This window comes from Rhineura floridana, chromosome 2, assembly GCF_030035675.1.
Source record: "Rhineura floridana isolate rRhiFlo1 chromosome 2, rRhiFlo1.hap2, whole genome shotgun sequence".
NCBI classification, from domain to species: Eukaryota; Metazoa; Chordata; class Lepidosauria; order Squamata; family Rhineuridae; genus Rhineura; species Rhineura floridana.
The window spans coordinates 129,673,914-129,746,002 of NC_084481.1; the positions used below are offsets into that span (position 1 = coordinate 129,673,914).

Sequence of the window (72,089 nt, forward strand, 5' to 3'; positions counted from 1 at the left end):
CAACCTCAAAATTGATTATTGAGAAAGCCCCTGGCTGTAAAGATTCTCACTAAATTGTGGTAAGGAGGTTTAAGGAAGAGAATTACCTGTAGTGAGAAGGAAAAGAACCAGAGATCATTATTTCCTGTTGATGTTTTTGCATGTGGAAAACATGGATGCCCACATTTATTTGAAACTGTTCATGAATGGCAACTCAGTGTCTAATTTGAATTTCGATTAAGGAAATTAAGCCTAATTGATGAATTGTTGCTTATATAGGGCTAATTATGCAGAGAATGGAAGAGATAATGTACAGTTTAATATCATCTTCAGTTTACTATTTATTTCTATGAGGAACTTCTTTTTATACACACAGACAAATGTTTGCAATTATTTCATGCTCAAGGGCAACATTGAAAGTGACCTGGAACAGGCAGCAACAGACTTTTTTGTTCTAATATGATATGAAAGTTTGAACGTATTAGGAACTCTCTGTTATGGAAGATTAGTATCAGGCCATATTAACTTTCATATTAACTTACAATGAAATGTGCTAATGTGACTACACTTGAGTATTTTATATGAGAAACCAAAGACTGATATCCTATACATATGCTACAATAGAACATTTCTATAATTTTATTTTTCAGCCATGTTTTTAATTGACTAGAGCAAGGTAGAGCTTGCTCATCTGAGCACCCAAGTGGCAATTAAAACCTCCAGATACTACTTTGGGGTATTTCTGTGTGAGGAATTTTAACATTATGATGTCTCTTATTTTTTAACCCTTCATGAAAACTGGTTAGTTATTGATCAATACGAGGATAAGATTCACATAACCATGTAGGTATGCCAAGAGGTGGGTGGAACATAGGGTTGCCAGGTTCAATCCCTGAGACTGATCCTGTATCTTTCGGAGAAGAGAAAGTCACCCAAGTGCAGATGTTCTTGCAACCCTGTCAAGGAAAAAACCACAAGGTGGAATTCGCTCTTCCCCCTGCACAACTCTTAAAGATACAAAATACCTCTTGGTTGCCAGGCCCAGCCTCCACGAGGTCTTCTGTATCTTTAAAAGTTGTGCAGGGGGGGAGGGAGAACTCCACCTTGTGGTTTTTCCCATTACAGTGTTGCAGGAACACCTGCACTTGGCTGACTTTCTTTTCTCCTAAAGATACAGGATCAGTCTCAGGGATTGAACCTGGCAACCCTAGTTGAACACATCTTCACAAAAATTGGCAAATTATAGAGTTATAATTGTTCTAGCTTGCATTACAACCCAGGCCAACTAATCAGCCTGTTGACAGCAACTCTACAATGGCATATGTTAGTTAAGCTGCAAGTTAGCGGCCGCCTGTAGGAAAAAACAACTGCTGTTATAGGCATTTGGAGGCTTCTGTATGTGTGAAAATACTGTTGTGCATCCAACTTGTCTACTGTAAAGATAAAATATCTTGCTTTTTGTCAAGTTCAGAATCAACTTTATAATGTTGAGAGTCCACTTTGTTTCATACTGCCTTTTTCAGTAGTACTGCTTTATGGCAGGATGACTCAATACAGTAGAATATCACTACTCAGTTATTGCAGTTTTGGTACAGTATTGTAGCACTTAATTTTTCTCTTTCCTCTGCATTCAAGAAGGAGATGACTTGGTCAGGTGGTGCATCTTTACCTCAAGGACACAGAATTTGTGATGTAGATTTCTGGACAAAGCTTGCCATCAGCCAGGCAGACTAATAGAAGGGCTCATCAGCTGAATGCACAAGTTAAGAAATTTTACCGTGGTTTAATGTTACCCTAGATCCTCTTATAGGGTTTATTGCAACTCTCAACTCAATAATCCCAGTTTGCAAGTAGAACAGAAATAACACTAAATTATTAATCAGAATAGATTAACTCATCTTGACAGTAGGAAAAGCCTACTTATTTGTGGAGAAAATATGGAATCTACCTTCGGTTAATGACTTAATTTGATTAAATCATATAGTTCTGAATTTCCAGTACAATCCTATGAGGTTTACAGGTCTGCCATCAATGTGTCCTCGATTAAAAGGCCAAGGCGTCCATTTCTAGCTTATTGCCCCCCATCATTAATATTATGTTATCTTTCCCTTCAGACTGATTTTTAATTTTTATGTTTGTAATTATAAATGATTTACAGGGACATTCATTGCATGAACCATCCAGAATCATTAAATTCTCCTAGGTTGAATAACCCGATAGTCACCTGGAATTAACCAAATCAGATACATTATCTAACTGAATTTTCTTCTGCCTTATGAGTCTGGACCTCTCGTTTCTCTCTCATGACTACATGAGGAAAAAATTAATTGATAAGAGGTAATTAGCCACATCTAAAGGGTGCACACTAATTACAGAAAGCTATATGTCTTCTATAGTTAGTGTCAGTAAATGTATCTTGAATAATAGCTACAATTTTTCCAGAGGTATTCATTGATTTTAAATGCCAGCACTTAGAGCATGATCCTTCCCTGCACAGCTATGTGAATGTATATGAATCAAAGAAGCATAGAGTTGGAAGGGTTTTCAAAGATCATTTAGTCCTAATCCCTGCCAACGAAGGAAATCCACTGCTGCACGATCTTTGATATGGAGGAATTCCAATAGGATTTCCTTTTGCACCCTCTTCCTCATGTTCAGAGGAAAAGTGATGTGTCATTACAGAAAATGGAAAGTCTATGCACACTATCCATATCTGCAACCAGCCATCCTCATTTAGTCGAGTTATATGGGCTTCAGCGGGGAGGGCTGGACAAGGGGGTTGAAGATATCCACAGCCTATTATTACCCTGACCACTCTAGCATGCAGTTTTTCCTGAACCCATGCACAGACCACCGTTTTTGGGAAATGGAGCTCCCTTATGTAGATTCCTATGTTCATGGGCACTGTGCCTGCACTGAGATGGATCACAAGTTAAGAACACTGTTGAACCAGTAAGTGAACCACTGGCAAATGTTTAAGCAGCCACCATTCCTACAATAGAAATGAGATTAGTTACTTGTTGAAGAGATTTGATTCCTGATGATGCTTTATATTGTTATGAGCATGGAGGTTGGGATGGATGATTCCTGTGGGTCCCCTTTCCAGCCTCTGATTTAGAATCCTGTGCCTTGGAATGAAGAACTCTCTGCTGGTCAAATGAGTCTTTTGTTAACCAAATAGATTGGCCAGGTGAGATAATGGGCTGATCAGTTGCCTAGCAACGGTGAATGGGCCAGAGAGACCCTTTTGTCATTGAAACTCTGCAGGAGAGCCTCTCCCCCACTCCTGGCAGCTAGTGGAAGTTGTGCTTGTAGTTTTAGTGTGACTAGAAAATTACTGGGGACTGGAAGGCAGGCAGAGAGACTGGCTCTCTGCACCATGGCCTTTGGGGTGCCTCCTGCAACCCAGATGGAAAAGCTGGGTATTGGACTGCTGATGCATTGAACCCCTCCATCCTTGAGCTCAGGTTGGAAAGTGTGTAAATAAACAAACCATATTTCATAAAGACACCGCAGTCTCCGCTGACCTTCTTCCAAAGGAAGCCAAACCCTGGAGGAGCACAGGGACCCCTGAAATCTCACCGCTCAGAGATTGGGGGAGGTGCGCAACAATATACTAGCCTTGATTCTTGTAACATAATCAGCAGCTTTGAAAAATCCATCAGATTCCAATTCAATTAAGCCAGTTAAGAATTGAAACTAATGGAGGCATGTCCGTTTCCATCAGCCTATGACCTAGTCTCCTGAGTTGTGTTAAGAGACCTCATCACAGGCAACAAAGTAATGCATATTTTGTTAACTTGATACAGAATTTTCTACATTAACTTCAGTCCCTCCCCAAGGAGATTTCACTATTAAGAAACCTTTTCTGCGTGGCACATCTCAGAGGCGCTTACTTTACGCTAAGTCATAGTGGTGGGAATAACCAGCAACTAAAGTTATCCTAAAAAGTTGTCCTAAATGACTGATTGTACAACTGGGATCTTAAACAGGGGTAAAATAAATTGCACTGCATTGGTTTTATTCAATTCCCGTTGGGATCTGTGGGACCATTTTGGTAATATCTTGGAGTGACAGTTCAGTCCTCTGGGCCAACAACGAGAGTTAGCATAAAGTATTAAGGGGAGGCTGACACTGAATTCTCCACAGCGTGGGTGCATCTTTTTGTTTGTTTGAAAGCCATGCAAGGGGCCTGCAGACACAAGAACAGCCCATTGCAGTACCTGGATTTACCCACATGCTTTCATGGTCAATGGCTAGGATGGTCCTCTTTTTCTCCATCAGTTCCATTTTGCACTTGATCCTAAAAAGTCTTGATCCAAGAAAGGATAAGAGGCATAGGTTGGCATGGCATAGGCAAACTTTGCAATACTCATGCAGCCAATCAGAGTTTTCCTCCCAAGACAACTAACAACTGGGGGGGGGAAGCTGATATTCATTGGGATGGTAGCAAGGTGGAAATATTAGATTTTTCTCATGGTGCACAACAGTCCCAATTCTGTGGTAACATTAGTGGTAACATGACTTCAGCTTTCACAAAGTACGTACACAAAATAAACTTGCCAGCTCAGTAATCTTCAGTCTCTCTGTACTTCAGCCTCTTTGACCCACCTTTCACCTCTGTGTGATGGGCGCATCAGTCTATTTCCAGTCTGTGTCACTTTCACATATGTTCACTTGTAAATTCATTCTATGCCATTTCCTGTTTAATCTGCGATTTAAAAAACTCTATACAAAAATTTACATGTTTATTTAAATATGCCTTTCTAAATGTATTTTCTACAAAAATAATATTTTTTAAATTTCTTTTTATTTTTTAAAAAACTGAGAAGAGTGTCAAAACAGTCAAGAATTGTCAAAGCTGGTGGATAACTGAGTTCTGATTTATACATTAGTCTGGGAGATGCAGTTGTATTAGAATTCACAAAGTTCAAATTCCTCAGGTGTCGCTATGCAGCACAGGATACAGATGGATGGATGGATGGATGGATGGATGGATGGATGGATGGATGGATGGATGGATGGATGGATGGATGGATATGTTTATTGGGCTACTAGCTGGATTCCCTCACTGGACAGGATAGACCTTTCCATATTAAGTATCACTTTGTAAACAAGATTTTCGTAGACTGAAGCGGGCTGCGGCAGTCTATGCTACTGTGTGGGCTGCATCCAGAGCTAAGCAGGGCTGCATTACTTGGAGTAAACCCATTAAAAGAAATGGACTTGTCAGTCATGTTATAGAACAATCCAAATGTCCTGCTGCCCCCACTGAGGCTCTGATGAGTGACAGAGCAACCGCCACATTTGCAGCCCTGTCACTCATCCCAGTAGTGGCGGAAGGGGGAGGTGGCTGGTAGATCAGGACCGATGCTGGTCAATGCCAGCTGTGAGAGCAGCTCATGATCCATCAGATCCCAGACTAGCTGAGCCCTGCCCCTGCTTGCCCTCAGAACGACCATTTCAGAGTTCCTCACCTCTATGCTGGAGGGGATACCACCTACAGACCTTCTGCCTACACTTTTGGCAGGCAGAAGTGGGAGGTCTGCACCTACAGAGTGACACTTGCATCCCGCTGTTGGCAGCGGCCAACAGAAGGCCTGATGAGCCAGCAGAAGTGAATAAAATAATGCTTCTGCTCAATCCAAACCCTCCACAGCCTGGCATAAGGGACGGATTGGACTGAAGCTGTAATCATAGAATAGAACGAATCATAGAATAATAGAATTGTAGTGCTGGAAGGGGCCTATAAGGCCATTGAGTCCAACCCCCTCCTCAATGCAGGAATCCAAATGAAAGCATACCTGACAGATGGTTGTCCAGCTGCCTCTTGAAGGCCTCCAGTGTTGGACAGCCCACCACTTCCCTAGGTAGTTGGTTCCGCTGTTGTACCACTCTAACAATTAGGGAAATTTTCCCTGATGTTTAGTTGAAATCTGGCTTCCTGTGACTTGAGCCCATTATTCCATGTCCTGCTCTCTGGAATGATCAAGAAGAGATCCTGGACCTCCTCAATGTGACAACCTTTCAAGTACCTGAACAGTGCTATCATATTTCTCCTCAGTCATTTCTTCTGAAGGCTAAACATGCCCATTTCTTTCAGTCTATCCTCATAGGGCTTTGTTTCCAGTCCCTTGATCATCCTCATTGCCCTCCTCTGAATGCGTTCTAGTTTGTCTGCCTCCTTCTTAAAGTGTGGTGTCCAGAACAGGACACAGTACTCAAGATGAGGCCTAACCAGTGCCAAATAGAGAACCATTATTTCACACGATTTGGAAACTATACTTCTGTTAATGCAGCCTAAAATAGCATTTGCCTATTTCGCAGCCACATCACACTGTTTGCTCATATTCAGCTTGTGATCAACAACAATCCAAAGATCATTCTCACATGTAGTATTGCTGAGCCAAGTATTCCCCATCTTATAACTGTGCCTTTGGTTCTTTTTCCTAAATGTAGAACTTTGCACTTACTCCTGTTATATTTCATTCTGTTGTTTTCAGCCCAATGCTCCAGCCTATCAAGAGCTCTTTGAATTTTATTTCTGTCTTCCGAGGTATTAGCTATCCCTCCCAATTTTGTATCATCTGCAAATTTGATAAGCATTTCCTGCACCCCTTCATCCAAGTCGTTAATAAAAATGTTGAAGAGCATTGAGCCCAGGACCAAGCCCTGTGGTATCCCTCATGTTACCTCCCCCCAGTTTGAGAATGAATCCTTTTTGAAAATTGGGACAACATTAGCCCTCCTCCAGTCGTCCATGAGCAGCTATCAGAGACTGCTTCACAGAATTGTAAATTTTAGAGGCTCTTTCCCTAATATTGAATAGAATTATTGAAAGGGCAACGAGGATGATCAGGGGACTGGAAGCCTTATGAGGAGAGACTGAAAGAACTGGGCATGTTTAGCCTTGAGAAGAGAAGACTGAGAGGAGATATGATAACACTCTTCAAGTTCTTGAAAGGTAGTCACACAGATGAGGACCAGGGTCTCTTCTTGATCATCTTAGAGTGTAGGACATGGAATAATGGGGTCAAGTTACAAGAAGCTACATTTCAACTGAACATTAGCTGTGCATGACTGAGACCTAGTCTGCAAAATGAGCCCAGAGAGAGAGAAAAGGGCAGGTTGGTGTGCCTTCCTTGGTTGTGCTGAACGCAACCCCCCCATCTTCTCTTATGCCTTCTTGCTCCTCCGTGTGTGTGTGTGCGTGTCTTAATTTGGTTATGATTAGATTTATTTAGCTAATTCCCTCATGTATATTGTTACTGAGCTATTCCCACTGATGTCAATAAGTATTACTGTTACTGAGCTATTCCCCATTGAAGTGTTAAATGTGTATATTTTGATTCTGTGTGTCTATGCGTGTGGTGTAGTGGTTAAGGCGGTGGACTATGACCTGGGAGACCAGGGTTTGATTGCCCACACAGCCATGAAGCTCATTGGGTGACCTTGGGCCAGTCACTGCCTCTCAGACTCAGGGGGAGGCAATGGTAAACCCCCTCTGAATACCACTTACCATGAAAACCTATTCATAGGGTCGCCATAAGTCAGGATCGACTTGAAGGAAGTCCATTTCCATTTCAAGTGTAAGTTACTGGGTAAATCTGCCAAGACTCACTATTGCCAATGCCTAAAGATCCTAATTCACAAGACCCTTAGAATGTGTGAATGTGAAACACATGTCTATAGAGGAGAACTGGGCATGTTTGGCCTTGAGAAGAGAAGACAGAGATATGATAGCACTGATCAAGTACTTGAAAGGTTGTCACACAGATGAGAGCCACGATCTCTTCTCGATTGTCCCAGAGTGCAGGACACGGAATAATGGGCTGAAGTTGCAGAAAGCCAGATTTTGGCTGAACATCAGGAAAAACCTCCTAACTGTTGAGCGGTACAACAATGGAACCAATTACCTATGAAGGTGGTGGGCTCTCCAACACTGGAAGCATTCAAGAGGCAGCTGGACAGCCATCTGTTGGGTACATTTCAACTTGGATTACTGCATTGAGGAGGAGGTTCATAGAATCATAGACTAGTAGAGTTGGAAGGGGCCTACAAGGCCATCGAGTCCAACCCCCTGCTCAATGCAGGAATCCAAATCAAAGCATTCCTGACAGATGGTGATAATTTAGTCACTGTGACACATGCATTAGTAATCCTACATTAGGACTATTGTAATGTGCCCTGCATGAGGTTTCCCTTGCAGATGGTCTGGAGGCTGCAGCTGGAGCAGAATGCCACAGCCTGAGTGGTGAGTGGTGCTATTATCCGGCACATATCATGCCAGTGCTAAGGGATCTGCACCGGCTGCTTGTTAGGCACTGTACCAGTTTTAAGATCCTGGTACTTACATACAAAGCCCTAAATAACTCTGAACCAGGTTACTTGCAAAACTGTATTTTTCTTCACAGCCCTGCAAGGGCATTAAGACCAGCAAATGAAACTTGGTTAGTTTTGCCACAGCCTGTTGATCATCAGCTTGTGGTAACAGGAGGTGGGCTTTTTCCTGATGGCAGTACTGTTATGGAATGCTCTTCCTGCTGAAATATGAGAGGCTCATCAGTACTGGCATTATGATAGCTCTTGAAAACACAACTATTTATGCAACTGTTCCCCTTGTATACATTTGCAGGAATTTGAACTTCCTAATCTAATTGTTTTAATTTTAAAAAACTATTTTAATTATTATGCTTTTTAACTGGCTTGTTTTATTGTATATTATAATTATGGGCGTTTTCACTAGTTTTTTATAGTATATTTTAATTATGGATGTTTTAATGTTTTGATATAATTGTTTTAGTGTGTATTTTAATTATGTATGATTTTATTGATTTTATACTTGTAAACTGCTTTGAAGTCATTTTGGCCTATAAGTGGTTGTTGTTATTAATTATTATTATTATTATTACTACTACTACTACTACTATTACTATTAACAACAACAACAACAACAATAACAATAACAGCAATAATAACAATAATAATAAAACTAGTTCATAAAGATGTGCAGAAAAGTAGCAGGTCAAAGAATAGGCTACCTGTAGCAAGGCAAACTTTGTCCCATCCTGCAAAGCCTGTTAATGACTCAGCAAGGGAGTGAGATCACAAATGCTCATCTCATCTGTCAAGGTCAAGGTCAAGGTCAGCGGCATCACTAGCTGGGTGCAGGGAGTGCGGACCGTACCAGGGTGACACCATGAGAAGGGGGTGTCAACCAGAGTAGGGTTGCCATATTGCCCGGTTAGCCGGGTTTTACCAGGATTCTTTGCATGCCACCCGGTGCCCGTTTAGCCCCTTAGCTGGCCTGGATTCTCAGCTTTAATTTTTTAAAATAATTAAGTTTCTAGGTGGTCTGGTTCTCGAGATATACATAAAAACGTCAGGCACCCCGTTAAATCTTTTTTTAAACTACTGTATAGCACTTCGTAGCTTTAACCCCGCCCATTCAGGATTGCAGCCAATCAGTGAAGTGTTTGGTTGACCTGTGGCAGTGTCTAGTAAACCTCATTGCAAGGCCAGAAAATGGTGGTTTCCCCCCGTTTATCTGAAAATCTCATGAATTGGGAAAGTATACACATTTCAGTTTTTTCCCCTCTTGTGTGCAGGAGTCAGATCCTGGGCAGTGTTTTGAAAACCTTCCCAATACTTGCTTTCATGGGAGTAAAAGCATTGCTAATCCCATATGTCCAGAGTAAATCCCATTGAATTCAATAGGATTTACTTTTGAGTAGACATGGTTATGTATGTGCTGAAAATCAATGGGACTTTGGAGTAAATGTAAAAAAGAATTGTGTTTGTGTTCTCTTTGTGCCCCCCCCTCCAGTCCTATTTTAAAGCAAGTAGGCAAGGCTTACTTAGGTATCACAGTTCTTATTCTGTAGGAAACTAATACTGAATTTTTTAAAACTAATACTGATTTTTCTGCAATGACCAACTGGTTTGACAATAAACTATTATATGGGCTGTATGTATTTATATATCTGCAGTGTGTGTGTGTGTGTGTAGTCTTTCCAACAACCCTGTGAGTTAGGGTTGGAAACCAAGGCAGCTCACAACAAGAAATAAAGCCATTTAAAATCCAATAACCATAAAAACAAGTATAAACAGTTGCAGAACAGCATAAAGTGGCATGATTCAGAATTTTGGGTTGTGTGAATGAAGTTGCTTATCACTTGAGGTTGCAGTTCTGTCCCTGTTTGAGTAAGTTCCACTTAATACACTGGGACTTATTTATTTATTTATTTAATTTAATTTATATACCACCCTAAGCCTGGGCAGTGTACATAGAGGATAAAACAAGAAAAATATATGAATAGAACAAATATAAGAAAATCAAAAAGCAAAACAAACAAAGAACAAAAACCAAACAACATCAGAATATACCAGTAATGAAATACTGTTTTAAAATACACTATAAAACATTTTTTTTAAAAATAGAATATTTAAAATTTTAAATGCCTGGGAGTATAAAAAGGTTTTCACCTGGCGCCAAAAAGATAGCAGCGTCGGCGCCAGGCGTACCTCATTGGGGAGACTATTCCACAATTCGGGGGCCACCACCGAAAAGGCCCTGGTTCTAGTCACCGCCCTCCGAGCTTCTCGATGTGATGGCACTCGGAGGAGGGCCTTAGATGTCGAGTGCAGTGTACGGGTAGTTTCGTATTGGGAGAGGCGTTCCACCAGGTATTGCGGTCCCATGCCGTGTAGGGCTTTATAGGTCAAAACCAGCACTTTGAATTTAGCCCGGAAACAAATAGGAAGCCAGTGCAGACGGGCCAGAACAGGTGTTATATGAGCGGACCGTCTGGTCCGCGTCAATAGTCTGGCCGCTGCATTCTGGACTAACTGTAGTTTCCGAACTATCTTCAAGGGCAGCCCAACGTAGAGCACATTGCAGTAGTCCAACCTAGAAGTTACCAGAGCGTGAACAACTGAGGCGAGGTCATCACTGTCCAGATAGGGACGTAGCTGGGCTACCAATCGAAGATGGTAGAAAGCGTTCCGTGCCACCGAGGCCACCTGGGCCTTGAGAGACAAGGAAGAATCGAAAAGAACTCCCAAGCTACGAACCTGTTCCTTCAAGGGGAGTGTAACCCCATCAAGAACAGGATGAACATCCTCCATCTGGGCAGTGAAGGCACTCACCAGCAGCGTCTCGGTCTTGTCTGGATTGAGCTTCAGTTTATTAGCCCCCATCCAGTCCATTATCGTGGTCAGGCAACGGTTTAGCACGTTAACAGCCTCACCTGAAGAGGATGAAAAGGAGAAATAGAGCTGCGTGTCATCAGCATACTGATGACAACACACCCCAAAACTCCTGATGGCCGTACCCAGCGGCTGCATGTAGATGTTGAAAAGCATGGGGGACAGTACCGATCCCTGCGGGACTCCACAACGGAGAGTCCAGGGTGTCGAGCAGTGTTCCCCAAGCACTACCTTCTGGTGACAACCCATCAAGTAGGAGCGGAGCCACTGCCAAGCAGTACCCCCGACTCCCAACTCCGTGAGTCTCCCCAGAAGGATACCATGGTCGATGGTATCAAAAGCAGCTGAGAGATCAAGGAGAATCAACAGAGTCACACTCCCCCTGTCCCTCTCCCGACAAAGGTCATCATACAGGGCGACCAAGGCTGTTTCGGTGCCAAAGCCGGGCCTAAAACCGGATTGAAATGGATCAAGATAATCAGTGTCATCCAGGAGCCCCTGGAGATGGCCAGCAACCACCCGTTCCAGGACCTTGCCCAGGAACGGAACATTCGCCACAGGTCTATAGTTGTTCAGGTTATCTGGGTCCAAGGAGGGTTTCTTCAGGAGTGGTCTCACCACCACCTCTTTTAGGCAGTCAGGGACCACTCCCTCTCTTAAAGAGGCATTTATTACCTCCTTGGCCCAGTCGGCGGTTCCAGACCTGCTAGCTTTCACCAGCCAAGAGGGGCAAGGATCCAGAACAGACGTGGTCGCCCGCACCAGTCCAAGGATCTTGTCAACATCCTCGAGCTGCACCGACTGGAACTCATCCAATAAATGGGGACAAGACCGTGCTCTGGATGCTTCATTAGGACCAACTGCTATAATATTGGAGTCTAAGTCCCGACGAATGCAAGCGATCTTATCTTGAAAATGCCTGGCAAATTCATCACAGCGGGCTACAGATGAATCTATAATGTCCTGAGGACCAGAATGTAAAAGCCCTCGTACAATTTTAAAAAGCTCCGCTGGGCGGGAGAGTGATGACTTAATAATATCAGCAAAATATCTCTTTTTTGCTACCCTCACCGCTACTATATACTGTTTTGAACAGGCACTTACCAAGGCATAATTACATTCATCGGGAGTCCGCCTCCATCTGCACTCAAGCCTTCTCCGCTCTTGCTTCATCGCTCTCAGCTCCAAGGTATACCATGGAGCTGTATGAGCTCTGCAAGGGAGAGGGCGCATGGGAGCGATCGTGTCAACCGCCCGGGTCATTTCCATATTCCACAAATCAACCAGGGCTTCAACAGGAGCGCCAGTCTTCTCAGTTGGAAAACCCCCCAGAGCCCTTTGGAAACCCTCAGGATCCATTAGTCTCCGGGGGCGGACCATTTTAACAGGTCCCCCGCCCTTGCGGAGGGAAAGGGTCGCTGTGAGCCTAAACCTCAGCAAGCGGTGATCTGTCCATGACAATGGTATAGATGATAACTCCCCAACCTCCAGATCACCATCTCTGTGTCCAGTGGCGAAGATCAAATCAAGGGTATGTCCCGACACATGTGTCGGGCCAGTAACAAATTGAGACAGCCCCATGGTCGTCATGGAAACCATGAAGTCCTGAGCCGCCCCAGATAAAGCAGTCCCGGCATGGATGTTGAAGTCCCCCAGTACCAGTAGTCTAGGGGACCGCAACAGTACCTCCGAGACTACCTCTGTCAGCTCAGTTAGGGAATTTGTTGAGCAGCAAGGCGGGCGGTACACCAACAAAATTCCCAGTCTGTGTCTCTGGCCCAACACAAGGTGGAGACATTCCAAGCCAGTCGTCACTTGGACAGGGTGCTTGGTGAGTGAGCAAGAACTCCTATAGACCACAGCAACCCCGCCTCCCCGACCTTCGGTTCTACCACAATGCTGAACCATATACCCAGGTGGGCAAATCTGGGAAAGAGCAACTCCTCCCTGGTCACCCACCCAGGTCTCAGTTATGCAGGCCAGGTCGGCAGCTTCTTCCACAGTCAAATCATGAACAAGAGAGATGACATACCGACCTGGCATTTAATAACAGCATGTGGAGATCCGAAGGCTGACTGACAAAACAACCAGCAGTCCTGGGGATGTGAGGAGAACCGGAACAAGTCACAGGCACTATTTGTCTGGGACGAGTTCCCCTTACCTGGCACGTTCTCCTCACTTGCTTCTGAATAAATAAACCTAGGATTACACTATAAATATCTTTACAGTTTGTGTAAATAATAAATATATTTGATAGTCATGCTTATATACATATTTCTTCATTTATCATATTTTTGGTTTTTGGTTAGGAATCCTGACTGGTTGTGAGATGCTTAGTTTTCTGCCTTACTCATAGGAATCTTGTTGTGGTTGGTATGGTATTACATTTAGGAAAGTGTTACTGCCTTTTGTGTTGTTTTTTTCCTATTTGCATTTCACTTATCTTTAACCTCACTCCATTACAGCCATAGAAGCAACAGCAGCATATGCAAGATAATTAACTCCCATTAGTGATAAGAGCAAGAACTTATAATTATTATTTTAATTAAAACAAGAGGCTTATCAGTACTTTGAAGAGGACCAGATATTTATTTTCTTTCTGAGCCCAGGACTGGGTCTTTCATGATGCCCGGTGGGGGGGGGAGCAGGAGAGTAGTAGAGACATCCTGGCATTGGTAATCTAATTAGCAAGGTAAGTGTGGGGTTGTTGCACGCTTCCAGGCCCAGTTTCATTTTGAGTATGGAGGTGGAACCTGTGTAGATGTGGTTGATCAAAGGGAGAAGAAATTTTGAGTTAAGCAAAGCTCTGCTTTTATAAAACCTAAGAAACATACAGATACTTTAAATGTCTGAGTGCCTGCACCAGTGGAATACTGGAGGAACATGTAAAACTTGCTGCAACAGTATTCAGAACTGAGCATGTGGTGTGAAAGACTCGTTTTCCTAACATTTTGGCTTGTTTTTCTCCACCCACCACATCTCTGAAATATATCGTGTATGTAATGGTTAACCGTGCTGCTGCCCTGACTTACTTTATGTTTGTTGCTATTTTGTGTTTTTATTATGTTTTTATATTGATTGTGCATTTTTATTGTTTTTATTATATTTGTAAGCTGTCCTGAGCTCTGTTTTTAACAGCAGAAGGGCAGGATATAAATCCTCTTAATCAATCAATAAATATTCCATAGTGTTGGAAACGAGAGTCTAGGCATCTAAGGCTGAAAATGTTAAGTTTTTTTTTAAAAAAAGATTTCTCACATCTTTCCCCAGTTTTTGGTGGTAATTCCTAGGCACAAAAACAAAACAACTGGACAATCCAAATATTAATATGCAAATAATTTGCATAATGTGCAAATTAGCCTGCCCGGATTTGTGGAACTGGAATATGGCAACCCTAACCCAGAGCCGCCCCGCCCCTAGGCACCCTAGGTCTGGTATGGGAGGAGGTCCATGGGGGGTGACACCATGAGTTACCGCACCGGGTGACACCAACCCTAGTGACGCCACTGGTCAAGGTAAACTGCTTTCAAAAAAATAAAGCCCTGCTAGTGACTGATGTCCTCTGTTGATCAAAAGGAAAGAATGGACAGGCCCACTAAAAGCAGATTTCCTTATCCATGGCAAGCACACTTACAGGTGACGTCCTGCTGTATTTTAGTTTGTTGATATGAATATTTTGTAGCATTCTCATTTGAGCAGCAATATATCTTGCAAAAAGAGCATGTAAAATACAATGAAACCAAGTATATTGCCATTTTTTTTCCTGAGAAACCAACACCCAGAATAGTACGATGTCAAATACTGTTTGCATATGCTTGCCTAACATGTCTGATGCATTTGTGTTTATTTGGCCACATTGATATGTGACTTATTTTGCAAATTGTAAAAATACTACTTTTTAAAATATCTGTTTAATCTGTATGCAGCCATTCAGAATTAGTGTCTGAGGTTCATCCTGGGCTGTCAAACCAGATTCTGTCTTCACTTGACTCCTGTAGCCAGAGAGAATCTGGTAATTCCAATTTACTTAAATTTACCTCTCCCAAATTTGAATGGTGTGCTAAGTTCCTCCCCTTTCCAGTTCCATTTCAGTATGTAAAACCCAGCAGATGTTGCTTGTCTGCAAGGAAAAGCAATACAAGATACTTTTCTTAATCTTATTGCTTGGAGGAAGCTAGCAGTTTCAGGAATGATTTGCAGAAGGAAAATGGCATGGAAAGGAACCCCACTTCCCACATTGCATTCCTAATCCAGATTGGAGGCCCACATAGTGTTTTTTTCCTTATTTATTTATTGTTTGATTTATATCATGCCCTTCCTCCCATTAGAAGTCCAGGGCAGCAAACAAAAGCACTAAAAACACTTTAAAACATCATAAAAACAGACTTTAAAATATATTAAAACAAAACATGTTTAAAAACATTTTTAAAAGCTTTAAAACATATTTTTAAAAGGTTTAAAAACATATTTGTTTAAAAAAAAAAGGTTTAAAAAATATTAAAAAGCAGTTTCAGCACAGATGTAGCCTGGGATAAGGTCTCAACTTGAAAGGCTTGTTGAAAGAGGAAAGTCTTCAGTAGGTGCTGAAAAGATAACAGAGATGGTGCCTGTCTAATATTAAAGGGGAGGGAATTGCAAAGTGTCAGTGCCACAAAACTAAAGGTTTGTTTCCTATGTTGTGCAGACTGGACCTCCAGATAAGATGGCATCTACAGGAGGCCCTCACTCTGCAGACCGCAGTGATCAACTAGGTATATAAGGGATAAGATGGTCTTTCAGGTATCCTGGTCCCATGCTGTATAGGGCTTTGTACACCAAAACTAGAACCTTGAACTTCGCCCGGTAGCTAAAGGACAGCCAGTGCAATTCTTTCAGCAGCAGGGTGACATGTTGACGATACCCTGCCCCAGTGAGCAGTCTTGCCGTCCCATTTTGAACCACTTGCTGCTTCCGGGGCAGCCCCACATAGAGCGCATTACAGTAATACAGCCTGGAGATTTCCAGTGCGTGGACAACAGTGATCCGGCTATCCTGGTCCAGAAATGGCTGCAGCTGTCTTACCTGCCGAAGCTGGTAAAAGGCACTCTTTGCCACTGAGGTCACCTGGGCCTCTAGTGACAAAGATGGATCCAGGAGCACCCCCAGACTATGGACCTGCTCTTTCAGAGGGAGTATGACTCCATCCAAAGCAGGCAACTGACTAATTATCTGAACTCGGGAACCACCAACCCACAGAGCCTCTGTCTTACTAGGATTCAGAGTCAGTTTATTGGCCCCCATCCAGACCACCACCGAGTCCAGGCAGCAGTCCAGGGCTTACATGTCCTCCCAGTTCAGATGTTCAAGAGAAATAGAGCTGGGTATCGTCAGTGTACTGCTGACACCTTTCCCCAATCTCCTGATGACCGCTCCCAAGTGCTTCATATAGATGTTAAACAGCACGGGGGACAAGACGGCACCCTGTGGCACCCTACAGCACAATTGCCGAGGGGCCAAAAGACAATCACCCAATACTATTCTCTGAAAATGACCTTGGAGATAATACCCATCTCACCAAGTCAGCCCAGAAGGATACCATGGTTAATGGCAGAGCTTGGAAGTAACTAGTTGCAAGTAACGAATTACTTGTAATTTATTACTTTTTTGAGTAACGAGTGGGTAACTTCATTACATTTTGCTGGTAATAGAACGAGTAGTAACTTCATTACTTTTGAGGAGTAATTGTAATGTTTCCAGCATTACTTTTGTGCATTACTTGGGGGGGAGCAGGGGAAGTCTTCTGCTCCTCTGATTTGTGAATTAAGATCATGTGCTTCAAATTGGACTTTTGTGCAGCGTTATTCTTCCTTCATGCTCTATGGGTGCTTAGGAGGCAACGAGGGAGGAGGTGGAGAGCAGATGGGGTGGAGAAAACAATTGTTTAAAAATTGACAGGAGTGAAAGGAGAAAAGAGCTGGAGGCAATATATATATACAAAAAATATGTGTGTTCGGGTATCATCATTGCTGGGGGTGGGGTGAGGGGATGTGAGATTCTGTTATGCCATTCTGTTAATCTTATGGATAAAAAAATTATTCTACTGCCCTCTGTGTGCACGTGCTTATTTTTAATGTTGTTTTAGGCTACTTAGATGTGCAGCAGCCAAGGCCAGCACCTTGTAGGCAATTTCTTTTTTAAAAAGTAACTAAAATGTAATTGTAGCAATTACTTCTGAGTAAAAGTAAAGTAATTAGTTACTTTCAGAGCAATTGCAATTGCAACAGTAATTACTACTTTTTGGGGGCCATGCAACTGTAACTGTAATTTATTACTTTTTAAACGTAATCTTCCAAGCTCTGGTTAATGGTATCAAAAGCCACCGAGAGATCAAGTAAGAATAATAGGGTCGCACTCCTCCTGTCCTTCTTCCAATAAAGGTCATCCATCAGGGCAACCAAGGCCAATTCAGTCCCATAATCAGAACCCAGACTGGAATGGGTCAAGATAATTTGTTTCATCCAAGAATACATGCAATTACTGTGCCACAACCCTCTCAATCATCTTCCCTAAAAAGAGGGTATTTGCAACTGGTCAGTAATTATCGTAAACCAGTGGGTCTAGGGTGGGCTTTTTCAGGAGTGGTCAGATCACTGCCTCTTTCAGGGTGGCTGGAACAACTCCCTCCTGCAACGATGCATTGACCACACCCTAGATCCACTCAGTCAAACCCCCTCGGCAAGCTTTAATAAACCAAGAAGTGTAAGGGTTGAGAGGACACGTTGCTGGCCGAATCATTGCAAGCACCTTGTCTACCTCATCAGGCAGCATCAACTGAAACCGTTCCCAAGAAGTTGCAGCAAACGTTGCACTGGACACCTCACTGGGGACTACAGTAAATGTGGATGGGGCATCATTACCCTCAACTTTACCCTCAACTTTACCCTCAAAGTTCCTTGCAAACAATTCACAGCAGGCCTCTGAAGGGTGTAAAATTCCATTTCCTGGAGTTGATGTCAACAGACCCCTCACAATATGGAAAAGCTCCACTGGATGGCTACTTGAGGATGTGATGGTGACAGAGAAGTGGGCCTTCTTCATCACCCTCACCACCACACAGTGGGCATGTTTATGATGTTTTACTCATGCCCGATCAGCCTCACAGCACGTCTTTCGCCACTTGCGCTCTAGCCATTGTCCAGCCTGTTTCATTGCCCTTAGCTCACTGGTATACCAAGGTGCAAACCAGGCTTCACAATGCTGGAGACGGCTCTCGAGAACAAATGTGTCAAGAGCCTGATGCTCCTCACTGTTCCACAGCGTGACAAGGGCTTCAACAGGGTCACCTGCTCCATCTGTTGGGAACTCTTCCAGGGCATTCAGGAATCCAGTGGATTCAGTTAATCTCTGGGAGCAGATAATCTTAATCTGTCCATCACCCCTGCAGGGCAGGGCCGGATTAAGCTGAGGAGGGACCCTAGGCTGATTCTGAGCCACCCGCTGTCCCGTCCCATCCCATCCCATCCCCCCCGCTTCACCTACCTTTCTGCTTTTTTTGTGGCTGCACGCACTGCGCGCGCAGGTTTGCCATCAATCAAGATGGCGGCTGAGGTTTCCCTAAGGGGCTGAAGCCTCTGCCGCCATCTTGGTTGATGGCAGCAATGCGCGTGTGTAGCACGCATGCATGCCATCAACTAAGATGGCGGCAGAGGCTTCAGCCCCTTAGGGAAACCTTGGCCGCCATCTTGATTGATGGCAAACCGCAAAAAACAGCAGAGAAAAAGGTAAGTGAAGCGGGGGGATGGCAGGCAGTTCGGAAGCTCTTGTCCCACGATCCACAGCTCCTGTCCTGCTCCCATGGATCGCGGGCCCCCAACAGCTCCGGGCCCCTAGGCTTCAGCCTACTAAGCCTAATGGATAATTCAGCCCTGCTGCAGGGGAGGATTGGAACCATAAGTCTAAACTTCACCAGGAAGTGGTCTGACCAATACAATGGGGTGACATCCACACACCCTGTTTCCAGACCACCCCCTCCTCCATCAGGAGCAAAAACCAAGTAGATCATGAGAGATGTAGCGAGTCCCCAACACACTATTTTAAACACTGTTAACATAACACCTAGTTCGACCCGTAGGAGGGCAAGCTTCAGCAATTTTTTACAAAGTCACTGCATGCCATTTATCATTGGAGCATGAAGTGCCCAGCCATTCATCTAATGAGAATGCCTACCTGTACAAGGTTTTGTGAATGTCACCAGGCTGTAGCAATCTATTCTACTCATACAAGGATATTACAAAGGGCACTAAAGACAACCACTAATGTGGGTGATCAAGAAACAGAGCACATAATTATCACCATTGTCTACGTGCGTGAGAATCACTACTATTCCATGCCTGACATTTTGGAAAACAACAACAGCCTCTCAAGAACTCTGGACAACAGGAGTAATTTTTAAGAAACAGTATCACCTTGACAGTAGCCTATAGTGCAAGAAACATGTGTCCAGTGTGGTGACACTGACTCCAGTGTCGCTGCAGCTTACCTGGATGCTGCTGAAGCAGGGAAGAGCTGCAAGGTCAGGGTTGCAGATTCATTGGTGGAAGCCTCCTACCAGTGTATCAGTTCAGCCCTGACCTCCCCTCCCCTCCCCTCCCACCCCATTGCTGTCCAGATAAGCTGCAGCAATACTGGTGTTGGAAGGGCAGCTCTGCCCCCAGCACACTGGCTGCTCTTTGTCAACCCTCTGGGGCCATATGCCAACGGTAGGTGTGGCCAAAGTGAGCATGGCCACCACCTCCACATTAACACACACACACACATACATACACTGCCACCACTGCTCTAGCCATTTGGCTTGAAAACAGTATTTTAGCTTAAAAAAAAAAAAAAACTACCAGATAGTGGTGATCTTTCTGAAGACTGCAGCTGGAAATAAAGTGTTAACCCTTCCTCCCTAGCTGCATTCTCCAGGAAGATCCACAATTAGGGTTGTGGGGAACATATTCTATTAGAGTCAGTAGGACTTTTTCAAGCCTAAATGCTGTGAAGGAATTGAGAGGCAAGGAGGGGATGCTGCAGATGGAATGGGAAGGCCCCAGAGGATTGCCGACCCTTGCCATATATAATGGAAGGAGCACTCCATATCCTGAAAGAGCTGCTTCTCCAAACGGTGGAGGAATTGTTGACTCCAGTCCTGTGGATACTATATGAAGACCTACCAAGGCATGTAGGTCAAACTATGGTGGTACATGTTCAGGGTGTCACTTAGATCAGTTAGTTCTCTTATAAACAAAGGATCATCAGCCACATGCTAAATTCAACTGGGAAAACGCTCTTCCATTTCCTCAACAGCATAGATGTACAAATCATGGTTTGGCAGTCAAGAATGCCCACAGGTTTGCTTACTCCACACTTGTGTAGGCATTCTTCTGTTGCACCTTGATAACTATGGTTGTTACATCTGCACTAATGATTTCACTAACCAATACTTAGCACTGTAATAGAATTTGAACACATGGTGGGAAGTGGGATTGGAAAATGTACATAGGACTAAATATGGTTAGCAAAAATGTTTGGGCAGATGCATTGCTAACTTCTCTGCACGCCTGGAAAGGAGAGGAATGTCCATGTGAGAAGGGACAAGGGTGGGGAGATGGAGGATTAAAGGCCAATGGCATGAGCTTAATTACAAATCATGGTAATACCAATTACCCAGCATGCAGGTTGGACAGCATTACATGTGCTGAGCAAACTGTAGCTGACATCAATATCAGAGGAGTTTGCAAAACAAACAAGAGTGGTTAGTTGCACTGGAAGCTGCAACGGAAGAATGCCTACACAAGAGTGGAGTAAGGAAGGGCACACATTTAAAATATACACAAGGATGCATACTTAAAATATATATAAATAATTGGTAATGTTACTATGCTAGGACTTCAGCAAGTCACACTTATTTATAAAAACAAACAATTGTCATAATTTTGGTGCCTATACAAAGGCACAAGAAATCAAAATGTTACTGCTGTCATTACTATCAGTTCCCTGATCCATCACTAGTCAAGCACAACTAGTCCCACCAAGAAACTGTTGGCTGATGTCCATCCACATCAAAATAAACATCTAGTTAATGGGGCCTGGATGAGGAGTGTGATCCTGTGCATCTGCACTGATTGCACACATAAGCATACTTCTATGCACCCCTGCTGGACAGGGATGCATGCAGTTAGGGTCAAAGATCCATATATATAACTTTAGCTTTTCTGATAGTCTATGCTCATTTGATTCATTTAATACAAGCTATGGCTTCTGCCCCTCTCCTCAAGATGTTATCAGACATTTACCACTAACTTCTTTGGGAATAAGTGCAGTTTCTGTGTTGTAAAATGTAAAGCATTAAGGCAACCCTTAGGTGTAAGTAATTAGGTCAGTGTGTGCAGCATTCCCCTTTCATGTGGGATACATATGTATACTACCTTGATTGGAAATGGATGACAGAGTTTATCTGATTGGATAAGAGGGACTTTTAAGACAATGAATATTAGCCACTTAGTCTGTTTGGTAAATCGTAATAATTAAAACTGCATGTGGAGTAATGATTAAGGCTATGGAAGAAGAAAGAGATGCAGTTGATGTGTCATGGCACTACCTTAATGAAAGCATTTAGTTAATGGAGGATCTGTGTCACAACAGTGAGTAGCACATAGAACCGGCAGGTGGGGGAAAAATACAAACACAGTTCTCAGTAGAATCTCACATCACAATTCATTAGGAAAAATTTGCAATAACTGATGAAATAGGCACAATATGGATTTCCATATTGTTGGACTGAATCATGGCTCCCAGCAATTAATGCTTTTTGTCATACTAAGCAGATAAATAATGCAATCTGACATTACAGTATTTCACATTACAGTAAAATTTTGTAGCATTTGTTTGTAATCGTATTTGAAATATGTTACCTAGAAAAAAAAAGTTATCTCTGGAACAGTCAAGCCCCATTAGAAAGCTAAAGCTTGAAAACTCACAATGTTAAGAGTTATGTCCCCTAGTAAAGGTTTGCTTTCCTTAAATAGTGTTAAATTTAAACCCAGGAGCCCTAGTCTTTTATAGTTACTCTTCCTTGGTGCATTGAGTTTGAAAGGAGGACTTAGTGCACTGCACATATTCAGTGTTACAAGTTGCAGAAAGCATGCAGTAACAGGAGCTGTGTACATGATGTATATAGTTTTCTGCATCACTTGTATTTTTCCAGCAGGAGTAGATCACTCTAAGTATTGATTACCCAAATGTGTAAAGATTAGACCAATTAGAAAATTTCATTTGCCCCCTTAAAAACCACTATACACAATGTGTGGGGAACCTTGTGTGGGCTCCTGCTGGAAGGGCAGGATATAAATCAAATAATTAATAAATAAATAACCTTTGGACCTCCAGATGTTGCTGAACTACAATGCCGACAATTCCTAGCCATTGGCCATCTTGATAGGGCTGATGGGAGTTGTAGTTCAGTAACATCTGGAGGCCCAAAGGTTCCCCACTCCTGCCTTATGCTGTAGCCAAGACTCCAATGCATTACTCAAGTTAATAAAACCCAGATTTCACAGGAATTGTTTCCATTGGCTTTTTAGGATGCCTGTACTGTACATACTTTCTTTTCTGTTGGCCACACCTCGCACCAATCCTTAGTGGCACCACTTGGCTGGAGGGGGAGGACAGACACAGGGAAATGTGGGAAGATGGGGGCAATGAAAAACTCCAGTATGTGCACAGTAGGCCAAATGCTTATCATTACGCACAGGATGGTCTACATAAAATCCTATGAGACTATTTTATTATTAAGTAGGCGTCAGCTTGGTTAAGGACCAAATGAGAATCTGCGAGTGTGTCCTATGCAAGCCTCTCTGATACCCTCTTCATACTCTGCTACATAACTGTGTTTTGTGCATCTCCAAACATGCAGAGGACATGCATCAGGGAGTTACAACCAATCCTGTATCCCCAGCAAGATTCTACAAATTGTGGTTAAGCTTGGTAACTTTTCATTGATTCTCCTAGCCAAAGGCAAAGATCCCATGTTTCTACCCATTGCCCAGCAAGTGTTTGTTTGTTTTTAGGAGGGGGGCACAGTGGTGTATGCAGCAACTTCCTTTCTCATATCCATGTCACTAATAATGTATCTCACAAGTTAGTCTTGGCACTGTTTTGAAAGAGGCACTGTGTTCCTATACTGATATATTTTTTAAAAAAAATTACTTCTACACAACAGCCACCAGTGAGGTAGTACAACATTGAGAGCAGCAACCAAGGATAACACCCCCCAAGGCAGCCATTGCCAAGTGCCACCCAGTATATAACTTACCTTACACTTTTTCTTATGCTGTATGTTTTCCCATTTGACATCACTGGCAGGAAAATGACATCAGGACATGAGCAAAATTGTTATAGGGGAAGGAGACTGATTCTTAGTTAGCAGTCTGTATGGGGCTGCCATTTTCCTAGATATTTCTTACACATTAATTGCATTAGAAATGAATAACTAGGATTCCAAGGATTTATCTAAAAAGCTTATTCATTTCCATTTTAAGTCCTTTAAATTATCCAAAAAGTGTTGTATTTTATTGTTTGTATCTTCAAGTCAATATACGCAAAAATGCAATAGTACCATATGCTCATATGCATTCTGAAATACACCCTCTCTAAATTAAATGCTTCTATTAGCTAATTGCAGAAAACCTCCCTAAAGTGGCAATGCATATATATAGAGAGAGCTGTGGTACGTCTTCATTTCCCTTGTAAAATGACCACTATCCACCCATAATATTCAGCAAAACCTCACATTGTAAAAATGAAGTGGCTCACTACCAAATACAGTGTAGAAAATACCAGCTCTGCACTAATGTCCATTTTCACAGAGACATCACACAATACTGTAATGGGTATTCAAATGCGAGTGATTTATTGGTTCTAATTTAGGATATCTTTATGCCAAGGCAGGAGCTCCAAACCATTCAAGGGAATGTGAAAGCTACTGCTGCCATTGAAGTAAATGGGAAATCCCAAATTCCGCATATATGGATGATGCGGTGTGTGCCTGGATCATCCATATGTATTTGTTCAATTCTAGTAGACCCTGTTTTTGAGGGTGAAGAATTGTAGGCTCAGATGAAAGCAAATACAACTTCCACATCACTGCACAAATGGGATTTCTGTTCAACTTATGGTGTAAACTGGTCCTTCATGAAGAATAGTTTACATGCTGAAGCAGTTTCACGTGGCAAGTATCCAGAGGATTGCTTATGGGTTCTTTTTTCCAACAGCAGCTCTATCATTCAATGCCATCTACCCCACTTGAGATGGAGAAATAAAGGAATAGCCCAGATTGTGGAAGATGAACACCCCACCACCACCGTTGTTTGTCTTCCAAAGTGGGATAGTGTCATGCCTTAGATACTGCTTTTACGTAATTCTAGCTAGAGATACATTTTCCTCCTTCTACATAAGAAGAATCCTGCTGGATCAGACTAGAGACCTCTCTAGTTCAGCATACTGTTCTCAGTGACCAGATGTCTATGGGAAGACAACAAGCAGGACCTGAACATGACAGTACTCACCCCATTTTTTAAATGCTGGATTTATGTTTCCTATTTTTCAAGAAGTCTCAACACACTAATGCAAAAACAGCTATTTCTGAGCTTCCTGACAGAGAGCACTGTTATCTATTTGGCAGGGAGTAAGAAGTTGCCCCTTCACAACTGCTTCCAGAGATGGCAGTGCTGATCATCTACAGGGGACAAGGGGCACCAAGAGTGAAGCAGTGGTCAACACAGCCTCCTGCTATGCTCCTGGTTCTTTGAATAGGGACCCAAGACTAAAATATGGGCACATACACTTGGCACATAGAATTGCTGTACAGAGTCAGTAGCCTCAGGAGATGTTTCTATTGCTGGACAACAGGTGAAGAAATTGGGGGTCAAAATGGTGTCCCACATGAAACAATCACGATTGCTGTTCAACTGCCACTGTTGGAGTATGCTTCTGAACACCACTTACTAGGAATCACAAGACTCAGGGCCTGCTTTCACACGTTCCATAGTGATTGGCCACTGTGAGCACAGGATGCTTGACTAGATGGACCATTGGCCTGATTCACTAGGCCCTTCTGATGTTCTTATGAGAAGGTCTCATCTACAGCATGTCAGGAAGAAAATACTATCCTGCCCATTGTACAATCCTGTATGTGTCTACTCAGAAGTAAGCCCCACTGAGTTTACTCCCAGAAAGATGTATACAGAATTGCAGTGTGAGATACTGGTTTGGAATGTGCTATGGGAGAACACTGAAACATTCAAAGGACCGCACCACCACACACACATTTTCAGGGTGATATGGAATAGGTCAACAACATACAGGTGTATCACATGAGGCTCGTCATCTTGCATACTGCATTTGGCTAGTCTCACCAATTTCAGTGAGAATTCTCAGTCCGTATATTGAGGGGTGAGGTGAAAGTGTATCAACAACTGTAATTGGAAAGTGCATTCCCAAAATTACACTGAAATGTATAATAAAAATGTGCAATTAAAAAAAGTGGTAAACCTATTGTATTCAAAGATGTTAAAGGAATAGACTTGTTTAAAAATAATAGTCTGCTAAAACAACCATGGTTACTTTGGTTATGTACAGAAAACATGACCCAAGTCTCTGATGTATTTGCTTTTAAAAAAATATCATAGCTCATCGTGGTTTTTTGTGAGGTCTTCTCCATAATTGGTAGCTTGGCTTCCAACAAACATATTCCAGTTGTCCAGAATCTCTCCTTTGGTTAATATTTGGTCCTGGAGGGGAAAAAACCCAAAATCTTTAGAAGAATCACAAAACACAGAGCCTCTACTAGAGGGTTTTAGTACTGTGTCTAAAAACAACAACAGAACCTTATTCTGCTCTTATGACAGTTTCACCAACAAAAGTCCCTTATGAATTGAGGCAATATACTAAAAAATCATAAGCTGTAGTTACTCAGTGATTGGGCAACATAAGCACTCTTTATGTTTAACCAAACTGTCCCTTTCGACTACTGTACAGTCATGAGAGTGGCTGCATACTAGTCAGCATGGATTTTTCGCATTCAGCAGTTAAATTGAAAATACCCCCATGCCATTCTGATCCTTCCCATAAGCTCATTTCAAAACAAAACCTTACAAAACTTACACTCCTGAACTCAGAAACGCTTGCTTAACAACCCTCTAAGTTTTCATGGCGATACACAAAACAGTCAGAGAGAATCGAGAGTTCAAAGTGTAAAACGAGAGAAAAAACAGACCCCTGTTGGACTTTTTTCTGTCAGAGTTCTCATAATTTGTTGAAATTAATTAACAGCCATGTTCACAGAGTACCTATTACTGACCTTGCCTCATACTGTGACCTTCATCTTCTGCAGTTTAAAAGTTACAAAAATGACTGATTTTTAATTAATTCAATAACTTCAGGCATGCTCAGTAAGAACCAACTGTCAGTGTTCTACAAGCCAGACTCACAGCTGCTTGGCTTGCCTAATCAGGGGGCCACAACCACACCAGACCTTTATTTCACACGAGACAGTCATAGTGTAGTTTGTGAAGGGTGCAGAGCGGAGACTCCTATTCCTCTGACAGAGCTCCAGTGGCCAGACTGGTTTAACAGTCAGCCACTCTGAATGAAGCTCTGTGAGGGCAACAGGGCATCTCCTAGCAACTCTCAGCACCCTTCACTAAATACACTTTCCAGGATTCTTTGGGAGAAGCCGTGACTAAAGGGAAATAAAGGTCTGGTGTGGATGTGGCCAGGGACAGCTTTGGTTTATATTTGGGTGAGAGGCTACATGTGTCTACTGTAGAATAAAAAGGTGGGGAAACCCTGAAAAAGAATGATACTGTTCATAATGTTTTCCTTTTGGAAAGGAAAGGGGCTTCCCCTCTGTCCAGTGCCCACACATCCAATCTCCTCCCCTCCCCCTTTCTCCATTCCCCCCATTCCAATCCCCTCCTCCTTCCCTCCCTGCCTCCTCCCCCAGGTCAGTTTCACTTATCCTAAGCATGATTGCACAGGAGTAAACCCCACTGAACTCAAATGATCAATCTATTCTCAGCAAACTCGCATGGGATCCCATTTCATACCTCCTGGATTAAAAAGCAGAGAAATTCCCTAACAGGCAAAAAACCTTGCTGTTTAAGAACATACCTATAGCCAACAGATATTTCTATCAAACTTTAAAAAGCAAGGAAATTGGGCAGCTATAGTGTTGCTTCCCCTCTGCTAAAACAAGATCAGCACAGCACGTCTTGTTTCTATTATTTGGGCTGATTGCAGGTGTTGCCACCACTCACCATATCCTCAGAGGCACATTACCAAATTCTTCCAAGCTACACAGGAAGTGGATTGGACTGTGAAAGACCAACCCAAATTCTGTTTGCATTTTGACAAATTTGTAGGATAGTACAATATCTCAAAGAGGAGGTCAGGTCTCTTGCTCCCCTGGTGCATTCACTATAGCTGCCCAATTTCCCTGCCTTTTAAAGTTTGATAGAAATATCTGTGGGCTATAGGTATGTTCTTAAACTGCAAGGTTTTTTAATATTAGTGAATTTATCTAGATGTTTTGGTTTGCTCCTGTTGCAAGAGATTTGTCTCCATAATCCAGGAGCAATGGGAGGAACCTACATTTCAGGTCCTGCTGTGGGTCCAAGATTTAGCAGCAGAAGGGAAACTGGAACATATGAGGACTGGAGAGGGAGAGGACTTGTATACATCTTTGCTCCACCCCAGTAACTCTTTATCTATTCAGCAGAGCAATCCCAGAGGTCAAGATAGAAGAGAGAGTCTGTTGTGGAGCTTCCTAAACCCAAGAGGGCTGAAGGTGGGAGGGGGCAATTTTTTGCTTCCACCCCCTGCCTTCTAGTTGGTTTTTCTTTTTAAAAAATGTTCTCACTGGTTTCAAGGCTGGTGTAGTTTTTCTTCCAGTTTTGGAGGCTGTCTGGGAAACAAGGTGATTCTGGAGCTTGTTGAACCAGAGCTTCCCCTGATCTGTCCCTGACACATTCTGGTTTGGCCACCACTGCCTGGGTTATCCTTGGAGGTGGAGCTTTCAGCAGCCACAATAGGGAGGCCTCTGAGTGGCCACAACATTCCTATAACTCCCTAGCTAGTCCTCAAGGGAATATAGGAGTGCTCCTTTATTGTATTATAAACATTTTCTAAGCCACCTCAAGGACTTTGGCCAGTAGGTGGGGTATAAATACTTGAAATAACATAAATACCACCCCTTCTGTTTCCAGAGTTCAGGCACAAGTGTTGAGTCTTATGTAGACAAAACGGCACTATGCAGGCACAAGAGGAAGGTATCAGCAGGCTCTGCAGAGCACTATGATTTGGCAGATGTATAAAAAACCCTGGTGAATCTACCCTCCCTCTGCCAAAAAAACCCAATGAAGTGACTGTCTTCAGTAGAGATGAACTGCTGACTGGCTGAAAAAGAGGTGGGGGTGGAATGGAGTATCCTGAAGAAAAACATGGGTGGGTGACTGAAACATGAGACAGGAGCTTTCTTTAAATTAATTAGTGGAGGAGTGGCCACTCCTTAAAAAACTCACCCTGGCCCCAATGGAAACAACTAATGACCAGTTGCCATTACCCGGTTTTGGGGGAACGTGGTGGAGAGGGTGATGGCAGAGCAACTGTAAGTGTTCCTGGATGACACAGATCTGGATCCACTTCAATCTGGGTTTAGGTCTAGTTTCAGGACTAAATCAGCCTTGGCCATCCTGAGGGATAACCTGTATCAGAAGAGGGATGGGGAAGTATGGACCTACTACTCAATCTCTCTGTGACTTTTGATACCACTGACAATGGTGTCCTCCTGGGACCACTGTGTGGGATGGGTATCGAAGATGCTGTACTATAGTGGTTCCATTCCTACCTGCATGGTCATGTCCACAGAGTAGAGCAAGGGCTTGCTATAGGGTTCTGCAGGGCACTATATTGACTCCAGTGCTATTTAACATCTATATGAAGCCACTGGGAGTGGTCATTGGGAGATTTGGAACATGGAGCCATCAGTTTATTGATGACATGAGGCTCTACTTCCCTATAACATCCAAATCATGTGAGGCTGTGCAAGCTCTGGATGAGTGTTTTAATGCAGTGGTGGACTGGATGATGGCCAATAAAATGAGTTTGAATCCTGGAAAGACAGAGGCTCTGTGAGTATGTGGTTCCCATGTTGCCTGTTTTGGATGGTGTTCCACTCCCTCTTGTAGAAGCAGGTACGTAGCTTAGGATACTCCTGGATACATCTTTGTCATTAGAGGCCCAAGTGATCTTGGTGGCCAGGAGATCCTTTTACCAGCTTTGTCTGATACACCAGCTGTGGCCATATATGGATCAGGATAACTTGGCCACTGTAGTCCATACATTTGTAACCTTGAAACTGGATTACTGAAATGTGCTCTATGTGGGACTGCCCTTGGGCCTGGTCCAGAAGCTCCAGCTGGTGCAGAATGTAGTGGCTAGACTGCTGATGGGGGCCAACAGCATGTGACACCTCTGTGAAAACATCTCACTGGCTACCCATATCCTATTGGGTCAGGGTCAAGGCTCCTGAGTTGATGTAACAACAACATTTTATTGCGGTCAACCAACCATTAAGAGAACGTGCTGATATACAAATCCCTGAATAACTTAGACCACCTGAGCCCTTATATTTCAACCTGTCACTGAGATAATCTGGAAGAGCGCTGTTAGTCATCCGCTAACAGAGTTACAGAGGCCTAACTGGCCTCATCCAGAAGTTGGGCATTTAGTGGCACAGGTCCTGTGCTGTGGAACACACTGCCAGCAGTGATTCAGCAGGCATCTTTGCTTCTTTCAGGTGTCTCTTAAAGGCTTCTGTGTGCCAACAGTCCTATGGAACTGTTTAAAATGTATCTTGAGTAGCCAGTCATTTTAATGATTGTTTTGTATTGCTTTAAAATGTTTTTATGATGTTCTATGCTGCCCTGATGTTTTGTGAGTGGTCAGCATATAAATAGTTTTATAAACATAATCTATTACTGTGAACTGTTTTATGCTACCATTAGATTTTTTAACATACCAGTTTTGAATTTATAGGATTTTACTTTATTGTTCTATTGTGAGAATTTGGGTTTTTTAGTATGTATGACTGCTTGTTGTTAACCTGCATGAACGTGGGAGAAGGAAAGGAATATAAATATATCACTCCATTAAATGACCCACCCAGCCCTGCCTATACCAATGAAAACAGGCAGTTTCATATTTCTAGTTGCAAGCAGGTATGGGGGTGTCTCTCTCTCTCTCAGAAACTATCAAACCCAGCCTCTTCCTGCATTATGGAATTCCAGGTAAACATCTGGGCTCCTCTGCCAGAAACAGCATTAATGGGCAATGGCATTAAAAGATTCATGTAGTCCAGTATCCTGTTTTACAGTGTCCAATCAGATGCCTCCAAAAAGCCCACAGGCAGAGCATGAAGGCAACAGCCTTTTCCTGCTGCTGTTTACCAGTAACCAGTAATCCATAGCCATAGCTGGAAATAACATATAGCTATAATGACTTGTAGCTGTTGAAAGTTCAGTGGAATCTATCTGCACACATTCCTTTATTAGTATGGATCAGGTTCTTCCCCTGATATAACTTATTCCAGCACATGGGATAGTACGCAAATATGCCCACACAGTGATCTCTGGATTAGAATGATTATTAGAAATTCAAATCATTTGGGTCTTACATTTGGATCTTTCTGACTTTCATTGTAGTTTACTTTCCCTGTTTTTCCCCCTGAATGATCAATTAATGGTGTTAACATTACCACATTCATATCATTTTTTATGAAACTTCTTTTAGAGTCATTAAAGCTTGACTCTTGGTAGGCTGGCGTTATGCAAAAAGGAAGCAAGGTGGTGGCTCCATATCAGTGGGGCAGTGGAATCCGCTCCAGGTTTTAGTCTGAACTTTCATGGAGCTGTCCAAAGTGCTTCAGCTCCTTGAAAGTCCGGACTAAAACTCAGAGCGGATTCAACTGCCCCTCTGGCAGGCAGCCACCAGCTGCCACTGGAAGAAAATAAAACAATAGTGTAAAGTTTATGAAATCTATGAGATAGCTAAGTACCTTGTCTACATCTGATTCATATACTAAGTGCCTGGCTTCAGCTAGTGCATGATCATAGTCTTGTGGGAGAATCCAGTGCCGAATTTCCTCTTTATCCATCTTCCCATCCTTGTTAAGATCTCGAAAATCTGCAAACTGTTCACGTTCAGTTATTACCCAGTCGGGTTCTGGCCCACCATCTTCATGTGCAAACATATCAGCTGGAAGGAAACAGTATCATATTTCAAAATGGTATTTTAGCTTGCAGTTTTTTGAAAAGCAGACACTCCCAAGTCAGTGGTACATTTTAATAATTTTAGACTCTGGACTTAAATGGTCATTCACTTCCCCTCTGCCTTTCCTTTAGACAGTAAAATGTATTACTTTACTTATTTCAAAACATGACAAGCCAGCCCTGTTGCATTTGGGGGCTCTGCTGAGTAGGGCTCTGGACTTCTGCCCAAAGTCCTGACCTGAGGCACATTAAATGAACTAAAAACAGGACCAGATCTGTTGAGTTAAAAGGAATCCCAGTTTTTTTTTAAGTGATCCCTTTTCTCCACCCACCTCCCAAGATCCAATGAATCCAAACCTTCCAAAACAGGTTTCTCCATGGGATAAAGCAAAATCAGCCACTAGTCAGTCTGCTTCGAGCAGGTGGGGAAGCCTTCCTGACCTTCTAGTAGTTGGACATCAAGATGCCAAACTTTATAAAGAGAAGGATGTTATATATGTAATTATGTTTGTGTACATTGTCTAGAGGAATGTCCATACTACAGAAGCGATCAGGTGTGAGTTATGGATAGCATTTTCCCAACCACAGCCTCTCCCCTTTTCCCTGGTTTGGTGGTATTATTTATTTATTTAGTTGCATTTCTAAACCGCCCTATAGCTAGCAGCTCCCAGGGCGGTGTACAACATGATATATGGCAAGCTAGACAGGCACTTGTCCAGGGTACTTCATTCCACCCCCTGCCCACATGTAATGTCCTCACCTCAATCATCAGCCAATTCTGAGCATGCTTAGTCCTCATTTTTGGTCCTGTCCAGTCCTCCAGTGTGAGTTTTTTCTAAATATTTTTTGTACTCCTGCAAACCTGAGAATTGCTCTAAGGCTACTGACACTTCCCTGGCATGTTCGGTTGAACTGGTACTCAAAGAATTTCATCTGCTGTTGGTACATATGATTATGATTATGATTCTAATAACTAATTAATTAATTGTTAGACAGGAGCATGAGATTATCTGCTACACTGTTATTGAGCAATGCATATATGCTCTGATCCAGAGACTATAATCCATGTACAGAATTTCTGCAGGCATATACTCATTTTATTGGGTATGGCCAAGCCCCACCAACAGGCACATAGCACAGCAAGCTATGGTTGGGAATGCAGATTTAGCCAAAGTCTCCTAAGTCAGGAGAATGGCACTGTGAGAGCCTTCAAGTGTCTCACAGTGTGGTTTTGTTGTCAGGCAAAGCAAGAGGAGAGTAAAGGGGTCTCTTGACTGATCTTAAACACTTTCTTTCATGCTTAACCTCCCCTGGTTGCAAATCTGTGGGGGGGTGGGAGCACAGCTTCTCTTTGAATACCCTCAGAACGCTGACCTGCTCTATGTCTGTTTGCATTTTCCAGATGGTAGGACCACATTTTCTTTATCTTGGTTTGTCATTTTTCTGTGCTGGCTGGATAATAATGCCAATCACCACTACAAGGAGGCCACCCCTGCAAGCTTAAACATCTCACATAAATTATATACAACATTCTCCTTCCTATCAGCTAGATCTGCTGGTGGGATCTGCAATATCACCTTCACAACAAAACAAAAGCAGTAAGCTGCATGAATAGCAGGAAATGAGGCAAAGCCAGTAAGTACAATTATAATTTAGTAGGCACTTTTGAATGCATCATGTTTGGAAATACAACTCGTTAAATATGGGGCTTTAAAAGGAGGTGCCATTTTCTAGCTAACTCTTCCATAAATTCCCACGATGAAGACAGACAAAACACATTAGGAATTACCTATTAAACTGCACCTTATCAGCCTTGCATCCACTGTCATCAGCGTGACCATGCCATCAGAGAATTGTTTCATTACCTCAGGCGTAGGGAACCTTTTCCAGCTCACCCCCCCTCTCTATTCTCCATCCAGACAAGCAAGAGGCGCTATTAGCAAAGTTCAAGGACACATTCTAGCCAGGAGAAAACACTTGGGATGAAAAGCAGGGCCCAGTGTGAGGTGCGGCCTGGAAAGTGTTCCAGGGTCCAGATAAGGAGGCCTGGAAGCTACATTTAGCCCTCAGACCTGAGTTTGCTAATCCCTGCACTACCTTATCAAGACCTGCCAGAACAAGATAGAGAACAATGCTCCAGCCAGAGACCTAGAGAGAGGGAAAGCTGCAGTTCATTCACACCATCTGCTTTGGAAAACCACAAATAACTTTGGGCTTGAAACCTATAACTCACCTATAATGAGTAAGAAACTGCCTCCAGGTGAGCAGGCACAGACCTTTTGTGCACTGTACAGAGTTTATTCTTCTCTCTTCATGCAGTTGGTGTGCCACAAATGACCTACGTGAGGATTTTGTGGGTGGGCAGGCTAGTAAAAAGTTACATGGGCTTGTAAGTTTTGTCAGCCTATGTGTAATGCTCAATTAAGCCATATGATGATGGCAATGAAAAACAGATGTGGAGACGGATGGTATCTGTCACACATGGAGATCTGCACCAGGCATATCCCCTCGCCATTGGCAGCCTTATATAGCCTTACTGCTGCTGAAAGCTAATAAAACAGGTAAGGAGACCTAGATTCAGTCCAGCCACTTAAATTATGGAGCAGCATCCCCTCCTCTCCTCGACACATGTAAAGTAATGATATGGTCACTCCATTAAGAGGCCTGCATACATGGAAGCAGGATTAATATGATCTTTCCTCCTTTCCCTTTCCCAAGGAAGGATAAATCATGTGAAGTGCGTAGTCGCATGTACAGGATTGCATGTGAAATGCCCACATCATATAGTCACAGTACACAGTGCACAGTACAGGAAAATACACATTTCCATGCATCCACCACATGGCTGTTGCCAACTATGTAAGTAATGGAACTATGTTATAATCTAAGTGCAAAAAAAGATCTTGTCCACCAGTCTTTTTACCTCTTCCATAATTTGTATTTCTATTTTACTTCTAAGTATTTATAACCCAGTCTCCACTTACTATTTCAATCCCAGAGTAGGGAACAATGAAATAAAGTACTAATACAAATATACCGAAAAAGAGATTCTATAAAAATTAGAAAACGCATAAAAATCAGTCCAATTAATAGCATAAACAGATTAAAAGCTTCATAATAAAACAACAAAACTTAGCAGAGAGAACAATTAGAAGTTCCAATTTAGCCAAATGCCAGGGTAAAGAAAACAAGGCATCCAAATGACTAAAATAACCAGATGGCCTTAGCAACATTTCCCATTCCATCTCTCATCTGAGGCAGTCCACTCACTCCTCCTATTTCTCACGCAAACAAGGCCTCACTCTGTAGCTTATGAGTAGCTTAACACCTTTCACCCCCACTGTCCAACACACACAGGCTCTCATCCCGACTGGCATGAATCGTTGCTCACAAGCATCCACAGCAGAAAAGTCCTACATCACCCCTTTGCACAAAAGCAACAGAGCAAAAGCTACACCTCTATTTTGGTTTATACTAACACCGCATGTGTTATGGTATCTATGTGGCATTTTGATAAGGTTCTGTGTTATCTTTGGTTATTTATCCTGATGGAGAAACTATGTATTATAAAACATAAGGAGAACTTTGGCCCTAATGCCTTTAATTCAGCAGGTTTCTTTGAAGGCTGGAGAAATCGCAGCTCTTTCAAGATCACCTCTTAAGATGCAGTCACAATCTTTTATGCTAGGTTCAGAAGCCTAGGAGGAAAGAGGACCCGGAGCAACACTGCATCTTGTCTCTGCCGGCAAGTGTCTGCGTGAATAACATCAGAATCAAATGAGCAATAGAGGGAGAGGGAATAAAAGTCACAAGGAAACTTGGGGAAACAAATCAGCTAAATGAAATTGGATGACTTTTAGGGAAACTTTTTTAAAAAGCCACTGTGCACAAGAATTACTTCTTAATTGATTCTCATTTTAACTCCTTAGTACTGAATAACACCAAGCACTCTGTAGCAAATGCCAATGGCACTTCAGCAATGAAAGAACATGAGGGGATCAGCAGGGGCCTGTTTCACTGATATGCATCCAGAACATTCCTCTGTTTGTAATATATGGGGTTGACACGGCATGGACTTTCACTAAGGAATAGAGGACCAATTGTGCTATGTGAATTGGTCATTGGTCAGACATGATTGGAACAAATGTGGAACTGGAAAAAGACTTGGAGTTTATGGATATTAGAGATAAAATTTACTGTTTGGAATTCAACGTTGTCTCTGAAGAAATTAATGAAGATATTAGAGATAAAGCTATCAATGTCTTGGATAAATTTCTGGACTGGAATGATGTGATGGAGCTTGACATAGAAAAAATCTATGGAATTAATTACAGATATGTGACAATGGAAAAACTCTCAAGAGATGTGCCAGTGCATTTCGTAAAAAAGAAGAACAGAGATATGACTTTACAACAATATTTCAGCAACACATTCAGAATTGATGGCAAGGAAATATTTGTGATAAAGGAAATTCCCATCAGACTCTTATTATATGACTATGGCTATGACAGCAAGATTATTATGGGATATTGACAATGGAAGAATGGCTACTGAAATTACTGGACTTAACAGGATTATTGAAGATGGAAGATGGAATTAACATTGATAATGGAAGAATGGCTATTGAAATTATTGGACCTAACAGATTTGATGAGATGGATTAATCGACATGTTTATTTGGAGAAAAAATGATAGATATATTTCTCAAGGAATTGAAACCTCTCTTTGACTTTTTGTGGAAAGAATAAGGTAATGTTTATGAGATTTGATGATTAATTAAGATAACTACTGGAGGAAAGTGATTTTGTAATATAATTTAAGAGACAGGTTTGTTATATATTGTAGACCTATAACTGATCTGCGACAAATCGGAAGTCAACATTTTATTTTATTGTTTAATTATTTTTGTTTTGTTTCGTTTTGTTTTTGAAAATTTGAATAAAAATTCATGATAAAAAAAAAACAAATGTCACTGCATGTCTCTTTCCCCCAACACTTTTCTTTTGTAACCAAAAGAGGTCTCAGAAAGCTAAGCGTTTAAGCAGGGGTGATGGTGGTGGTAATGGGCTGGGGGAGGCTGTATAAGCCCTTCCCTGTTCAAACCCCATTGAGGTAAGTTAAGCTGAGGGGCAGAGACTGACCCAATTTTCCCTTTGAGCTTTGTGACTTGAACTGCTTCTCTGGCCACTACACCACACTAGTTTGGATTCTGTGATTATTAAAAACTGTACAGGAATGTAATACCAATAAACCTCCAATTCCCATCTTCCCACTCCAATGGTATACTTTGTAAATGATACAAGGGACTTCAGATTACTAAGTATCCTGATAAAATGATCTTGTCCCCAAATAGAGGATACATGAGGTAGGAGTCTCCATGCTGTGGCCTATTTTGCTCCTGAGTCCATGGATGTGTGGGCTTAAAGTAGAGATGGGGAACCTTTTTTAGCCAGAGAGCTACATTCCCTTTTGGGTAGCCTTCTGGGGACCACAGTGGCCACAGGCAAAAAGAGGGCAAAGCAATCAATACCAAATTGTACGTTTGTTCAGTAGACTAGTTTCTACACACGCTCACATACCCCACTCTGTCCTTCATTCAGGCAAGCAGGATTCATTATCAGAGCTCAGACACATTCCAACCAGGCAAAAATATTAAAGGGGAGTATGAAGCAAGTGAGGAGTATGGCCTAGGTAAAGACTCAGGGGCCAGAAAGAGAGGCTTGGAGAGCCAAACTTGGCCTCCAGGCTTAAGGTTCCCCGTTTCTGATTTAAAGTCTATGCAGGTCTCAGTTGTACAATTGACTGTGGATTGTAAATGGGATACTGATTGCACTGTTTGGTAACATTAGAAGCATGTCCCATGGAAGTGTGATGTCCAAGCATGGACCTGTGGCAGTCATGGCGGTGGGACCTAAGTGCCTGGGGTGCAGGGCAGAATGTACAATCTCACTCATCGTCTATGTGCAACTTCTACTTGGGGAGATAATTGTCTAAACTAGCCATAAGAAAACTTTTAAATAACATTAGAGCATGTCCCATGGAAGTGTGATGTCCAAGCATGGACCTGTGGCAGTCATGGCGGTGGGACCTAAGTGCCTGGGGTGCAGGGCAGAATGTACAATCTCACTCATCGTCTATGTGCAACTTCTACTTGGGGAGATAATTGTCTAAACTAGCCATAAGAAAACTTTTAAATATTGGTAATCTCCATGCTGTGGCTTACCAATGTATTCATCTTCATCCACAAATCCATCTTCATTTTTGTCTATGTCCTCCAGCGTTTCCTGTCACAACAAGGAAAAAAAGCTGTCATTACAGAGGTGTGTATTTTTTACCCGAACTTAATATAAAATCATTTCATTCTGAACTGTCACTTACACTGAGGGTAAAACCTTTTAAAAAAAATACTACAGAAGCAAATATCAATAATGATATAATATTAAGAAAGAGAAAACATATTTTCTCATTATTTAAAAATCTACCAATATATATTTTATTTTAGAGGTCCACAATAAGCACTGATATCCATAAATGATAAAGTTTTCTTTCAATACGCTGAGACACAATAAAGATTTCTTTAAATGCATTAATATCTTATGAAATTAAAGAAGGAATATCCAAGCTGGATAGTGAAACAAATATCAAATCCATTAAAAAAAGGTCAAGAATAAAACAATTTTACTCTAAGTCTCCTGAATCAGGAATGAGGTACGCCGTTCGTACAGCTAAGAAGGGGCTGTAGCTTAGTGACAGAGCACATGCTCTGCATGCATAAAGCCTCAGGTTCACTCCACGGCCTCTCCATGTAGGGCTGGGAAAGATAACCATCTTGATACCCTGGAGAATTGCTTCCAGTAGACCAGAGATGGGGAACCTGTGGTCCTCCAGATACTGTCAGACTGCAGCTCCAATTATCCCTGGACACTTGCCATATTAGCTGGGTCTTATGGGAGTTGAAGCCCAAGGACATTTGGAGGGCCACAGGTTCCCTACCTGGTCTACACAACTCTAAACTAGATGGATCAACTGTCCAACTCAGTACAAGGCAGCTTTCTGTGTTCCTAAAGTCCTGTGTGATGCATCTGTAACATACAAGTGACATCAAAGAGCTAATGCAGCGCAGATGGCTCTGTGAACCTCATCACATGGGCCATTACATTGGACCTGCATTGTCATGCTGAAAATGATGCGCTTGTAAAGTACAGGAGGCTGAAGGGATATTCTGAAGGGAAATGCATCAGAAATGCAGTTCTGACTGCCTTGGCTTACACAGGATGCTGCATTAGCTACAACAGCATACACTCTTTCTTTCTCACTTGGTTGCAGTCGACGTAGTGTGACAAAATGAGATTGCTTGTCCTAGAGAAGTGCTCAGTAGTACACTTACAGAACAGAACAATCAAGGCAAAACTGGTTCACGTCTAACATTTCATCTTGTTCCAAATCTTTCTAGCTATTCGCATGGCATTGATCGACATATTAGAGAGGTCACCAAGCAGGTCACTTTTAAATAACTGAAGCTGGATTCTTTAAACAGGTTTCCTTCCTGTTGAAATGGCTGGCGACTATTGTCTGGGAAACCTTGCCCTGCAAGATAGGAAGCCAGCTTTCAAATCTCTTTAGTAAACAAAAACCAAAAGAAACATGATTGGCTTTGCTGTGGCTTACTAGAACAACAATGTCTGTCATATGCTCAAACTCCTCAGGGTGAAGGAAGGCTGTGAACTCCGCACGAGTCGCTTCGGAGTCACCATCCAGGTCAGCTCTTTGGAATCTTCTTTCATCCCTGGGCATCATTTTTTTAAAATTGTGCTGCTCTGTTGCATCGTGAAACTGGGCTTGATTTTCTAGAAAACCAGAACAATCAGACAAGATGGAACAAAATGAATTGGCGAGTACATAACCTACAGATGACATGTAACTTCAACATGGCAGCTGAATCTGACCTAAACCCCTTCTGTACATAAGAAGTGGCCTGCTAGATCAGACCAAAAGTCAATTTGGTGCAGCACTGTGCTTCCTAGTGACCAACCAGATGCCTCTGGGAAGCCCAAAGAAAGGTTTCAATGCAGGAGTTATTGAAGCAAGGTTTCAATGTTCCTGTTGTTGCTCCCTAGCAAGTGGCATACTACCTCTGAATCTGGATGTAGTATATAGCCTTACTAGCCATTGATAACATTATCCTCCGTGAATTTATCTAATCTCTTTTAAAGCTAAAAAAAAAAAAGGGGGGGGGAACATTTAAGGAGAGAATTCTATTTACATCGTAATAACTACACCAACATTATCATCAAAAAAGTGACCTTCTTTAAGTAAAGGGAATTTGTGCTTTTGACACACATACCAGCAACCTATACTTTGCGTAATTTATACTCTGCACAAGAGACTACTGTAAGGACAGAATATGGAGAAACCGATTGGTTACCCATCAGAAAGGGTGTGAGACAGGGGTGTATTTTATCACCCTATTTGTTTAATCTGTACACAGAACATATCATACGGAAAGTGGGTTTGGACAAAGATGAAGGAGGTGTGAAAATTGGAGGGAGAAATATCAATAATTTAAGATATGCAGATGATACCATACTCTTAGCAGAAAGCAGTAATGATTTGAAATGAATGCTGATGAAAGTTAAAGAGGAAAGCACAAAAGCAGGACTACAGCTGAACGTGAAAAAAGACTAAAGTAATGACAACAGAAGATTTATGTAACTTTACAGTTGACAGTGAGGACATTGAACTTGTCAAGGATTATCAATATCTTGGCACAATCATTAACCAAAATGGAGACAATAGTCAAGAAATCAGAAGGCTAGGACTGGGGAGGGCAGCTGTGAGAGAACTAGAAAAGGTCCTCAAATGTAAAGATGTATCACTGAACACTAAAGTTAGGATCATTCAGACCAAGGTATTTCCTATCTCTATGCATGGATGTGAAAGTTGGACAGTGAAAAAAGCTGGTAAGAGAAAAATCAACGCATTTGAAATGTGGTGTTGGAGAAGAGCTTTGTGCATGCCATGGACTGCAAAAAAGACAAATAATTGGGTGTTGACTACAGGTGGGGAACATCTGGCTCTGGACTTGATTAGGCCCACCAGCGGTCCCAACTTGGCCTGGGTGTTTTTTCCAAGCCACACCCATCTGCCCCACATCTGACTTCATATCACATCAGATGTGGGACAGGTACAACCGCAGCTGTGAAAGAACATAAGAACATAAGAAGAGCCTGCTGGATCAGGCCAGTGGCCCATCTAGTCCAGCATCCTGTTCTCACAGTGGCCAACCAGGTGCCTGGGGGAAGCCCGCAAGCAGGACCCGAGTGCAAGAACACTCTCCCCTCCTTAGGCTTCCGGCAACTGGTTTTCAGAAGCATGCTGCCTCTGACTAGGGTGGCACAGCACAGCCATCACGGCTAGTAGCCATTGATAGCCCTGTCCTCCATGAATTTGTCTAATCTTCTTTTAAAGCCATCCAAGCTGGTGGCCATTACTGCATCTTGTGGGAGCAAATTCCATAGTTTAACTATGCGCTGAGTAAAGAAGTACTTCCTTTTGTCTGTCCTGAATCTTCCAACATTCAGCTTCTTTGAATGTCCACGAGTTCTAGTATTATGAGAGAGGGAGAAGAACTTTTCTCTATCCACTTTCTCAATGCCATGCATAATTTTATACACTTCTATCATGTCTCCTCTGACCCGCCTTTTCTCTAAACTAAAAAGCCCCAAATGCTGCAACCTTTCCTCGTAAGGGAGTCGCTCCATCCCCTTGATCATTCTGGTTGCCCTCTTCTGAACCTTTTCCAACTCTATAATATCCTTTTTGAGATGAGGCGACCAGAACTGTACACAGTATTCTAAATGCGGCCGCACCATAGATTTATACAACGGCATTATGATATCGGCTGTTTTATTTTCAATACCTTTCCTAATTATCGCTAGCATGGAATTTGCCTTTTTCACAGCTGCCGCACACTGGGTCGACATTTTCATTGTGCTGTCCACTACAACCCCGAGGTCTCTCTCCTGGTCGGTCACCGCCAGTTCAGACCCCATGAGCGTATATGTGAAATTCAGATTTTTTGCTCCAATATGCATAATTTTACACTTGTTTATATTGAATTGCATTTGCCATTTTTCCGCCCATTCACTCAGTTTGGAGAGGTCTTTTTGGAGCTCTTCACAATCCCTTTTTGTTTTAACAACCCTGAACAATTTAGTGTCATCAGCAAACTTGGCCACTTCACTGCTCACTCCTAATTCTAGGTCATTAATGAACAAGTTGAAAAGTACAGGTCCCAATACCGATCCTTGAGGGACACCACTTTCTACAGCCCTCCATTGGGAGAACTGTCCGTTTATTCCTACTCTCTGCTTTCTGCTTCTTAACCAATTCCTTATCCACAAGAGGACCTCTCCTCTTATTCCATGACTGCTAAGCTTCCTCAGAAGTCTTTGGTGTGGTACCTCACCAGGAACTCCTGATTGTTCCTCTGCAAGCGGGGCTTGTATTTGGCAACTTTTAAATTTGGTGTCAAATGCAAGCCTGAGTGGGAGCTTGATTTCAGCACTGAATTCAGTGCTGAATTTAAGCCTCATTTCAGGCAGGGAAAACTGTGCAAGTTTTTGAGACTTTGAATGTACTTCTGAAATTTCCTGTGAAGTATGATCACCTGATGTCATCTTGCCCTTGGAGGGTTGGCCAATTCTGACACTGAGTGTTTCCTGGAAACAGAGGCATGGTTACAGGAGCTGGATATCGCACACTGGGATTGCTATATATGCAGGATCATTAAGCTGTATTGGTTCAAAAGTATGTCTCAAATTTTCTCACCAAGATAATAGCCATATGTGGCTTGTTTGTATTCTTCCCAAGAAATTTTGTTGTCCTTGTTGAGGTCATAATCTTTCCAGACCTTGGCCACATTTTCAAAGATGTAGCGTTTCTGCACTCGTTTAATCCAGTTTTTCAGTTCCTCTGTGGTGACAAAGCCATCTTTGTTATCATCAATTCGATCAACAATTTTCCTGCAGTAATGGAAAAGGTTAAGTTGGATTTTTAGAAACTTTGAAAGAATTCTTTAGAGTTTCCTTCAGTAGCCATCTATTATGTTTGTGAGAGACATGGCTTCCAAATGACACCTATTACAATCCATTTCTGCATAGATGACACCATGTGCATAGACTAGAAGCTGTGAATTTAGGGATGGAACAGTAAGGCTGCATTCAGACAGAAGTTTATTCCACTTTCATAATTTTTCTTTACCTGATAATTTCTGCATTTTATTCAATATTTCACATGACATATAAGCCACTTCTGGAAATCATTATCTTTTTAGGCACTGCATAAAGTCTTCCACATTCACTCAAGTATGATTGCTGTTTTTATCTCTACTTTTTATGATTTTATTGGAGATTCTTTTTTTTTTAATGCTGTATTACTGTGAACTACCTTGGATCGATTTTTGATGAAGGACAATATTTACATCAGGGTAGAGAATCTGTGGATGTTCAACTCCACCCTATCATTCTTCACTATTGGCCATGGTGGCTGGGGCAAAAGGTTCACTGCCCCAATACACATACTTTACTTATTTATACAGTAGGGCCCCACTCATATGGCAGGTTACGTTCCAGACATCTGCCTAAAAGCGAAACCCGCTGCAAAGTGGAACTCCATCAATAAAAAAAACACTGTAAAAGCGGAACAAGCGCCGTATGAGTGGGGCCGCCGTATTTGCGGAACGCCGAAAAGCGGGGCCCTACTGTATAAATAAATCCATCTTCCTTTGTCACTACCTCCTTCCTCTCTCTATCTTCCTGCCTTGCCTGTGTCACCTCTCTTCCTCTCCCACTATGCCTTTGCTACTATGTCCCCTTCTAATCAGAAGACTGGTTTCTAAGACTAAGCACACCCAGAGACCTGTGACATGCCTGTGGCCGGTTCCTTATGCTCTCCTGCTTCTCCAAGGAAAACCTATGTGAAACTTTAAGTCATTCCTCAGGAGTGGAGAAGAGGGGAGGGAAGGGGCGAGGGCAGAGTGAAAGGCCATGCGCCAGTCCTGCAAGAATTACATTTGGCCCAACGGCACCAAATGGGTAGACATCTTAATTCCTGTATTAATACCTTTCATTCACTGAAATAGTTTTCCATACAGAGCACAATTCATGAAATTATTAAGGAGAAACTCCACAATTTAGGACCTAGGTAATGGAGAAGTCAATATAGCATTGCTATACAAACAGACAAGGTAATGGATATAAGAAATGGACTCAGACTGTAACAATACTCTGTTCCTTTATAGAATTCCTGTATGTTTCTGTGCAAGAAAGCTTGCCTACAAATTGAAAGGGAGAAGATTCTCCTAAGGATGGAGAGTATGCATACTGTTGGAAATTCAGTGAGTGCTAGAATTATTCTATTTTCATTAAGCTTGCTGCATTTTAAGGCTGAGTTCTCACAGACATTAGAGCCCTTTTCAGATGAACCCCTCCATATGCTCAGTGGAGTAGGATCCTTTCATGTGTTCAGTTGAATACACAGACTTTGGAGTATGTGGTCTGAGGGTGCACCAATGTTGCTGACCTGGCCAGTCGGTGTGGTCTGACACATCCCTCCCGTGCATTCAAAGGGCTTAGAAGAGATGGTAAACCTGTATGTGGACTGTACCACTTCAGATTACAGCTTGAGGCTCATATGAACAAACATTTCTCCTTTGAAAAAGTTCCATGCACAAAATTAAATGCCAGGGAGGAACATTCTAGCCTGGTGTTCTCCCTGACATCTAGTCATGTGTTTGTTTTTAATGTGCAGAGATTAATGAGTAAAACCTGAGCAGCATTCAGTCATGGAAGTACCCATTTGCAGTCTGAAATGGTGCACTCTAGACACAGGATTACCATTTGAATTAGACCTCTACGATTGGATCAGATGTAGCAAGCAGCAACAGCAAAAAGCTATCAGCACGGAACAGCAATGAAAGTGGGATGAAAGATCACTGGAATGTCTTGAAGAAATCTAACTTTCTGACCTTCAGTGCTTACAGATAGTAAGGTTGGGGGTAAACAGCGAGATACAAGCTGCTATAAGTCCAAGCCAATATAATTACCAGTGCTTGCGTCAAATGTTCTCAACACTTTTTCAAGAGACTAGAAGTTAAATAAGCAGTCCGTGCACTATATTTACCACATGGGGCCAATACAGCCAAGCTCCTCAGAAGTGCCTGGGGCTGCTGCCACACTTACAGTCAGGAGTGTTCACATAGAGGTTCATTTGGCATTAATCAAAACCTTGGTGTGAGCTCCGCATAAATGTTTGCCATCATTTCTGCAACCTCGGTGGCCCCTTTTTCAATTCTGTACAGACAGGAACCCTTTTGGTTTATGTGAATTACTGCTGGGCACAAGCTTGCCAGTGGTCCTTTTGCAGTCTCAAAGTATTCATACGCACATTGCTGGCAAAAATGGACTGGACCATGGAAACAGTATTGGCATGTTCATGGCTCCACATACACAGCTGCTATGGTGACTTCTCCTCCCCAAATGAGGGGTCAAGTTATTTCAATGAAGCTCGCTCACAAGTGAGCATTCCCAGCTTCTCCCCATCCCAGGAATCTTGGGGGGGAAAGGACATTTCCAAAGCATCCTCTCGGGGATCATAGACCTTACTTGGATGATGCCATCCATACACTCTAACAGACCAGTCTGAAGCATGTTTACTCAGAAGAAAGTTGCAGTTACTTCAGTAGGGCATAATAAACATGCAATGGATTTCAGCTAGAGAGCGCTGAGGTTACAAATTTTTTCGAGACTAGTACAGAAACGGTTACTGCTAAGCATGGAATCAGCAGGGCGTCTTCTCTGTGTGTTACAGTTTGAGTTAGAACTGCCTAAATAAAGATTCATAGGGTCGCCATAAGTAGTAATCGACTTGAAGGCACATAATTTTTCTTCCTTTATTTGTATGTGTTATTTCCCATTTATGTGCACATTTCTTTCCCAAGGGCATATTTCTAAAGATGTTATCTGAAACTCAATTTTTGAACAAGCCCCAGAGGAAGGTAAATGGAAAAAGAAGAAACAAAAATTGGGAGACCAGAGAAGTATGTCTCTCACCAGCTAAAGCCTCTAGAGAAAAGTGGTAGAAAAATATGAACCAAAAAGGTCATCTATGTGCTCCACTCGTGTACTAGGAAATCTCTTCCTAGGGAGTAATCTGTAATGAGCATGCAACTTTCATAAAAACAGCAGAGACCACAACACCTGAAGAGCTAACAAATTGACTGCAGCAAAGGCTTCTGTGGACAATCTTCAATTGGCAGATATTTGTATTATACACACACAAGCAAGGATTGACTTATTTTGGCTGGCCTTATTGGCCAAACAAAAATTTGTTGGCAACGACAAATCATCATTACTCTGTTCCCCAATGGCAGGGGATTGTCCTTGACCTAATGCAATCCCCCAAATGGGGCACAATCTCAAGGGAAAATCTGGTCTTCTTTCTAGTTCTAAGCCAGGGCTTGGAGAAGAGAAACAGAAGAGGAGCCCCTCCCCATAACTCAGAGGTGGAGGGGGCAAAGGCTTGCTCTGCCTCTGTGCCCCACAGGCATTCTGAGCTTGGAGCCCCCATTAGGCATCAAGGGAAACCCACACCTAGAATCACAGAGTTGGAAGGGACCTATAAGACCATGGAGTCCAACCTCCTGCTCAGTGCAGGAATCCAAATCAAAGCATACCCGACAGGTGGCTGCCCAGCTGCCTCTTGAAAGCCTCCAGTCCACCTCCCATCCCAGCTCTGAGCTGAAGGGAGACCACAGAGGTGTGTTGGCCTCTGCCAGTAAGCTCTCGGTTCAAATGCATTTCACTTGCCAGAGCCTAGTTTCTCTCTAACCGGGGGAAGGGGGGGGAGCGAGATTACTGAAGTTTCCACATACTTAAAAAAGGGGTAAGGCCAGAAGCAATGCAAGAGATATAGTTGCCCCCTTTCTATGCATAGCCCAAATGCAAAGAGAGCCCAATGGTTAGAGTGCTGGACTTTGACTGTGAAGATCCAAGATCAAATCTCTAGTTAGTTGTGAAACTCACTACTACATGACCAGGGGCCAATCTTTCTTTCAAATTAACCTACCCATTTTGAGGATAAAAATGAGAAGAGCTGTATGCAGTCTTGAGCTACTTGGAAGAAAGTGTGGGGGATATAAATGAAATAAATTAATGCATGGGGTACAAGGAAAACAGGTCTTTTCAATGTGGGTGTGACCCTCCCCTAACTGATACTAGATTAGCAAAGTAGAACAATTAGTTAAATCTAAAAAAGGCAATTATTTTCTGTAGTGAGCAAAGTGCTCTAAAACTCTATTAACCCAAGCCTTATAAGCGCCCAATCTGTCTAGAAATTCCAACTCAGCAGACTTTCCCTTTGAAATTTTTTGGCTTTAGTATGAGCCTGTTACTGAACATCCAGAGAGACTGAAATGCTTCCTTACTGGTTTCTAATTAATACAGGTTTTTTAGAAAGGCAGATTTGCCCATTCATTATCAGTAAGTTGCTGTGAAGTTGGGAATGAGACATACCCACGGATTCCATTTGTTACTCTTTGTACCAAACCTTGTTTGAATTTGATTCTGTAAAGTAACATCTCCCTTCCCCCCACCCCGCTTTTCTGTAACTTTGCATCCATCAATCCAGGATAATCCTTCATGTATATAATGAGGTGGACTCCAGCCCACAAAAACTTAACATTTTTAGTCTCTCAGATGCCAAGAACCCTTTTGCTGTTTTGGCTGCAAGAAGTGACACCACTCATAATAATATTTTCTCCCATCAAAACTATCAAGTGATCTCTCACTTAAAGAGCTGCTACCGGCTTTTAATCACAAAGCAGAAAACAATCAGATTCACATTGTGCCTTTCATTTTCTCCATAAACCACTTTCCAAGAAAGAAACCATCACACACACCGCTTCATCCTAAGCAACGATGGAAGGGGACCTCCCCTCTGCCACGTTATCAGCAAATCATGGGAACTCTTCCGTCTCCCGCTCTCCTCTCCCCCTGCAGAGGATCCCTACGACAGAAAGAGAGTACCAGGCTGGGCAGTTGCAACTTTCCCCGCCTTACTGGGTCTAAAAGATACAATCCGACAGGGCATCTTCCATTTACAGTGAAAACTTGTTTGTAGAGCGCGGTTTTGGTTTTGGTTTTAAATTCAAGCGTCCCTTTCGGAATAACATTATGCTGTTTCACTTAAATAAAAGGGTGAGGGGTGGGGGAACAGGAATAAAGCGAAACAGCTTTCACCGGATCAAGGGAGCGCTCTTTCCTCTCCGGTCTGAAGTGGGGTAAGGAGGGTGCTGGTCTTACCCCAGTTTGTCTTTGCTTTCTTCTGGGGAGAGCTGGTCGAAAGTTTTGGCTTCCTCTTTTCCCAGAAAGGCCTCGTGGTCGTACTGGAAACTCTGGTTATCTTCGTGCTGCTGATCGCTGAGCTCGGGCTCAGGATGAACGCCCCTCTCCTTTCTGAAAGTGGGAACGCCGAAGGACCCTCGGATGCAAAGCATCAGCATCAGCCCCGCCGTGAGGTAGCGAAGAGTGTCTTTCAAGTCCATTGTCCGGTTAGGGCAAAGTGCGATCTGTCGCTGCGGGAGAGCACAGCAACGCCGAGGAATCAGAGCAGAAAACTGACTTTCTAGCAGGCGATGCAGGATTAAGTCAACTCATGCAGCTCCTTTCGCTGCAAAGTCAGGCACGTGCCTTGGTCTCAGCTTCTAGCCCAGCAGGACCAGCGGAACTCCCTTCTCGCGTGCTGTCCTCATACACTTAAAAAGTGTCAGCGTGGGATCACACTTCTGCCCCGACCCCCCATTGCACAAGACCGGCTACAAAAGTCCCACATTAGGAATGCGCATCGATGACCTAATTTGGGCTGGGTACTGGATTCCCCTCCTTCCGAACCAGTCAGGAGTGCAGTTGCAAACGATTGATCTTCTGTGCACCTCGAATGCTACGGCGTTTGCGATTGGGCGAGAGCCGCTCTTTGAGTTGTGGGAGGAAACGAGACGGGGCTGCCGAGTCGCCACGTTTGCAAGGCGGCTCGGGTTTCTGTGGCGCGAGCCAGCTGCAAAAGAGACCGGGAGGAGGCCAGGGAAAGGTCCCGCAGGAAAGTTATCGAATCCAACGTGGTGTGCATTTGTTGTTGCTTTGCCCGAAATGAATATTCCAGAGTAGAACTAAGTCGCAAGATCCGATGAATATTTATTTGGGAGTCCTTGAGTTCAATAGTACTTACCACCGGCTTCACAAACTCGTGTTTCTGTTGCATCTCTAACCCTCGTTAAAGCCTAGAACACTTTATATTGCAAATACATTTTTCAACAGTGTACAATTTTGCCAGCTTCACTGGAAAATCGTATTCACCTTTCTCTAGACATAAACCCGCTATATTTAATGGAGGTTATTCCGCAGTAAGGCTGTAGTTTTAACCCCACTTGGGTTAACCGTTGAATTCAGTTGGACTTTCTCCTGAGTAAACATGATTAGGATTGTGGTGTTAGTGTGTGTAGGATTGTAGCTTTAATAGGTGCAATTCATCAGCTGAAGTTGAAATTGTTAAACCACCTATGCATCCTATGCATGTTAACAATAACAAGACATCTGAAACGGCCCATTACCTGTAGGTCACAAGGACGCACCATCTCACTCCATGGACTATATGGGTGTTAAGATTTGGGGCCACAGTCCCACGTCACAAATTTACCTCTGGGCAAATTAGACTGGGTGTCTGGGGTTTCACTGGCATTGCACCACACCCAGCCATCCTGTAAGGAAAGCTTACAAAAAATATTGTTAAAGAAGTGGGGAAACGGTCAGGAGATTGGGACTCACCCCTTAAAATGCCCCTGACATGCACATGTATATTAAAAGCCTTAAAAATGAGTTTTCCTTCCACCTAGGACCTAAAAATAGTAGGCCATGTTCCATGCAAATAAAATTCAGTCCTGTCATCCACAATCAAATCGTGGATGATAGATGTTTTATTCTAGACAGACCCGGCATTCAGTAGCAACACTACCAGACCAGCAGGTCAGCTGACCAGTAGCCCCAGATTCTGAGATACAGTGGGCAAAGCAGAGGGGGCAAGGGCTTTGAAGTAACTAGCCCTCCTCCTTCACCCACCTCCATACCTACCTCTACCTTCCATCACAGGGATGGTAGTCCCACTCCCCTCCTCCCCCTGCCCCTGCCCCAGGCATATAATTCCCTTAACCCACCTTTAATTGCAGCAATAGAACACAGACAACACAATAGATCTACCTGTCCCAGCCAAAATCCAGAAACTATCCCACGCCACCCATGGGGTGTTGCAAACACTTTCCCCTGTCTCTCACCCAGGGAAATACTGTTCCATTCTCTACTATAGGTTCTCATCCTGCATAGGTCAAGTGGCTTTGTCCTGCGCTCACCCTCTACACACCAAGTGGCCTCTCACCATGGTAATATGCTCAAAAATAGGACAGAAGCATCAAACAACATCCCAGGGGGAAAAAAGCAAAGAGGAGTGGTATTCTTGACCTCAGAACAACCTCAAAGGGACAACACCCTTTGGGGCTGGCCTGCCACTCAATAGCAGGAGGTCTTATGAGTTCCCAGGAGCACTAATTGAAGCCAGGTGTTACAGGCTTGTTTCTGGGTCTGGGTCTAGGTTAGGAGTCCAAGGTGGCAGATAGGAAACACCACCACCACCCCATTCCTCTCTCACTCACAAGCATTAGATTCATGAAATGTTATCCTGGTTTGAGGTGAGGGTGGGTAGGAATTAATGGTGTCAGAGGGAAATGAGCCTTGGAGCGGTGCCTGGACTTGGTGGTGGGCTGGATGAGGGCCAATAAACAGTCTGAATCCTAGCAAGACAGAGGTGCTGTGAGTTGGTGGTTCCTGAGTTCAGATAATTGGTCAGTTGCCTGCTTTGGATGGGGTCATACTCCCTCTGAAAGAGCAGGTCCACGGTCTGGGGATGCTCCTGCAACTTTGTTGCTAGAGGCCCAGGTGACTTCAGTGGCTAGGAGTGCCTATTATCAGTTTTGGCTGGTAAGACAGCTGTGGTTGTTTCTGGACTGGGATAGCCTGACCATTGTTGTTCATGCACTGGTAACCTCCAGGCTGGATGACTAATGTGGTCTATGTGGGGCTGCACTTGAGGTTGGTCTGGAAGCTGTAGCTGGTGCAAAATGTGGTGGCAAGGCTGCTCACTGGGGCAGGGTATTGCCAACATGTCAACCCACTGCTGAAAGAATTGCACTGGCTGCCTATTAGCTACCAGACCAAGGTTTTGGTTTTGATGTACAAAGCCCTACACAGCTTGGAACCAGGATACTTGAAAGATCGTCTTACTGTTATATACCCAGTCTATCACTACTCTTGGCAGGTGTGGGCCTCCTGCAGATACCATCTTATCAGGACGTCCATTCCGCACAACATAGGAAGCAAACCTTTAGTTTTGTGGCACCGACCCTTTGGAATTCCCTCCCCTTAAATATTAGACTGGTGCCATCTCTGTTATCTTTTGGGTGCCTTTTGAAGATCTTCCTCTTTCAACAAGCCTTTTAAGTAGACACCTTATCCCAGTCTGCATCTGTGTTGAAATTGCTTTTTAATATGTTTCTAAAGCTTTTTTAAAAAAAGATGTTTTTAAATATTTGTTTTAACATGTTTTTAAATATGTTTTGTTTTAATATATTTTAAAGTCTGTTTTTATGTTTTAGAGTGTTTTTAGTGTTTTTGTTATATCGTCTTCATTCAGTTCACAACTGATAGCACTGAACCTTTTCGGTATATTGTAATGCAGTGGTTTTACATGCTTTTGAAGTTCTTTTTCTTCAGGATGCCCTCTACGGTCACATACAGAGTTAGCTAAAATGTTGGGTCTTCCCAGTAGTAAGAGGAAAGTGAAGCAAAAAAACAGCACTGTGGTTTCAATCCAGCCCAAATTAATATGGTTAAGTATCATTAATTCCCAATAGTAAGAAAAGTACATGTCTGAAATCAGTAGTCTTAAAAGTCCTTAACTTTGGCAGGATCGTACCTTAGTTGGCCTCTAGCAGTAAAAATCCTGCTGCCAATGAAAGTGGTAGTACTCATAGTAAAACTAATGTTGTGTCTTTTTATATACTATTGATATGCTTCCTTCATTTTGGTTTTGGTGTGTTACAGCAATTGGAACTACATCATATGAAAAATAACTTCAATTGTAGCTTTTGTTTATTGTAGTTGAATTATCTGCCACATAGGGGACACTGTCATTTGTCTTCAGGACACTCAGAGATCTCTGCGAAAGGAAAATGTTCTGATCTGCCATGGAAACATATCCAAATAGCAGAGAGTGTGGTTCATAGGCAGAAGATCCCCAGCTGAATTCCTGACCTCTCTAGGTAGCGGGTGATGGGAAAAACCTTGGCGTGAGACCTTAGAGCAGGTATGGGGAACCCTTGGCCCTCCAGATGTTGCTAAACTACAACTCCCATCACCCAAGGCCATTGACCATGCTTGCAGGGCCTGACAGGAGTTGTAGTTTAGCAACATCTGAAGGGCCAAGGGTTCCCCACTCCTGCCCTAGAGAATTACTGCCAATCAGAATAGACAATACTAGGCTAGAAGGACAAATAATCTGGCCTAGTGTTAGGAGGCTCCCTTATGTTAAGCCCATGATCTTTTACTGCTTAATCTGTGTTGCTGTGTTTAGCCTACAGCTATGCACACCTTACCTTAGAGTAAGCGCTAGTGTGGTGTAGTGGTTAGAGTGTTTGACTATGACCTGGGAGACCCAGCTTTGAATTCCAACTCAGACACCAAGCTCACTGAGTAACCTTGGGCCAGTCACTGCCTCTCAGTAGTGCCTCTCAGCCTAACCTACCTCACAGGGTTGTTGTGAGGATTAAATAAGGGGGAGGAGAGGTTGCACTGTTAATGAACAAAATTAAGAAAAGCTTGTTGGTTGTTAAGCAATAGCACTGGTTAGGCACATATTTCCCATCCTCAGCCAGTCTTAGAACATGTAAGGGAAACTATTTGGTTTGTCAATTAATTCCACAGTTATAAAATTACAAAACTATGCCAAAAATACTGCTGAAGCATTAGTATTAGCAATAGCAAACACAAATTAAATGCAAATTGAAGGAAAATTTGTTCATTCAAACATTTGGCTATGTTTACATGTACAGGATGTTTACATGTACTAGCTAGAGGCAATGAAAAGTTTTTACAAAAGCAAATGTAGCAATAAATCAGAGCTTGGAAGTAACTCATTATTTTTAACGAGTTACTTTTAATTCGTTACAATTTTAATTAACGAGTGGGTAATTCCATTACATTTGGCAAGTAACAGAACGAATAGTAATTTCCCTACTTTTCAGCTTCAACTTTAACGTTTCCACGTTAGGTTGGACGTTACTTGGGGGCGGGAACAAGGGGAAGTCAGCTCCTGGCTGTGATTGGTTAACACAAGACATGTGCCTCACACTGATTGGACCTCTGCGCAGACTGTCTCTTCCCTCGTGATCTGTGTTAGGAGGCACGAGGGAAGAGGTTGAATAGGCAGGGGGAGCCTGCTAGCATCTGACTCTGAGAGGAAAAAATGGACGCCGGAGGAAAAAGCCAGGGCACGGACAACAACGGAGGAGAAGGCTGCAGCAGAATGGCGAAGAGCTGTGGAGGTGAGTGACGATGATTTGTGTGTGTGTGTGTGTGTGTGCCCCGGTGTGTGTGTTTTCAGCTGGAGTCTCTGGTTTTTGGGGGAGCTCTGGCTCTCTGGCTACCACCCCTTACTCTCTGGACTCTCCGCTTCAATTAAAAAAAAAAAGTTTCTAGGTGGTCTAATTCCCGAGATATACACCAAAACGTAAACCCCCCCTGCACAACTTTTTTTAAAACAGATCATGCTCTAGCTACAACTCCCATCAGCCCAATCCAGTGGCCATGCTGGCTGGGGCTGATGAGAGTTGTAGTTTAAAGTAACTTTTCAAAGCTCTGGCTGCAACCCCGCCCTTTCATGATTGTGAGTAAAGTGCAGACTTGTGTTTGTGTTGTAAATCTCTCTCCCTCCAACCCTATTTTTAAAGAAATTAGGCAGGGTTTATCACAGTTTTTATTATGTAGGAAACTAATACTCATTTTTTAAAAAAATGAATGAAGTTTATTTATTTATTTTTATTATTTTATTTATATCCCACCCTTCCTCCCAGTAGGAGCCCAGGGCAGTAAACAAAAGCACTAAAAACACTTTAAAAATCATAAAAACAGACTTTAAAATATATTAAAACAAAACATCTTTAAAAACATTTTTAAAAGCTTTAAAAACATTTTTTTAAAGAAAAAGTTTAAAAACATATTAAAAAGCAATTTCAACACAGACGCAGACTGGGATAAGCTCTCAACTTAAAGGACTTGTTAAAAGAACAAGTTCCTTATCACTTGAGGCTGCAGTTTTCCCTGGTTGAGTAAGCCCCATTGAATACATTGGGACTTGCTTCTGAGTAAACAAACATAGGATTGCACTATAAATATCTTTACAGGTTATATAAATAAACATATTTGATAGTCATGCTTATATAAATATTTTCATAGAATCATAGAATAGTAGAGTTGGAAGGGGCCTATAAGGCCATCAAGTCCAACCCCCTGCTCAATGCAGGAATCCAAATCAAAGCATTCCCGACAGATGGCTGTCCAGCTGCCTCTTGAATGCCTCCAGTGTCGGAGATCCCACTACCTCTCTAGTAGTTAGTTCCATTGTTGTATGGCTCCAACAGTTAGGAAGCTTTTCCTGATGTCCAGTCGAAATCTGGCTTCTTGCAACTTGAGCCCATTATTCTGTGTCCTGCACTCTGGGATCATTGAGAAGAGATCCCGGCCCTCCTCTGTGTGGCAACCTTTCAAGTACTTGAAGAGTGCTATCATATCTCCCCTCAGTCTTCTCTTCTCCAGGTTAAATATGCCCAGTTCCTTCAGTCTCTCCTCATAGGGCGTTGTTTCCAGTCCCCTGATCATCCTTGTTGCCCTCTTTTGAACCTGTTCCAGTTTGTCTGCATCCTTCTTGAAGTGCAGAGACCAGAACTGGACACAGCACTCAAGATGAGGCCTAACCAGTGCTGAATAGAGGGGAACTAATACTTCACATGATTTGGAAACTATACTTCTGTTAATGCAGCCTGATATAGCATTTGCCTTTTTTGCAGCCACATCACACTGTTGGCTCATATTCAGCTTGTGATCAACAACAATTCCAAGATCCTTCTTGCATGTCGTACTGCTGAGCCAAGTATCCCCCATCTTATAACTGTGCATTTGGTTTCTTTTTCCTAAGTGTAGAACTTTTACTTCCACCCAGTTTTGTCATGCTGTGTCCCTATAAGTATCCAATTGCATACTATGGTTGTACAATACTTCCTTTACATTTTAAGTATGCCTTGGGGTAGTCATGGTTCTCCATTGTTTTCATCCTGAGGGGCAGATAGGCTGAGAAATGGTGAGTAGCACATGGTCACCCACTACACTTTATAGCTTATTTTCATTTTGAAAAATTAATTAAAACAATTTACATGCAGGCAAAATTTATTAAGCGGATTCACACAATATGTGTAAAGCACATCCAACTCGCATTTAAAGTGCATGACTTCCCCTAAAGAATTCTGGGAAGTGTCATTTCCCCCTCACAGTTATAGTTCTCACCACTCTTAACAAACTGCAGTTCCCATGATTCTGTGGTGGGATTCATGTACTTCAAATGGGTGTTGAATGTGCTTTAAAGGAATGGTGTGGATCTGCCCTAGGTATGATGTTCATTCAAGAGTGAATTGAAAAGAACAATTTTAAAAGATACTTCTTACTCTTACTCATTTTTCAGACCTCTTTCTGAAGTAAAGGGTCAAATCTGTAAAAACATTTGGAGCAGCCACATTAAAAGATAAGGGCAGGGTATTCCAGGCAGGGGGTTGCCAACCCTGCTTGGATATGGATGTCTTTGCAGAAGAACCCTAGTCAAGGTTTACCAACAGCACAGTCCAAACTATATCTACTTAGAAGTCAGTCCTGTTGAGTTCTGTGGGGCTTAATCCCTTAGTAAGTGTGTTTAGAATTGCAGCCTTCAGGAGCCTCCATCTTTACTCCCCAAAGCTCCCATCTAACATCTCCACAACACTAGGCTCCTTTGTCTTTGCTGTGGCCTTCTGGTGACTGCCCTAGCCTGAAGGCACTTAACCCTTCTTGCTGAAAGCAAGTAGGCTAGATTAAATGTTCCCTACCCAGGCTCATATATATAAAAGATAAAAGATAAACGGCATTTTGTCAAAAGTATTTTTGTCTACATTTTATACCTCATCCTTGGTTTTCCGAGCTTGGCATGGAATGCTTCTCATACAGAATTAATTTGAAATGCTGCATATTTATTATCATAATCATCATATTCAAAATAAAAAATATATGTACCGCCTTCAAGTTGATTCCAACTTATGGTGACCCTATGAATAGGGTTTTCATGAGGCTGAGAGGCAGTGACTGGCCCAAGGTCACTCAGTGAGCTTCATGGCTATGTGGGGATTTGAACCCTAGTCTCATTTTGTTCTCACAACAACCCTGTGAGATAGTAGGTTAGACTGGCCCAGGCAGGGTTATTTAGTGAGCAAAAATGATGCAAATAGGATTTCTTTTAATTGTGCTATTGACCTGCTTACTTCCACTCTGACTGGGGGATCTTGCAGCATGGGGAAGAGATGGGGGCACATCACAGCTGAAGTTCACCCATATAGCAGCATTATCTCTTGTTTATTACAGAGACGCCTGTTGCAGGTTTTGCTGCTGAGAGCAGCAGTCAGTTAGTGCGGCCACTTGAGTCACAGCTTGTTGATCCTGAGGAGGCAAAACTAGAAAATGAGGTTCAGAAAGGAGGCCCTGTGCACGAGGAGGAGGAGGGCATGAAGCAGTGCCAGTTGCCCACAGCCACATCTGCAGAACAGCAAGTACCATGGTTTGGCTTTGAGAAAGCTTGTACATTTGTGAGCCAGAGTGGGAAAAATGTTGTTGTACGATGCAATTACTGCCTTCCAAGGATCAAAAATCTGAGATCAGCTGTTTCCTCCTCATCCAATGTGAAGAACCATTTTGAGGTAAGCCTTTGTCATGCTGGTCCTCAAAGAGTGTCCATTGTCTATTTATGTTTAAATTGTGAAGTTCCTCTTCCATTTTTTCTTGGATTCATGCTTTGTTCTTCTTCCTCAGAGGGCACACCCTGAGAAGCTGAGAGCAATTGAAGAAGCAATAAAGGCAAGGAGACGTGGCCTTCCTGAACCAATGCATGATAGCCCTCCTCCCAAAATGCTGAAGCAGCAGCAGACAACCCTTGAGAGGTGGGGATCTGGCAGGGAGCCTGTCACCCAGAGCAATCTCGACAGGAGAATCATTGATTTCATTGTAGAGGAGACATTACCACTTCAGACTGTGGACAAACCATCATTCATTAATCTGGTTCGCATTGGACTCCCCAAAGATCTCACCATCATATGTGCCAAGACTCTGAGAGACAGAATTGAGAAGAGAGCATGCCACATGAGAGAAACTCTTGCAAACCGAATGGGTGCTGTGGCATATATAGCAACCACTGCAGATTGTTGGACCAATGGCAAGAAGAGTTACTTTGGGGTAACAGCCCACTGGATCAACCCAACTACCCTGAAACGTGAGGTCGGGGCCTTGGCTTGTAAGCGTCTGAAGGGGCGCCATACATATGATGTCCTTTCAAAAGCACTGCATGATGTACATGTGCAGTACAGGATCCACAACAAAGTTATGTGCACTACTACAGACAGTGGCTCCAACTTTGTGAAAGCGTTCAGAGTTTTCATGGCCAAAGAACCAGTGGAAGCTGCAGGCACCAGTGACGATGATGGTGATAACCAAGAGGAGGAGGAGGCTGAGGTGGAGTTTGTGCCTATCTGTGAGATCCTGGACACAGGACCTGAGGCAGAGGAAGAAGCTGCAGACTCAGGAGAGGATTTTGTTTTACCACCACACCAGAGATGTGCTAGCCACACCCTCAACCTTGTGGCAACACAAGACATAGAGGCCATGCTTTCTGACTCCTCCAAAAGTAGTCTTCTTGGTCCTTTCAAGAAACAGTTTCGTTCCTTGATGGGAAAGTGCAGCAAGTTGTGGTCCAAGCAGAACCAGTCAGCCCAGATTGCTGAGTATATCCATGCGCAATGTGGTGTGTATCTGAAGGTACCGAATAAGACCAGGTGGAATTCCACCTTTGATGCGTTAAGCAACTACATGAGCTCCTGTCAACTGTGCCACTAAAAATGCATGCCATAATGGACTGCTGCTCCTTGTCCAGGATCACAGCTGCTGAGATTGAAGTGGTACAGGAATACACAGAGATTATGGAGCCACTAGCCCAGTCCCTAGATATCCTGCAACGGGAGAACGGCATGTTCATGGGGTATTTGCTACCAACGCTCTGCAATCTGGACCGCAAGTTAGAAGGACTGGAAAACAAACCTGAGAGGTACACATACTGTTTTCAGCTGCTGAGAGGTGTGCGCGAAGCCCTAAGAAAGCGGTTTGCAGCTATCTGGGAGGACAAGAGGCTTCTTCTGGCAGCCTGCCTACACCCTCGCTTCAAACTAGATTGGCTGGAATTGTGTCAGGCCACCACCCATACCAACAAGTAAGAACATTAGGGAAGCCCTTTGGGTGGATTACTCCAAGGGAAATGTTGTCTCAAGGGAGGCATCAGAGGGCTTAAGGTGGTAGGCAGGGGCTGGGCCTTTTCTTCCTGGGGCTCCTCATCACAACCTTGGGTTGCTGCAGGTAATCCTTAAGGGTCTGCTGTGCTGCCCCATGAGTGTGGTGACTTGGTCACCTTCCTACCTTCCATGTCATCATCCACAGGCTCAGGCTGGACCCTGAACCAGGGGACATGACAAGCATCAGGAAATGAAGAGCAGATGATGGTTTCCTAACATATATATGTTAACATATCCTCTCTCTTTCTTAGATACACAATGGAAGCCTTGCTGAAAGCCGAAATAAAGATGGGTGTACTTAATGAGGACAGTGATCAGTCTTCAGATAAAGACCAGGAAGGAGATGACTTAGAAGATGACTTCTTTAACTTTCTGCCCCAGGGCAAGAAGTCAGCAGTGCACACTGCTGAGGAGGAACTGGTGAGGTACCTGAGGTCTCCCAGCAGGGAAGTGTCATCACTCCATGGCTTTCCAGATGTGCTGCGGTGTTTTTTGCAGCACAACACAGGCATGCCTTCAAGCGCCACAGTAGAACGCCTGTTCAGTACTGGTGGCAACGTAATGACTGTAAAAAGACATTCCTTGTCTGACATGCTCTTTGAGCATCTTGTTCTTTTGAGACATAACAGAAACATATTATAAAAGCATTTCAAGCGTAAAATTTGATTTCAAGAGTTGGGGTATCTTCATTGCTTGGGGGGATGTGAGATTCTGTTATGCCATTATGTTAATCTTATGGATAAAATTTTTTATTCTACTACCCCGTGTGTGTGTGTTTATTTTTAATATTGTTTTAGGCTTCTTAGATGTGCAGCAGCCAAGGCCAGCACCTTGTAGGAGTTTTTTTTAAAAAGCAACTGAAATGTAATTGTAGTGATTACTTTTCAGAAAAAGTAAAGTAATCAGTTACTTTCAGAGCAATTGTAATTGTAACGGTAATTACTACTTTTTTGGGCCAAGTAATTGTAACTGTAATTTATTACATTTTAAAAGTAATCTTCCAAGCTCTGCAATAAATGCACTGTATTGTTGTGCAGGAATCCCCTTTTCATTCTTTCCTCCTTCACTCACTGTGTTCTCACTGTGGTAGTAATGGGTGACTTCAACTACCCGGACATAGACTGGCTGCATATGTGTTCCAGTCATGACAAAGAAGCAAAGTTTCTAGATATTCTAAATGACTATGCCCTAGACCAGTTGGTCATGGAACCGACCAGAGGGACGGCAACCCTGGACTTAATCCTCAGTGGGGACCGGGACCTGGTGCGAGATGTGTTGTTGAACCGATTGGGAGCAGTGACCACAGTGCTATTAAATTAAACATACATGTAACTGGCCAATTGCCAAGAAAATCCAACACGGTCACATTTGACTTCAAAAGAGGAAACTTCACAAAAATGAGGGGATTGGTAAAAAGAAAGCTGAAAAACAAAGTCCAGAGGGTCACATCACTCGAAAATGCTTGGAAGTTGTTTAAAAACACTATATTAGAAGCTCAACTGGAGTGCATACCGCAGATCAGAAAAGGTACCGCCAGGGCCAAGAAGATGCCAGCATGGTTAACGAGCAAAGTCAAGGAAGCTCTTAGAGGCAAAAAGTCTTCCTTCAAAAAATGGAAGTCTTGTCCAAATGAAGAAAATAAAAAAGAACACAAACTCTGGCAAAAGAAATGCAAGAAGACAATAAGGGATGCTAAAAAAGATTTTGAGGAGCACATTGCTAAGAACATAAAAACCAACAACAAAAAATTCTATAAATACATTCAAAGCAGGAGACCATCTAGGGAGACAATTGGACCCTTGGATGATAAGGGAGTCAAAGGTGTACTAAAGAACGATAAGGAGATTGCAGAGAAGCTAAATGAATTCTTTGCATCTGTCTTCACAGTAGAAGATATAGGGCAGATCCCTGAACCTGAACTAACACTTGCAGGAAGGGATTCTGAGGAACTGAGACAAATAGTGGTAACGAGAGAGGAAGTTCTAAGCTTAATGGACAATATAAAAACTGACAAATCACCGGGGCCGGATGGCATCCACCCGAGAGTTCTCAAAGAACTCAAAGGTGAAATTGCTGATCTGCTAACTAAAATATGTAACTTGTCCCTTGGGTCCTCCTCCGTGCCTGAGGACTGGAAAGTGGCAAATGTAACGCCAATCTTCAAAAAGGGATCCAGAGGGGATCCCGGAAATTACAGGCCAGTTAGCTTAACTTCTGTCCCTGGAAAACTGGTAGAAAGTATGATTAAAGCTAGATTAACTAAGCACATAGAAGAACAAGCCTTGCTGAAGCAGAGCCAGCATGGCTTCTGCAAGGGAAAGTCCTGTCTCAGTAACCTATTAGAATTCTTTGAGAGTGTCAACAAGCATATAGATAGAGGTGATCCAGTGGACATAGTGTACTTAGACTTTCAAAAAGCGTTTGACAAGGTACCTCACCAAAGGCTTCTGAGGAAGCTTAGCAGTCATGGAATAAGAGGAGAGGTCCTCTTGTGGATAAGAAATTGGTTAAGAAGCAGAAAGCAGAGAGTAGGAATAAATGGACAGTTCTCCCAATGGAGGGCTGTAGAAAGTGGAGTCCCTCAAGGATCGGTATTGGGACCTGTACTTTTCAACTTGTTCATTAATGACCTAGAATTAGGAGTGAGCAGTGAAGTGGCCAAGTTTGCTGATGACACTAAATTGTTCAGGGTTGTTAAAACAAAAAGGGATTGCGAAGAGCTCCAAAAAGACCTCTCCAAACTGAGTGAATGGGCAGAAAAATGGCAAATGCAATTCAATATAAACAAGTGTAAAATTACGCATATTGGAGCAAAAAATCTTAATTTCACATATACGCTCATGGGGTCTGAACTGGTGGTGACTGACCAGGAGAGAAACCTCGGGGTTGTAGTGGACAGCACAATGAAAATGTCGACCCAGTGTGCGGCAGCTGTGAAAAAGGCAAATTCCATGGTAGCGATAATTAGGAAAGGTATTGAAAATAAAACAGCCGATATCATAATGCCGTTGTATAAATCTATGGTGTGGCCGCATTTGGAATACTGTGTACAGTTCTGGTCGCCTCATCTCAAAAAGGATATTATAGAGTTGGAAAAGGTTCAGAAGAGGGCAACCAGAATGATCAAGGGGATGGAGCAACTCCCTTACGAGGAAAGGTTGCAGCATTTGGGGCTTTTTAGTTTAGAGAAAAGGCGGGTCAGAGGAGACATGATAGAAGTGTATAAAATTATGCATGGCATTGAGAAAGTGGATAGAGAAAAGTTCTTCTCCCTCTCTCATAATACTAGAACTCGTGGACATTCAAAGAAGCTGAATGTTGGAAGATTCAGGACAGACAAAAGGAAGTACTTCTTTACTCAGCGCATAGTTAAACTATGGAATTTGCTCCCACAAGATGCAGTAATGGCCACCAGCTTTGATGGCTTTAAAAGAAGATTAGACCAATTCATGGAGGACAGGGCTATCAATGGCTACTAGCCATGATGGGTGTGCTCTGCCACCTTAGTCAGAGGCAGCATGCTTCTGAAAACCAGTTGCCGGAAGCCTCAGGAGGGGAGAGTGTTCTTGCACTCGGGTCCTGCTTGCGGGCTTCCCCCAGGCACCTGGTTGGCCACTGTGAGAACAGGATGCTGGACTAGATGGGCCACTGGCCTGATCCAGCAGGCTCTTCTTATGTTCTTATGTTCTACAGCACAGGCAAAATCTGGGATATGAAATTCAGAAAGAAAATATACAATGTGTATTCGTGTGGTAGGATTACTTCCATAGAATGTTAGAGTTGGAAGGTACCTCAGATGTCATCTTGTCCAGCCCTTTTGCTCAATGCAGGGATCTTGCAACTACAGAATCCCTGACAGATGGCTATCTATATCTTCTGCTACTTCCCGAGGGAGTATGTTTCACTGTTGAACAGCTCTTCCCAATTCTTGCTGTTAGGTTCTTCTAATGTGTAGGAGTTAGTAAGTTTCTCCTAACGTACTGCATTGTAGAATATTTTACTTGGTTCACATTTAAAACTAAACAATCTGAGACAGTTAAGGGTGATTGAAATGTGCTTCTTAGCATGCAATCCAGATGCCAAATGCCATATGTGTTAAGATCAAATGCATCTTTTTCTCTGTGTGTACATGTGGCATTAGGAAATCATAGTCAATCATATACTGGCTTTCCAGCACATGAAATGGAAATGGACTGCCTTCCAAGTTGATTCCGACTTATGGCAACCCTATGAATAGGGTTTTCATGGTAAGTGGTATACAGAGTTGAGAGGCAGCGACTGGCCCAGCTCACCCAGTGCTTCATGGCTGTGTGGGGATTTGAACCCTGGTCTCCCAGGTCGCAGTCCAACACCTTAACCACTACACCACACCAGCACATACACACAGTGAATTAGCCACATGTCAATCATTATCTGATGACGATCATGTGACTGACAGTCTACATCAAATTATCATTTGCATGTGTCCTGCACACTTTTGCCTACAAGGAAGTATTGTCCACTTATTAAAATGTCTTTCATTACAATCCTGTGCATGTTTACTCAGAAGTAAGTTCCACTATGTTAATGTGTGCATAGGATTGCAGCCTTATTTATTTATTTGTAAAGTTTATTCACTTCTCTGTAAAATACCCAAAGCAAGAAAAAGAATTAAAACAGTACAGCAGTTTAAAAACAAGATATTTTTAGAACCAGCAGTGATATTTGAAGCAGCTGTTAATGACTGACTAAACAAGCAGCTGAACACATGGTAAAAATGTTTTTGGATTCTACCTCTTCAGACTGCAGGTGTGCAATTGCAGGAGTGAAAGTTGCTATAAAAACATTCTCTAAGTGTTAAGAGGAAAAGCTTCTAGTTTGGCCATTTCCCCGTCCTGCTGGTTTTCTTTGTGTCTTTATTGGAGAACATTCCCCCAGTCCATGCATAGGATCTGCTAGTAGTATAGAAACCTGGAACCCACTTTTAGGCCTAAATTGTGCACACTTCTTAATTTTCCCGCTATATATTTGTATGGTGGTAGTGCCACTATTGTATCCCACCTTAGGTCAGGCTGAGGCACACTAGTGGGTCTCCCAGCCCACAGTTCGAGACCATTAATGTAAACTACCATGACAAATAATCACACTAATTACTGGAGCTGACCACTAAAACTCATTTAAGTTCATTTATATACCTCACAAATCCTTAACGCGGCCAAAGCAGGATTTCTCTTAGCCATTACACTGTATGCTGCCCTGGGCTCCTACTGGGAGAAAGGGCGGGATATAAATCTAATAAATAATAATAATAATACACTGCAATAGAGGGTGCTATAGTGGCACACTAGTTACCAACAGCAGCCCACTGTAGCTGTGAGAAGTCCTTCTGCCCACAGAAGAGAGGGCAAAAGACTCCTTCACCAACACATGGTGGGTGGGAGTAGCATTGTCACTATCAGTGTTGGGATATGGTGGTAATCCTGGTGCAAGAGATTCAGTCAAGAATTGAACTGGTTTACGGGCCCATGTGTTATGTTCCAGTTCAACGTACTTGTGAGAAATGCCCATAAAAGAAAAAGACACTTGTGACTAGCAGTAGAAGAAGGCATGAAATGAACAGAATTCATCAACATATCCTTTGATGCAGAACTTGAAAGCATCCACAAAGTTTGTCATCAGAACACAATGTGAACTGTTCAGATGTGTTTTCATTCTTTTTAATATTATATTTTAGATTTTGTAACACATCCTGGGACCGATTGGTGAAGGACAGGCAAATATAATAATAATAATAGTGAAGAACAGGCAAGTAGTAGTAGCAGTAATAATCATGGTGAAGAACAGGCAAATAATAATGGTAGTAGTAATAATAATAATAAGTAACTAATATCCATTAATTAGAAATAAAAATAAATCGGCTGGGTATCAGTAGCGTAGTGGCAAATTCATAAGTGCAGGGTTCCTTCATGATAGTCACAGCATGCCCCCCTCACAGCCATGTCCCTTTCCAACTTTCCCTTGTCTCCCTTGCTCTCTGTGTTGTCTCCGAGTCCACACTCCATTACAGCAGACATCCCTAGGAGCCAGTACTAAAACACTTTAAAACATCATAAAAACAGACCTTAAAATACATTAAAACAAAACAACGTTAAAAACATTTTTTTAAAAAAGCTTTAAAAACATCTTTTAAAATGGGTTAAAAACATTATTAAAAAAACATATTAACAAGCAATTCTAACACAGATGCAGACTGGGATAGCTCTCAACTTAAAAGGCTTGCTGAAAGAGGAAAGTCTTCAAAAGGAGCCAAAAAGATAGCAGAGATGGCACTAACAAATAAATTGTTTTAAATTGTTTTTAAGGATGTATTTTAAATTGCTGTAACCCGTTCTGGGACCTCAAGGTGAAGGGCAGGTAAAAAATTAAATTATTATATATTCATTTTATGCACATTTCCCCTAATCATTATATATAGTATTATATGCTGCTGCTGCTACTACTACTACATTCATTTTTATTTTATTCATCTATTTATTTATAAATAAATATCAAACTATTTATAATTTATTTAGTTTATTCATTTTCATTCACAATATATGCATTTTTGTAAACACTTTGTTTGAAGAAGTGCATCGCAAAATTCAGCTAGGTGCAACTTTTGAAGGATGGCTCTATTTCGGTTCTCATATTGTTTTGGAAAGTGCGAATTTGATCGATTTGGCTTTAAATGTGAACGGGATCCAATTTCTCTCCCATCCCTTCCTAGAAGGCAGGAATCAAGAGAAACTGAAAGACTTTGGGGCAATGGTAGATGGGGTGGGAGCTGCAGAAGGTTGAGGCTTATTTCACAGCGGGGGGGAAAGAGGCACAATCAAAGAGAGAGATGGATACAGTTCCAATCCAATTAGGGAAATTCTGGATCTTGCAAATGAGCAGTATGAGGAGAATATGAGTTGCAGGGATCAGAGTGAGATTTTGGGGGTGAGAAAGTGTAGTTTGGAGTAGGAAGGGGAGAATTTTTGTGGGGAATGGGGAGGCATGCTGTAGAGGGAAAGAACAGATTATCACAAGGAGGAAAAACCAGGAAAAGAGAGGCCTTGCTGGGCTAAAGACCAGAGATTCACCTGTGAAACAGCTTGTGTTTTCCTCAAGGAAGGGTTTTCATTTTAAGGAGCCAAGGAAGAGGGAATGCATCCTGGGCATAGAGCTCGAAGAAAAGTGGTTTGGTCCCTTTTGGTTGTCAACCAGGCAGAAGAAGCATGATGTTAAAAATTGTCCCTCTTTGCTTGGCCCTTCAGAATGGAAATGCTGGCTGCTGATTACTGACGGCCTTGTGCACCTTACACAGTATTTTACAGAGACCATGCTCCATGTGGTTCCTGACAATGGTGGCAGTGCCTCCTACATCTTTCAAAGACCAGAATGGAGCTTCCTGTTTCAGGCACTGTCTATCAGTGTCACAAAACCAAATAGAAGGAAACTTTTAATTAATTTTGCTGATAACTTTTGCTGAATGGAATCTATGTGTGAGTAAACTTTATAGGAGGATCTTGGCCATGGGGAAGGACATTGCCAAATAATATAGCACTAAATAAAATGTCTGTACCTTTATTTTAGAATTTATAGTTGGAAGGGACCTCAAAGGTCGTGTAGCCCAACCCCTGCCAATGCAGAAAATTACAGCATCTGACGGATAGCCTTCCAGCAGCCATTGCTTAAAATCTCTAATGAAAGAGTCCACCTTCTGAACCATCCTATTCCACTGTTAAATACACCATACCTCTTTCCTAATGTTTAGTCTAAATCCTTTTTCTTGTAATTTGAACACAGTAGTTCAGGCCTTCCCCTCCAGAGCAACAGAAAACAAGTTTGCTCCACCATCGATGTGACAGCCCTTCAAATATTTGAAGATGGTTATCATATTGCCTCTTAATTGTCTTCTCCAATGTTCCTCTGGTGGAATTTTAATTCCGCTGCTATCTAATTGAAGAAAAGCAATGGTTAAGCAAAGTAAAGGGTTCTTGTGTTGAAGCAACCTTAGTAATTGGTGCTTTTTCAAACATTTTAATGAATATGCTTATGCACAATGTTGGCTGTGAGATCCTCTTAGCAGCTGAATTGTAAATGTTGTTCACCCGTGTTCAGTGAAAAAATATCCTCTTCTTAATATACAGTTCTGCTAAATGACTCATCTGAATTTCATGCACACACAAGTGTTGCGTAAAGCATTTCAGATATTGGCCCACTGCAACATAGGCTGCAATTTTGGTAGTGATAGGCTGAAGCAGATGCCAGAAAATGAAGAAGTATATCAACTTTTAATGGGAAACTGGTGAATATTAGGAGTTTATGGGGTGGAAAACTGCAGATCAGAGAGCATTGCTTTCTTTTTGCAACTTTTATCCTGATTCTAACTATATTTATTCTGCATCTTCATCTTTCCATATCCTCATTTGTTTGATTTTTTTTTATTTATAAGTTTAGTAGCAAGTATGGCACAGTGGTTAGAGTGTTGGACTACGACCTGGGAGACCAGGGTTTGAATCCCCACAAAGCCATGAAGCTCGCTGGGTGACCTTGGGGCAGTCACTGCCTCTCAGCCTCAGAGAAAGGCAATGGTAAACCCCCTCTGAATACCATTTACCATGAAAACCCTATTCCTAGGGTTCCCATAAGTCGGGATCGACTTAAAGGCAGTCCATTTCCATTTTCAAGTATACGGCATTTTAAACTGTGCAGAAAGGCTGACACTGAATAGTATTTTGCGCTTTCTGTCCCCAGAGCAACCTTTACAGGCTGTCTCCTTAGAGGACAGAGGGTAGGAAAGTTTTTATCTCTTTGTAGTAATAATCTGCTTACTTACAAAAATGTGTAGATGGAGCAGGTATCGTAATGTCCCAGAAGCAAGTGCATAGGCAGGCAGACTCATTCCAAAGTAACAATCAGTATCCTAAAATCTGATCACTCTACCTAATGGTGGGACTTGCCCTGCCCCTATAACATATTTGCTTTGCTACAGTGGTTTCAATCAATGATTGAAATAGTGGTCTGCTTTCTACCATGATGCTTCTAATTGACCCCCTTCCATTACATCAGGGACCACATCCTTCCCAGTTGCCTTCTCCCATTACCCTAATTGGGGCCACGGGTTAGAAAAGTAGTGAGATAGGTCTTTCCTGTGTGAGACACGGGCAACTAGGCGTTATGTGTTCTCTTTACCAAGGGCTGAGCAATCATGCTATGCAGTCATGTGACTAGCAGGGTACATCCCGGCCCAGACATCACTATTGCTGCATTTGCCCATGCAGCTGGAAGTTTGCCTTTGCTTAATCCACAGATTCTACAGGGCTAAGAACGGCAGTCCAAAAGGAACTTCTCAGGAGCAACCTCAGGTCCAGAGCCAGCAGCTGCAACTCTGCCTCACCAACTCCATCTCTCGACTCCCAACAATACTGTACATTAAAAGATGCATGAAGAAACGTTATAGCAAGATGTATGAAGATTAGTGTGCAAAGCTTAGTACATTTGGATCTGGAAATCTCATGAGAACTCAACAGCCAGTGCAGTGTAGTGGTTAGTTTTTGTGGAAATCCCTCCTGATTGAGATATGACATTCCTCCACATTGGCTATATTTAGATGATAGGTGAAAATTAATTTCATGCATGCTTCCAAATACCAGTTGCTGGAAACTGCAGGAGGGGAGAGTGCTCTTTGCATTCAGGTCCTGCTGGTGGGTTTCCTTTGGGCAACTGTTTGGCCACTGTGAGAACAGGATGCTGGACTAGATGGGCCATTGGCCTGATCCAGCAGGCTCTTCTTATGTTCCTATGTTCTGTTCTTATTATTTGTTCAGGATTTTGAAAGCTAATGATGTTGATACTGGTTAGAGGTGAGGCTTAGCGTTGCTGTTTTTATAATGGATGTATGATTTTATTTTATATTGTATATTGCTATTTCTCTTGTACGTGGTATAGCAAGCCACCCTGTGCTCTGATCTGTGGCATATAAAAACTCTGAATAAATAATAGTGTCAGACTAGAACTGAGAAGACATGGTTTCATATCTCCATTCAGCCATGAAGCTCAGTGGATGACCATAGTCCAGTCTCTATCTATCATACCTCACAGGGTTCTTGTGAGGATAAAATGGAAAGGGGTGGGGAGAAAGAACCATGTACATGCCTTGACTTCCTTGGAGAACATTAATGAGATGAATGATTAGTGAATATTCCCAGAAAGCTGGATTCAGTTCTAAGGCCAAATCCCTGAATAAATGATAGAGTAAGAATTATTATTAATATTATTTGGACTTGTATCCCTCCCATGGAAGTCCAGGGTGGCAAAGTAGCAAAATAATACAATTAAAAAATAAAATAAAAACATTTAAAATATTTTAAAACATTAAAAACATCTAAAAACAGTCACATATCCTCATAGTTAATAATATCAAGATTGCCAGAAATAGTCTCTTTAAGTCATCCAATGCCTGGGTGAACAGAAATGTTTTAAAATTCCTCCTGAATGTTCATAATCAGGGAGATAGACACACCTCATGAGTGAGAACATTCCACAATTGGGAAGCAACCATCAAGAAAGCCCTGTCACAGGTCAATACCAGCCAGGCAGCACCCAGCAGTGGCACCACCAACAGAGTCTCCCATGGCCTGAGATGGTTGATATTGGGGAAGGCCTTCTTAGGTCCCAAGCTGTTTAGGACTTTGTATGCTAGTACTACCTTGAATCAGGTCCAGTAACTGACTGGCAGCCAATGCAGCACTTTCAGGACCAATGTTATTTTATAAAATATAGGACCAGATCAAAATGCAGGTAAGGAGCCCATACTTCAGAACGAAAGCTGAAGATCCAGGGATAAGGACCCAGTGACATATATGGGTCCAGAGTTCATTTAGCTTAACATTATTTTTATTGAAGCAGAATTGAAAGCAAGTCGTTGTTACTTGGTGCTATGTGAAGTTGCCTCTCTACACATCTTTTCGTGGAATTTTCATGAACAAGAAGAACAGGGAGGAGCTTGCCAGCCCATCGCTGTCCTTCCGAAAGTTTAATTGCATGCAACATTTAGCAAAAGAGGCATACTTTACCAGAGATCTTTAAAATTACCTCCAGTTGAAGCGTGTCAAAAACCCGCTAAGTTTGATAAATAAAGATGGATGTAAATGAGTTTTGCTACTTTGCCTCCTTCTCGCAGTTTCTGCCTGGGTGGTTGCTTCCCTCTGGTAGTTTATTTTATGCCATAATGTTCAAGGAAACATTGCATTTATCACAGACAGCAGACACCTGCAGAGAGAAATGGTTCTGTCATTAACAATAATTGTAAAACCAATCATATGACAAAATCTGTTCCTTGGTCACAGCCTTTCCCTCATGAAAGCAGACATTAAACCCTCTCCAGGCTCCTGCTTAGACAGAGGGTGAAATTCACAGCCCACAACAAGGAAGAGGCCTTTCAGATGGGGAGTCAGAGAACATGGGAGGGAATTGTCTTTGGGACCCACAGAGACCTTGGCTGCATTCATCAGCTACTGTGCTTGTGAAACTAGAAAACTGGGAAAAGAAGAAAAAAACTCCAGTTTTGCTCTAAATTTGATCTGCTGATGACCTGGGCTCCGATCATAACTCAGTCATTTATTGTGTCTTTCTGTCAGCCTCAATTCCCCATTTCTGAACTAGGGATAATAATGATCTTATATCACAGAGTTCTTTTAGGGGCTTTTTTGTCTCTCAATTAGAGACAAAAAACCATCCAGAGAGCTTTAGCTATGGGGCGGTATATAACTGTAATACATAATAATACTCTAAGGCTCAATTGTCTGCTTCAGTACTGTATAATAATTCTTGCACTTTTCGGCCTAGCAACTCTGGATGGCAGTTTAGGACTAGAATCTGAGAATACACCAGAGTGTAAACTCTGCACTTGAATTCATTGACTTCCTTGTTTTGGATTGCTACATTTTATCTGAATTGACATTGCAAACAAATAGTAAACAAGGGGGTGGGGAAGCCCACTAAAGCCACAGGGATAAAATCTATTTTAAATGGAGAGACAGTGCTGCTTCTAAGAGACACGTGCAATTGAAGTAGGCAGCTCAACTGAGTTGTATCTAATGCCACATTCAGAATCTTTGTCCTTCAACTTTCTAAAATTCTAGCTTGACTGTTAGAGATGCAAAAGTTCAATTAAACAGAAAAAAAGGCATGCTCATGAGATGAAGCAAATCATCGACGTTGTTTCCGACAGCAGCATATGACAGGCCAGAAATATGTTTTGAGAGTGTTCATACAGTTCCTTCTACATTTAACTCTTGTTAGCAGACATTCAAGTTTGCTAAGTTTTGTATTAGATTACCATTAATTCAGTTAAGCAGATTGCAACAGGAATCACAGTATTTCAAGCAGTCATTGCTGTATCTCCACACACACACAAACACACACACACACAGAGATTTGAATCTAAAATATAATTCAGCAATTTCCTGATATTGTGCTTTATCATCCACAAGACTTGATTAAAACACATGTAGAGTGAGCCAAGTCGAATACAAAAGCTAAACTTAAAACATATTAGCAAACAACAGAGCTGTGAAGGGAGAAGAAGATTAGTATGATATACTGAGTAATCGGATAGCTATAGTACACCGTTGTAAATGTCAGTGAACTAGACCGTCTAATTCCTTGCCACTGAGGTAACGTTAGTGGTCACATTAAATACTAGTTTTGTGAAAAAAAGAAGTGCCAAATTACCTGTTAGTTTGCAAAATGGAATTGTCTATGAAATAAACATTACACTGAGGTGGATTCATGACGGAAAACTCTTTATGTCAAACACAGTTAGTTTAGCAGTGTTGATGGGCCTTCTTTAAGGTCCTAAGACTTCATGCGCCAACCATAAATAATTATTTAACAACTAGTAGGTCAAGGCCAGGAATATAATAGCTTTTATGTTGAAATTAACATCAAGTGATCTGTAGACATCTGCTCGGCAAGCCAAATGTAGTCTTCATGTTGGATGTTTTGCCTCACTGCCTCAAAATAACAAGCAGCCTTTCTATTTGCCGGGGGGGGAGTTTTCATTGTTAAAAATGAAGTGGGGGAAAGCCTACTGAAAGAAAATTGCTTACACTTACAAGGATCAAGAGTTTGGTAAAGTTTAAATAGCCCTACAAATTAAATAATGCTAGATGTAAAAGGTTTCAGCTTTGCAGATGCTTTTGTTTCCTGATGTGTGGACAGGGTTATTTCAACAGAAATTGGAGGTGAAAATGTTCACTGTGCAACCAAATGGTAGGACAGTGTAAAGCTCTACCTCATTAGACCACCGCCCGCCCACCCCCAAAAGGTCAAAGATGCTGGCAAATAACAGAAGAGCCTTTAGTTCTAAAAACAAAATTAAATGGCCCTCTTTCAGAGGTTTTATTCCCCCTTTCCTTGAATTTGCAAGTCCTTAGAATTTGTGAGCAGTTACAGTCTTTTAAGGTTCAGGAATTGCTTAGGCCAATTTTTTGCTTTTTCCTAGGCATTTTTTGTTTTATCTAAAAGTAGCTATAATTGGGGGTGCAGGAGGATTAAATGACAATTTTGATTAGAGCAATGGCACTGGGAAAACCTTTTCCCCATGTGCCATTTCCCTGATCTAACTCATCACGGAATGCCCAGAGCAGGGGGGTGGAGGCACAGAAGTTGATAGTAGCCTCAGGAGGTGGGATTTAGACTGGAGAAGCAATGCAGTGGTGAAGGGTTAAGCACATTCCCTCTCATTGCTGTTGAGA

General features: G+C 42.4%; 1 protein-coding gene across 1 annotated transcript; it reads right to left on the reverse strand.

Moving 5' to 3' along the window:
* Positions 1-23,780: 23,780 nt before the first annotated feature.
* Positions 23,781-48,492, reverse strand: RCN1 (reticulocalbin 1). The gene is made up of 6 exons (XM_061610545.1): positions 47,897-48,492; positions 42,366-42,559; positions 39,204-39,382; positions 37,759-37,819; positions 31,322-31,521; positions 23,781-25,997 (listed from the first exon to the last, which is right to left on the reverse strand). Exons 1-6 carry the CDS (start codon positions 48,136-48,138, stop codon positions 25,890-25,892), a joined length of 984 nt encoding a protein of 327 aa, XP_061466529.1. The 5' UTR covers positions 48,139-48,492; the 3' UTR covers positions 23,781-25,889.
* Positions 48,493-72,089: the final 23,597 nt, after the last annotated feature.

Coding starts and splice junctions, on each gene's coding strand:
- RCN1 (XM_061610545.1), bottom strand. CDS start 48,138: ATGGACTTGAAAGACACTCTTCGCTACCTCACGGCGGGGCTGATGCTG. Junction 42,560..47,896: donor GAAAGCAAAGACAAACTGGG/GTAAGACCAGCA, acceptor CCATTACTGCAG/GAAAATTGTTGATCGAATTG. Junction 25,998..31,321: donor ATGAATCAGATGTAGACAAG/GTACTTAGCTAT, acceptor TTTCCCCTCCAG/GACCAAATATTAACCAAAGG.